The sequence below is a fragment of the Tinamus guttatus genome, unplaced genomic scaffold (assembly GCF_059628265.1).
Source record: "Tinamus guttatus ecotype Peru unplaced genomic scaffold, ASM5962826v1 Tinamus_guttatus_pri_ptg001150l, whole genome shotgun sequence".
NCBI lineage: Eukaryota > Metazoa > Chordata > Aves > Tinamiformes > Tinamidae > Tinamus > Tinamus guttatus.
In genome coordinates, this window is record NW_028289684.1 from 1,393,381 (window position 1) to 1,464,679 (window position 71,299).

General features: G+C 49.6%; 1 protein-coding gene across 1 annotated transcript; it reads right to left on the minus strand.

Moving 5' to 3' along the window:
* Positions 1-1,502: 1,502 nt before the first annotated feature.
* Positions 1,503-55,011, minus strand: PPP1R16B (protein phosphatase 1 regulatory subunit 16B). Its single transcript, XM_088538733.1, has 11 exons — positions 54,988-55,011; positions 37,443-37,843; positions 10,649-10,719; positions 8,908-9,053; positions 6,925-7,028; positions 6,505-6,629; positions 4,589-4,714; positions 4,155-4,230; positions 3,655-3,784; positions 2,742-2,910; positions 1,503-2,138 (listed from the first exon to the last, which is right to left on the minus strand). Exons 2-11 carry the CDS (start codon positions 37,687-37,689, stop codon positions 1,617-1,619), a joined length of 1,716 nt encoding a protein of 571 aa, XP_088394859.1. The 5' UTR covers positions 37,690-37,843; positions 54,988-55,011; the 3' UTR covers positions 1,503-1,616.
* Between the last annotated feature and the right edge of the window lie 16,288 nt (positions 55,012-71,299).

Consider the following 71,299-nt stretch of genomic DNA (forward strand, 5'->3'; position numbering starts at 1 on the left):
GATAGATTGCTGTAAGCAGGATTTGGCTTACACAGACACAAAACAAACATGTTTCCAGAGCTTGGGATTTAAACTGCCCGAGGAGACACATATTCCTGCAGGCAAATGGTTCGGAGTGCGGTAGCTTCTCTGTGCAGAGAAGGGCGAGAAAAACAGCACAGGTTTCTGTAGGTACAACTGGTTATCTCAACTGTGGCCAGTTCCTTGGAGCTGTCTCCAGAGGGGAAATCTCCCTTTGCCTCCCTCTTCTGTGCAAAGACTGAACTAGAAGGGCCGGTGCGCAGACCGCAGGCGAGCCCACGCTCACGTCTGCAGGGTACCAAGCCACGTGCAGGCAGCGGCGCTGGCGCTGACCCCCCTGCAGAGCCCTGTGACTGCAGCGTGGGGCCTGGCTCTCCCGCAGCAGGGAGCTGGACTCTTGCATACGCAATGTATAGAGGCCAGTAAACCCCGTCCTGGCAGCTACCGGCCACTGCCGAGGAATTCGGCACGGAAGCTGGAAAAACAACAACAAAAACCCAATCTTTGCCCTGCTGCCAGAGCAACAACTTAAGTTACCTGTTTATCAGCCAAAGAACGCGGGTTAACACAAGAGTCACAAAATCTAGGGAGATTAGAAACACTTCCATGGCAATTCTGGATTAGTGTAGCAAGCCCTTTCTCCTTATCCCTCCCAAGGCAGAAAATCAGGACACAAAGCAGACTGCTCCAGGTGCCTGTGCCGAGCATACAGAGTAAACAAACAGAATCAATAGGAAAGTGAGATCAGCAAAAGTCTGTCCAGTTTTAACAAATTAAGAGTTTAAATAGTACAAATACGTTTTTTAAATTACTTATCCCAATATAGACCTTTGTCAGTATTTTATTGCAGTAAAATTCTATTGCCAGGGCCCCTTATTGCAACACCAGTTTTAAAGCCTGTTCAGCAGCGCCTGTTCCATGAAGGGTTCTGCTGAGGACCCGAGGACAGTCGGCAGCGACCGCTCTATTTTAGCAGAACAGGCCCCAGGCCGGTTTTTGAAGGTGAGCTGTCACTGCGAGGAAACACCACCTTGCAAATGTCCTAAGGCAAGCGCAGTGTCTACACTCTCCTTTGGCTGAGCCCCTGGTACGTTTTGCATCCAGCTGCACAGAAACAGCTCAGTCCGTTCTTGCAGACCCTGCGTGGGGGCTGAGCTGCCTTCCAGGGCCATCTGCATTGCACCCAAGAGTGAATTCAGGTCTGAACTGGTACCTTGTTGTCTTACAGCAAGATGCTCAACTGCAGGGATTTTAATTCAGGTCATTTTTTCTTTCTAAGCCATCTGAGGACTTTCCAGGATTGGGAAGTGGCGTGCCGTACCTCTTCCCCGGGGAGCAGCGCTCGGGTGGCTCTTCTGGCATTGGACTGAGGTGCATCCATGGCTCTCCTGCGAGCCCCGCTCCACCTGCAACCATCATTCATCTGCAATGGAAGTAATTGGTAGGGTAAAGTACGATTCAAAACGAACAAGGCTGCTGCAGTCAGGATGTCTGTAACCAAATTCTCCCCTTGGAGTGCAAACAACCCGGCCTGTGCAATCGATCTGAGCAGCCTGCCCGCATTGGCTTTCCTCAGGGGCGAGGAACAGGCGAGCCTAGGAAATTCTGCAGCACCCGTGCACCTTCTCTTCCATCTCCTCCATGGGAGCTTTGAATTTCAAGAGGGGCGGATCGCCGCTGGACACCGTGTAATACACGGAGGTGCCGTTGGTGCTGTAGGGAGAAGTCCTGGCTGCAATCAGGTGCGACTTGGCCTCGCTGCCGTTCTCGGCGACGCCTCCCGCGCCGCTGCCGAAGTGGGTGCTGAGGAAGGGGTGGTTGAGGAGCTTGGCTGCCGCGCGCTGCCGCTTCAGTTCCGAGAGCGTTTGGTGGCCGTGCTCCTTGTAGGCGCCCCAGAGCTGCTGCGGGTCGGGCAGCCCCGGCGCGCCGTAGGGCAGCACGTGGCCCGGGTTGCTCTCGGGCTCAACCTGCATGTTCCAAACGTCCCCGTTGGAAAAGGCGTACGGGTAGGCGCTGGCAGATGCCCTGAGGCCGTTCTGGAGGGGCATTTCTACGTCGCACTGGGTGCTTTTGTTTGCTAGCTCCGGGAGCAGGGAAGAGTTCTCCAGCACTGAATTCTGTAACAAGAAAACATTAAAGAAAAGCATCTTCCCGCACGCCCCAGCACTGTGCAAAAACACTGAATTCACCTGTCGCCAGGACTATATAATGCAGCGAGTCCCAGCTAGGAATCTGGAAACTTTAACTCAGAACAAGTTGCTCAGGGGAGAAAAAAAATAAAAGCAAAGCAAACAAACAGAAACACCCCCTATCTATCTCTCTCTCTATATATGTATCTCTCTGTGTATTAATATAAAAAGCTTGTTAATACAACATGACAATAACTGAATTAAAATCCAATAACTGCACAGCAAGATTACATCCTTTTTGTCACTGCCAGTTTGTTAACTGTGAAGAGAAAGACACCCAACATAACAACCATTTTTTCCTGGCTTATTAAGGTCATATTAAAAAAAATGCTTATGCGGATGTAAGTTGAAAACAGTGTTTCCACTTCAGTGGGATATTCCAGTTTATACTAAATGAGAATTGTGTCTTTTTCTTAAATCGGATGGATGAAGCTTGAGGACGTTTCCCCTCTGCCCTGTCCCGTCCCACAGCCTGTCCCCTGCTTCCCAGCCCCGCTCTGTGACTCCCAGGGGACACAAGCGGTTCCTTACGGGGTCCGTATTCTCCTGGTCACACCGAGTCTCCCCGATTTCTCCAATGAGGCCCGAGTTTCTCTGCTCTTCGGCTGCCCCCATCTGCTGCCAGACGATGGCCTCTTTCTCGCACTCCTTCCTGTACAGGTTTGTTCGGTCCGAAAGGCTGGCCCTCCTCACCACCTTCCTGCCGGAGAAGGGAACGGAGCATCAAAGCTGTGAGCACACACGGGCTTTCCTCATACCCCGAGGCTCTTCTCGCATCCTCCCTGCACTCCATAGCGTTTCCTATTGCAATGGGACAGGAATGCAGCTTCCTGCACCCACCCAAGCAGTCAAAGGCACTAACTTGTGCACCCAAGGTGGGAGGAATCTTAAAGAGCTTTACAAGACGCCCTGCCAGCCTGGCTCGGATCCGTGCAGCTCACCTCACGTATCCCTCACATATCCACTCTGAAACCAGCAGAGCAAACACAGAGAAGGGCCCTCGGGTTGTTTAGGGAGCTCTACAGCTCCAGAGCTGCTGCTTTGAGGTCCAGCAAACATCTTAATAACGACTGTCCTAACACAGCATCATGCCCACGAGCCTTATTCCCTGTTGCTGTTCATGCACCTTCCTCATTAAAGCTCCAAGAAGCTCACGTTTGAAGCACTGCTTTGCGGACGCAGAATCCCTGGGTAGACTCTCACCACGTGGTGCTCTGTCCACAGCACTGCTTAAATCAGCGCAGAGCTGTTTTCACAGGAGAATCAAAACCCGCTGCTAGGAAAGGACCACAACCTCCAAGAGAGCTCCGCTTTCCAAAGCTAGAAGCCTGTGTCTGCCTTTCAGGGGGTTCATGCCCAAAGGACAGACAGGATCATTCCCAGCGCTCTGAGCTGCTCTGCTGTCGTGTCGGGAGGGACAACCTGTCTGGAAACCCGCACGTACCCCCGGCTGCCGGTGCTGGAGGTCCTTCGGCTCAGGGAGGATTTATGCCTCAGCTGAGATTTCATGATCACATCGTGTTTATGTTTCAGCTCCAGAAGTAATACTTTGAACTCCTCTTCTTCACACAGATCTAAGGCACACACAAAGCAAGCTGTTGGTCAGGCTGTTCTAGTGTGGTACCATTGCTGCTGTGTAACCAGCGGTGCCTTCTTGGTCCATAGACCTCCAATGCATGGATAAACAGAAAGGGAATTTAAATAGAGTGGGTTTAGTCACGAGCAAGAGAAGCGCTTCCTGAAGTACCCAGAACAAATTAGGCACTTAAATTTTGACCTCCTTAAAGTCACTGCAACTTTGATTCTAAAGACATCTGAAAAATGAAGTTAAACACTTTTGAAAGCACCATTTGAAGACTCTAGTCAGCTTAGAGGGTGGAAAAAGATCTCTAAAAGTTTTGTTCTTGGTGTCTTTGATCTCTTCTATGAGCTTAGCAAACTCACCTATTGGCATCTCATCCAAAGATGTCCTGGCACTCAAGCTGGCCCCATGGGATACAAGCAACTCAGCCATTTGCATCTGTAGAAAAGGTAAAAAAGCAAAGTTAATGTGGTCTTTTTGGCAGCTGTTTTCTGCCTCAAAGCTGAGAAGTTAGAATAAGCTAAGAAGCACTTGTATGCATGATCAAACTGGTCTAAAATTATTCTGGTACATGTGTGATGTCAAACACAGCTCCTACCATTCAGCTGCACACACGTGCTCTCCCTGAGCTTTCTTGGCACAGGTTCTTTCTGCTCCCAGAAAGATCTCATCTAACATCACCTAGTGAGTCCAGCTTGCACAGATTTCTTCCATTTGTAGAGAAGTCCACAATTCCCCCAGGCAGAAAGCCCTTTACACCATTCTCACATGAGACTTGCCAAAAAAAAAATATTACCTGGCCCCAAAAAGCAGCAGCATGGAGAGGTTCCCAGCCATCCCAGTCCTTCACATCCAGGCTCGCCCCCTGGTCAAGAAGGACTTCGGCTGCATGCAGATAACCATTGGCTGCAGCTATATGGAGCTAGGAGACAAGGAACAGAGCATGAATCCCTCCTGAGGACCAGGCTACTTCTTTTCTTCCCCACATTGAGTTTCAGTGGAATTTCTTGGATAATGCCTGAGTTTAGATTTGGACTCATGGCACATTTTATGTCTGGCAGATGCATTTTCATCAAGTCAAAGACAGGTTGCTCCTGTATCCTGAATGTCAGTATTAGCCTGTAATTCTATCTGCAGATGAAAATGCTAAACTGTTCCTAAAATCCCCTATGTATGTGTGTTAGAAGAAGAAAGGCTTCAATTAAGGCCTTTTAAGCACTTTCCAATCTGTAAGCAACAAGTAGTATCAAAATGAAAGCGTGGAATGGAGACTAACATCCCTGTAAGCTCTGCATTCTTCATGACAGAAGATCGTCTCCTCTTCCTGCACTAAGTGGCGATTTTTTTGCACAAATTTTCAGCTGCTTTAGCAAGGGCACTCCCATTCATGCTGTGGTTGCTTCCACCATTAAAAAACACGGAGCCATCTAAATCCACATCTACTTATAGTTAAGGGGAGCTGATTTCTCAGATATGGGCCTCCAACTGCATCCATCACTTTGAAACAGCAGTAATAGCCTCCTATACTCCACCAAGACACTTCATATCTCTGGAGGTTCTTGTAATACTTGTCTGAAGCTACATTTATGAGCAAAACATTGATCTATGAGCTATTCTGGAAGTATGAACACTTCTCACAGCCATCCCATTTCAGCTGTGCTGAAGTGGAGAATAAAAATTTCTTTATTCACATTTCCACATGGATCACACCCCAAACAATTCAGCAAATGCTGGTAACGAATGCTGATGCTTGCTGGTAATTCAAATATCTTCTATCTAGACTTTATTATTGCAGGTAATATCTTTGTGAGGTTGTAGAAATTAATAAGGAACCAACTTTCAGTAATAATCTGAAAAGCAAAGTTTGATTCTGATGCCAAGAGTTCTGCAGGGCTGGAAGGCAGTGTCACAGCTAGAATATCTAGAGGCAAGGCAGGGGTCATACAAAAAGGGAAGTCAAGAGGTGTGCTTAAAATTACATATATAATCCCTGCTAAAGGGAGAAACAAGTGAAAAAATAAGATGGAGTAAAGACTTCTGTCATCCAAGTCTATCTGAGGGGATGGGAGTGCCCGGGCAGGGCAGATGCCCAGTGCCTGGTGCTGCACATTGGGGCTGGGTGCTCCTCTCTGCCCAAGGGTGAGTGCCATCCTGTGGGAACAAACGTGCCGCTTCCTCCTCCCCAGCTAGGCATGGGGCAAAGCAGAAAGGCGAGACGAGAGGAAGTCTCCAGAGGGCCCTGCGCCCAATCCTGCTCCCATTAACATTAGAGGAATCCCCCAAGCTGCCATGGAGGTCAAGGCAGACAACAGCATCAGCCAGAAGTGAAACATTCCTGGGAGGCCTTTCAGCCCCTGAGCTTGGCACGAGACCACGTTCAGCACCGCCTCAGCGCAGGATTTCTTGCACCTTATAGAGAAGCTGCTATCAACTGCCGTCACACACGACCCAGGAGCCCGGCAGCCTTCAAGCTACTGGATGAGAGAGTTGCATGAACAAGGGACTCTCTTCAAAAAGTGCAAGTTAGATCCTTGCTTAAGCCAGCTGTACTGGTGAACAGAGCTTGCTCCTGTGCGGCAATAACCAGGGGAAAGGAGTGACCTGTTTCCTCTCCCTGAACTGGCACCTTGTGGTTTTCTCTGACCTCCTGCTACAGGGCAGGTTTCATAATGTGGAGGAGATCAAAGGCGGAACCGCAGCAGTTTCACTCACCAGCGTAGCACCTTGGGCATCAGTCCTGTTCAGGTCCTGTCCAGTCGCCAGTATGTCATGGATGTCACAGATCATGACCTGCTCCGGGGCGGCCCGCATCTCGTTGATTTTTTCCTGTGTAATTCCTGTTAAAATTCCAGTCAGAAAGAAGAGTAGGAAATCGTTTCTGTCTCCATTGGCTGAGGAAAGTTCCATTCAATTCCTGGTTGATGTGACTCTCCACCCTTCTCAGAGAGAGTGGCATGGCTAAGGGGACTGAGAGCCGTCCTTCAGCCCTCATCACAGAGACACTAGACAGAGGTAGGTTGCAAGAAACTGTGCCAAGCAGTGTCTCTCTGCTTTTCTCCAGGGGGAAATCAAGGCAATTTTCAGGACCACACTGTCCCACTTACATAGCTTACATGCAGTCGGCCTCCTTACCTTGATAGGCCATGCAAGTCTCAATGACATCCAGGGTTGGCTCATCTTCACAGAGGTCGTACGGCATGTTGCCATCTGCATTTACTGCCAATAAGTCTGCGCCACTGCAAGAAGAAAATGGCACTGATATACAAACGAAAGACCCCGCACATCACAGAGCAGACAAACCAATCATTGGGGCAGCAAAAACAAACTGAGGCCTTCAGCTGCCCAAATACCACCAAGATTTGTGTGAGATGAGGTAAATTTGAAGAAAAGGCAAGAGGAAAGAGGAAGAGGAAAGATAAATTCCAGGAGTAGATGCAATCTGCCTCCTGCATGGGATGCAGGGAACCCACCATAACTGAACATGAGACACGAAGCCTTCCCTGCTCCCCCCTAATCCTACCTCTCCTCCCAGTGCTGGACAGACCAGTGGCTTTTCAGTGCTAGGGGGGATTTATTCACCCGGTTTGTGGAAAACAGCACCAACCAGCTCCCGGGTGCCTGCTATCAGGGGAGCTGGCCGTCCTGCAATGAAAAGTTTGCAAGCGCCAGAAGAGTTTGGAAGCCTTCAATCTAGCCAAGGGCGCACTGACAAAAATAATAATTAAAAAAAAAATTCTGGCAACTATTTTTTTTTAAGCTCTAATTGTTCAAAAGCATTTTTTTTTTTAGTTTGTATCAACTCCAAGAGGCCACACTTTGGAAGCAGAATAGCCAGCTAAATCGATCCTCTATTCCCACAGCGCAGTAGCAAATTTGCGGCACCTCTCGGCTGTGCCTTTTTAGCAGGTACTAAAGGTGCCCCCCCTGAACTGAGCTCTGATCTGCCCCAAAATCGAGCAGCTTTTGAAGGACAGCAGGCAGGATTCAGCTGCATGGAGACTGAGCAGAAAAAAACTACATCAAAATTCACATTTGCAAAGTACTGAAGTTTAACAAGCAAATAAAACACCAAGGAATTGGCCATCTCTTGTGGGCTGCTGCTCCACACTGTGCTGTACACTACAGAAAGGGAATAACCCCCAGTCCTGTTTCTGAGCATGGGATCATGACATTAGGTTACTAGAGTCTGATTTAGCTGGCAACCAGGCAATACAGGGCAGCCTATGGTATCCAGAGGCCCAAACACGAGCTGCAGTTCCCTAGCCTGCCACCCATGCGCAAGGTGTTCCCTTATCCTCAATTTCAGTCAGAAATACACTATATTTGCTCCATATTTTGTTCCATTTTTCTGCCCTCATCTAAAAGCTTCCTATCCCAAGGGATTATCGTTTGCATCTCTGCCTCACTTCCTTCATTAAAAGGCCAAGAAGAAAGGGCCAAAATTTCAGTGCCTGCCTCCAGATGACAGCATGCCAAGGACAAGGGGCATCCCGGGACACAAGCATGTTCATAGCCCCAGATTACACGGGCACTCAGCAAGCAGAGGAGGAGGCTCCATACAGAGTCAAGACTGTCTGCTCCAGACAGGCTTCACAGCAGGTTCCCACTAAACGCTGCTCATAGAATACCTCAAAACACACCTACCTTTCACCTCACCAGCAAGTCTGGGACAGAGTTAAGCTTTAAGGCCTTTGCAAAGGCAAGAGGGAGGTCCAGCAGGAGCAGCCTGTCACAGTTGGGCAACAAACACATTACAATGAGCTAACTGGTTACTAATTAACACCCACTAAGGCAGGCCACAAAGTTCATCCTAATGTTGGAGCTATATGAACATCCCATCCTCCTGCATCAGTGACTCTTTGTGGCTGGGAGACTTAAAGGGATGTATAAAAGCTTCCTGCTGCAGCATCTTACAGGCTGCTCCAGCTACCCTTACTGTGAGCAGGGCTCAACAAGCACAAACACAAGTACAACCCTGCATGGCCAGAAACAGGGAATGGCCACAACTGCTCCAGTCTTGCAGGGCACCGAGCAGTCTCAGATTCCACCAGCACCAGCAGAAACTACGGCTAGAACCAGACTTGCAGGAGGGAATAGACACAAAAAGCCACCTACTGCTGGATGAGGATCTTCACCAGGTTGATATGACCACACGTGGCTGCTGCATGCAGCGGAGTCCACAGCTCGTTATCCTTGGCGTTGACATTGGCCCCATGGTTGAGGAGAAGTTTTACTATCTCTTCATAGTTGTCTATGCAGCACTGGCAAGTAAGAGATGCAGACAGGTTAGGAAAGATCAGGGTTCGCACCCTCTTGGTATTGCCAGGGTACCTGGAGACGAGGGGACCTATTTCTTCACACAGCGTTTGGCAACCAGCATCTCCAATGGGTCATATACCAAGTTCAGCACACACAGGGCAGGGCCATCGTGCAGAACATCTGCGCTGGATTTACTGGTGGTCACTGGGTTCTACAGAGTCTTGTGTTCAGGGGGCAGAATCGGTGAGGAAGCAATAGGAGGAGAGGCAAAAAGCTTCTGTGTCAATGGGTCTTTCATCTTCAATAAATTCAACAGAACCAGTGTAACACTGTGCTAAGGGATGGGGCTGAAATTCCCTTTTCCTAAGGAACAGAATTTAAAAAAAAAAAAAAAAAAGTCTTTTCTTTTTGCTTAAGTGCCTCCTGGTGGTGGCAACAGGATCCTGGATGCCCATAGAGCACCATTCCCAGGCAGCCAAGACTGCTCGCCTTTGGGGAAGTCCAAATTTGCTCCTGATTCCACCTCGCCCTCGCTTCCCAACACGAGTGTGGGTGTGATAAGGACACTAAAACACACTTCAGCCTTGTGTTGGAAGTCTGTTTCCCTGTCTACACCTCCTTCAAGACCTGAATTGGAGGCTGCAATAGCCCAGCATTGCAGTACAGGCTTTTAAGGGCGCTGAATTACCCGCAGAGCAAGGTGCAGGCAGGGTCCTGGTGGCAGGGAGCTCTCCTCCTCCCAGGAGCCTGCCTGCATTTTTAAGCAAACATCCACCCAGCTCTGAAGAGGGAAAGCGACCCGCAGAAGCCTCCGAAATCCCAAGTGAGTGAGAGCATTTACAGCAAGGGCTAACGAGGACAAACCCTGCGAGCCGCCCGCAGAGCTGGCCCAACGGCCGCGGCTCTGCGCGCGGGGCGGCCGGGCGCTGCGCAGCCCTCGCGCGGGGCACTCGGACCCGCCGGCCGCTTCTCGCCGAGCTGCAGGACCCTGCAGGACGGGTGGCGACGGAGACGACCCCTCAGGACACCCTCACAGCATCGTCAGCACGAGCTATCTCAGGAAGGCTGCAGACCTACGCGCCAGCACGACGGCCGCGTCTTCTTACTGGGCATCAGTGGCTGCTGCCTCAAACTGAGCTGTGGGAGTCACTGAGCCTCTCGAAAGCAGATGAGGGGCCAGATTGCACGCAGGCTCCCTGAGCATCTTGTGTGCCATTTAACTAGAGCATTTCCAAGCTGGTGGGCTGCAGGAGTCTCTTGAAAGAACTTGGAGTTAATCTTCTTTAAGAGTTTGCTGCCCTGCCCTACAGAGATTACAGAGTGGGAGAAATGTCTGAACCTCATGTTTGAACCCAAGCCCCAGCTCCTGAGTTCTTCCCACCACCAACCAAAGTCAGGGATACATCAAGAGAAGGGTTTGATCCTTGTTTGCTCCACAGGAAGGAGCAGTCCTCAGCACAGCACAGTAAAAAAGCTGCTTTAGCTGATGAACAGAAGGAAATACTGCAGCGATCTCCATTTTCCACGGGTGCTGAGCCTCGGGCAGCGCTGCGCCGAGGGTCGCAGAAGCAGCAGGGACCTCTCCCCAGCGCCTCACCTGATGCAGTGCAGTTAATCCATCTTCATTGCACAGGTCCGGGCTGATGTTGCTCTTCAGCAAGTAACACACTGCAAGGGCAAACGAGAAGAAGAAAGAGCATCAGGTCAATAACCCCAGTGCACCTCAGGTGTTCAGAGAGCCCTGGCCACTGGCAGGCAAGATCTCCTGCCCGGGCAGGGCGTCCTGGCACTGAGTGCAGGAGCTGCCCTGCAGCTCGGGGCCAAGAGCCCCACCACAGCAGGGCACAGGAGCCTTCCCAATTTTACCCAGTAGAGAGCAGCAGCACACAATTTTCCCACCAACTTCATCCCTAACACAGACTTCGTTTTGACCTCTATCATTTTCATAATGCTGTGCCACAATTGAAATGTTTATCTTCTCATTTGCAACATCTTCAAATGCAGCTACAGCACAGGAGAGCTCCAAAGCACTCGGTGATTTTTAGGTCTCAAGCTACTGCTGTAAGAGCCAAGAGCGCACGTGGTGGGGGATGAGTCTTGCTTGAAGACGTGACCAATCTGAGACCCAGATCCCAAACAATCCCAAACACGTAGTGTGGTCAGAGGCCTGGCACACCTAAACTATGCCAGGGTTGTGTTGGATGCTTCATATCAGCTGCTGGGAACATGAAGAAAACCATCTGCCCCCAGGTAAAACATGTGGGATACAGATTTTGCACAAAGTAATAGCAATAAGACTAGAGACAAAGTAATCTAATATCAACACCATGAATGCTGAATGAATCCAACATTACAGACAGATTTTGCTTCTTTATACCTGCCTTCTATTGGTTACATTCTCATTCCCTGTTTTTTTCTCCAGAGATCTCACTACCTAGAATGCTCTCAGCTCCAACATCATCCGTGCAGAGCCAGAGGTTCACGAGTGTTTCTGGAGGGCCAGCAGAGCAGCAGATACTCAAGACCCATCTTATTTGTGGGCAATGATGCAACCATTAAGAGAAACCAGAGCCACAAAATAAAGAATGCTAATGAGGCTAAAAGGGCAATAAATATTTTTAGAGTTTGTGATCAAAGACTGCAACGCTGGTCACCCACAAAGCACCCTACATTTTGCTTTTACTAGATAAAACCTGTATATATATTGAAAAAAAAAAAACAGAATAAGACAGAGGTAAATCCCCCTCACCATGTCAGTCAGCAGCAGCAAAATTTTTTCCAGCGAGGAAGACCAGTGCGTGTCCTCCTAATAGGAGCCGACTGATGGGCACATCATTCACCAGCGGATCTGCTTTCCTGTTATTTACTTTGCATGCTCTGCCATTAGGGGCTTAATTCAATCTCAGTCATTTAAGAGCCATTGTGCACTGACGACACGCAGCTCCATAACCATGTTTTGCCCAATTATGGAGATTTGGACAAGTAGATGCTGGCAAACTACCCTCACGAATGCAGTCCCTCCATGGGGAGAAGCAGCAGCATAAATCCCAGCTTGTTATGGACTATCCACACCTCCCCTTGCATCTTCCAGAAGGTTGAGCCCCTGAAGCTACGACTGCTGAGTACCTTTTATCCTTAGGCTTCAGGATAAGGGATGGTATTTCTGAACTGCAGAAGGCAACCTGTGTTCCTGTCTGTTTAGGAACGCTGCCCACCACCTGGATCAAACCCTACCATCCTTGCATGAGGGCCAGGCAGAACAAGTCTTCTCTTCTGATGAAATATGGGAGAAATGCACATTTGTGCATTTGCTAGTGGCTGAGAACAAGAAAGGGGGTCACAGGCGCAAAGTTCTGCAGCGCGAAACGATGGCAGAGCAAGTAAAATGCAGCAGCGTTGGCAGCAGATCTGCTCAGCTGCTTAAAAGTCCAATGGAAGAGACCAAGGAAGCAGATTAATCCATCAATACCAACTGGTCAAAAAGTTCACGCGTGATGGAGGTATCTTCCACCAGAGCTGGGTGGTTAAACCAAAGTAACACTCATTTCTTTGCTCACATGGATGGTAGACAAGGTTTGCTCATAACTGAGGTTTCCACGAGCTTTGTAACGAAGAAAGAAGAGAGCCCAAGATAGCACATGGATACAGACCCTACGGAAGGGGCTTTTATGGGTTATATTTCAGAGCACAGCAGCAACAGCCTCCACTTTAACACTTCTGATTAACTTCTTAGAGCTCAGCCCCTACCTAAAGCGCTTGAGCTCTTTGAAACCTTCCTCGCGCGTAGGCGGCACAAGGGGCTGGATGCCTGGATACACTTCATGACATGTCAAGAGCGAGTTGTGGGAAGCAGTTTCTAACGCAGAGCAAATGACGGAATGAAAATGATTACAATGAGAGCTGGGTGAACAAATTGTTGTGAATAATTCATTGCAAATTATATTAACTGAACGATCCTTCAAATGTATTTTCCATTATTCTGCTTGCTCTGCCTATAATTGAACTGCACACACACCAAGATGGTGCACATCAATCTTTGATTTATATTTTATCATTTATATCTGGGTTGTGTTAAAATGGAAAAAGCTCCCATGACAGCTGCGAAAACACATCCTAAAATGACCAGGTTTTATCAGTCACAAGCCCTTGGGCAGCCCGAAGTGATTCTCCTCCTTGTCCACCAAACCAACCTACTCCAGAGGGGATCCCTTCCTTCCCAGTCATGTCCAATCTCACTTATTTTCCCTAAAACCCTAAAATTAGGGTGAAAACAAAGGAGCTACCACAAAGGTCTCAAGAAAGATTGAGAGAGAGACAGTCAGGTCTCTCACCCAAAGAGGGATTACAGCAGCGTTATTTTTCACCTGTGTTACCTCACGCCACATTTATATTGGACACAGCTCTCCCAAAAAGCTTCCTAAACCCCTAAACCTCCTGAACCAGATGAAAACTTTTTTTTTTTTTTAGGGCGGGGGGGAATGGGTAAGAATGCCTTTGCCAGTGTAATTCCTCCTTTATAAAAAAAAAGCAACACCATAACATTCTAGATACTATTACACTCCCATCTGTACCCGCTTTTGCATACCTTAAGTATTACTAGCTCATAAGAGGGAAAGAGGAGAAAAATAAATAAAAGGCAACTGACACTGACACCATGGAGGGGGGAAGAAAAGCCTTTCTGATAGGAAGACCTGATTCTTCTGAAAAATACACAACGCAAGCTGTTCAGGTTGAGCTAGCAGGTTTACCAGCGTGCTCAGTGTTATACACACACACACATAAACGTATATAGACCATTATTATTATTATTTAATCCAGGTTTATTTTGATCCTTTGCACTCAAACAGTTTAGCTTGGAAAATGATTCTTAAACTCTTGCTGCTTCCTGGTTCTCAAGCTACTTTTAAAAGCTACCATTGAGGTTTCCAAAGCAGTGGGAGAATTCTTGTACGTTTAGACCGGATTTCACTGAATAAAATTAAGGGAAATTTCATGTGCACTAAGATACACACTTCCATACATCAAGTGTACGTTATTTCCACCCTGACAGAGCTTTGACCGAGGCCCAGCATGACTTCTGGTGATGCCCGTGTCACCTGCACGTGTTAGCAAAGGTCTCAGGAGATGGGAGCCCCAGCCTGCCGGGTCCTGTCCTCCGGATGGGTTCAGCTGCTTGCAACACTGCATTTTTGCTGGTAGGTTCCTTCAGGAATGCTTATTACACAGCAGAAACCTTGCCAAGAAAGCTGCACTGAAGCTCTGAGCGCTTGGCCAACAGAGCATCCAGGCTCCCAACGCGGCCTATTTGTTCTGAGCAATAACAAGGTGAACGTTCTCAGCCTTGTCCTCCATCTCCTGCCACCCAGGACCAAGAGCCCATCCGGGGCCGTTGATAAAGTCTGCAGCTCCCTGGAGCTTCTTGAAAGACGGAAAAAACCCACAGATAACAAACCCACACTCAGACAGCCTCAAACATTTGGAATATCTAAAAATAAATATGGCCCAGTTTGCCCGCTGAGCTAGCAACGGGGACAGCCCATCCTGATGGATCACGGAGCCTTCTCAGGAAGTTTCAGAGCCTGTTGAGACACTTCCCACCTGGTTTATGGCTGGGCACACACATTCCTGCTAACATGCTCATGGATACGGGAAGTTTGGAGGGAGGCCAGCCGAGTCCCATCTGTTTCACTCCACACTCACACGGGCAAGAGGACTTCATGTGGTTACACTCAGCCCAGGTGCTGCTTCTCTCAAGGAAAAGCTATTTCTGATCTTAATGCTCATTGCTTCACAGCAAACACCCTTCTTGCCCTCCCCGCAAAAACGTGCTTTTGATGGGAGGCTTTCTGCAAAGCTTGGAAGAGGCTATGAGGATACCGAGGCCTGGTCTGTATGCAGGCTTTACTTCAGCAGCGAAGTGGGAGTTAGCAACATCTGCCTGCCCCCCCCTTTTTTTTTTTTTTTTTTTGCATAAATTCCAGCTCTTCCTCCCCATTAATGCCTATTATAATCATTTTTTCCTCTATGCTGTGACTCCCAACCAGCACCTCCGTCCTGCAGCGCAGAGCTCAATACACTGAGGGAGCTGCAGGGCACTGAGCAGTGGTCGCAGCCAGACACCCAAACCCTGGGCATTTTTCTTGCTCTGTCTCTACAGACTTTAGGCTCCAATAATCCACTTAGCACTAGTGATGCAAAAGCATCTCTCTCTTACGGATGCCATCCACCCGGGATTATTCAGATAAGTAACAGCATGCAAGTCACCCATCAGCAACCAGCAATGCTCAAAAGACACGGCAGAAACAAAACCAAATTCATTTCAATAAAGGAGGAAATTAAAACTACAGGATGCCAACATCTGACAAGTCCTTTTAAGGATGTAGCGTGATGCTAAAAAGCAGCCGCAAACTCTCTTCCTGCACAAAGCGAACAGTGAAATTGGTCCACACAGAGCTACCAAGTACACAGAGGAAAACTGAAGTCAGAGATTATTTTCTCAGTTTCCCAGTCCTCATCTGCTATTGGAAAAATGCATAAATCATTTTGGTATGGTTTTTAAACAGATGATGGGCTTGTAAGGGATGAGTGTTTTATACAACCTTCGGGCTCAGCTGCCTTCAGCAGATTTCTGTGGGCAGGGAGCCAGGAGAGCAGATCTCCCAGCATCGCTGTGACAGTGGCACCTGGGCTGCCAAAGAGCCCTCTCCGCTCCTCAAGAGTCATTTGGGAGTAGACGTTTTCTATGAATTTGCTTGTTTAAAGACTGCCAAAAAGAAATTAAGGCAGGCTAAGGGAACTACAGATGGAGGAGACCATGACCAAGTCCATGACCAGGTTTCACAAAGGACAATACAGTAGCTGTAGCAATGAGCAGTGCTGTGGTTTTGGGTTTTGTTCTTTTTTTCCTCTGGTACGTTGCTGCTCTGAATAATTCACTCATTTAAAAGTTAGATGCCAGCCCTCGCCTGCAGCCCCCGCAGCAGGAATGATTCTGGCTGGCAGAGCTGGGAGCTCCAACAGTAGGTGATGACTGAAGGAGAGCAGCGTCTTCCAACAGCACTCAGGCAAGGAAGCTGCTCCCCCCCCAATGCTTTGGGTTAGCACCTTAAATACTGGGCTTGAAGCAAGGAAAATTAAATAAATAAATGAGGCAACCGAGATATCACGCTTTCCTTCATGTTCCAGATGGAGTTTGATGAAGGACCTCCTGGACCAGGTTGGGCCAGGACCTCCTGCTCTCCTATTGCTGCAGCTAGTTCCAGCTCTCTTCTCATGAAAAGCTCCACTCAGCAGCCATGCGAACACATGCAAATCCATTCAGACAACGCAACATCAAAGCCTTTTATCTAAACAGCACAGAAGATCCCACCTAACTACCTGTTCAAAGACAACTTTTGATGTATTGGACCAAAACCTAAGACATGCAGCAGTCACCATGGGCAAAGGCTATACTAAGCCTATTAGGAAATCAATCTTTCAGGGCACCAGAAGAGATATGCAGCAAAAAAAAATTAATTGGCTTTAATAGAAATAACAGCTTAAGAAATGCTTAGATAAAAGGAGGCAGTGGTGCCAGGAGGCAAAATCTGCTAGCTGTCTTCCGAGTGTGTGAAGCCCTCGGTGATGACAGGTGATGGTTCGGGCTGAGGATCCCCCTGAAGCCCTCGGTGATGACAGGTGATGGTTTGGGGTGAGGATCCCTCTGAAGCCCTCGGTGATGACAGGTGATGGTTCCGGGTGAGGATCCCCGAGGGATGCAGAACCCCACGTCCAGGCCTGAGGCCGCGGCTCACGGCCGCGTGGAGCCCGTCCTGCCCGCCCGTCCGAGCGCCGCGCGGGGACGAGGCGCTCTGTGGCGGGGCCTCGAGGCAGCGGCGCTGCGGGAAGCGGCGGCCGCGCGGCCGGCGTCGCCGCCAGCTCCTCCGGGCCGGACGCGCCGCCGCGCGGCTCTTCCGCACGCCGCAAGGGAAACGTCTGTGAGGTAGAAAGTTCCCCTTCCTCCTGCTCCTGTTTTTTTGAAGAGATTGTGGTTTCCTTTCAAAAAGCAAACCCTGCGGGGGGTGGGGAAATAAAAGAAATGCTTTCCTGCAAGCCTGGGAGCCACCGTGACACACAGTTACTCAGCAGCACAGCTTAAGCGACAGGGAGGTCTGAATTTCACCACCGCGTCCTCCAGCGACGCCGCCGGTGCCACGAGCAGAGCACGCTACAGCCCCTGCGCGAGGCTCCGCCACCAGGCTCGCCCCGTGTCACCGATGTGACATCTGCAGCTGAGCCGGAGCCAGGCGCCGGAGGCTCCGGATCCCTTGCCAAGGTCACGGGGATGGTCCCTGGCACAGCTGTGGCAGCGCCCAGGCCCTTGAGCCCCAGCAAACTCCCCTGCCCTCTGCCTGCTCATCCCCACTCCATGGCTGCGGGCTGGAGCCGGGGCGCTAGCAGCTTCCAAGGCAAACAGACCGCCCGGGGAACCTCTTAGGGACAGAGTTCAGTAATTGTGTACAGGGATATTTTCTAAAGGAAAGCACGGACCTGTCGCTCGATAGCGGCTCCTGGCCCGTGTCGCTCCCTGGGGAAGGTCTCCACCTCGCAACGGCGGCCAGGGCCCTGTTTGCAAACTGCGCTGCGGAATTGGGCAGGGAAAGGGCATTGCAGAAAGGCAAGGAGGGAGGGAGGCAGGGTCACCTGGAGGGCTCGAGGCAGGGCGGCCAACTTCATTTAATTAACAATCAGGAATAGTGCTGTGACCAAGGTGCGGAATGAAGCAGGACTGGTAGCCAAGCCTCCGTTTCATAACCAACCTTCCTTGATCTTCAGCAGGCAGCTAGCCATGACAGCCTCTCTATTTTTAGTTATTTTTTTAAATTTCTTCCTCTCTCCCCTTGCAAGCCCTTATCCCCAAAGTTCACAAGTTCCAGGAAGAGCGAGTAAATCCTACTTCTCCTCCGGAGCTGCCAGCCAGCTTCCTTTCAATCCTCATTTGAATGCCTCTCACGCAAAGAGATATCGCACAAGTCAAGAACGTATTTTGCATTAATAACAAAAGTGCATTTAATTTGCTTCCCAGGCCCAACGCCTGGAATCCAGAAGAAACCCCGTGATGTTCAGCGCTCGCCCCGTAGCTGCTGTCTCACGTCGCAGAGCCGTACGGGGCCACGGGCAGCTGTCACCAGCGGCCAACAATCGTGCCATGACACAGGCCAAAGGCAAGTTGTCCATGCAGGGGACAAGCCCCCAGCAAGGGGCAGCATCAGCACATTGCTGCTGGAGACCAGGGGCAAAATAGTGAGTAGGATGTTAGAAACCACAGGGACTTCTCTCCCAGCCTCTGGTAACCAACACGCTACGGTCAGAGGAGCCGCCACGGCTCGTGCAGGAGCGGCGCGTCACGCAGCCCTACATGGAGGCAGCTTCGCACATTCCAGAGCAGAGTCAGGAGCGAGGCCTGGAGCGACACCAAATACAGTCTCTCATGATAAATGAGAAAACTGAAAGAAGGTATATGAAGAAGTTCATGTGACAGCTGTTACGTGGGACATCAGTGTCCTGCCAGCTGCAATGTTGAGGCCTGAGACCTTCAGCTCACAGGACACCTGCCTGCTGGAGAGCCCAGCATAAACTCCCTGTAGGCTGCTGGGGTTGCAGGCCAAATCTGAACCCAGTTATCTTGAGTATTCAACCCCAAAAGAGCCCTACTGTCACAAATAGACATATATTTATTCCTCATTTTCCATAGAAGGTTTCGAGTCCCCTCTTTCCCTCTTCGTGACTCCTCCAAGACTGCACAAGGACAGAAGACTTGCAAATTAGGCTGAACGACTGGACAGGCAATGATACCATTTCAGACGCTCTGCACTGTGTACAGAGGCCCTTTTTTAATATTTGCTACACTAGCCACACTGTACAAAGTTGACCACTCTGATATATCTTCTGTCACAAGTTTGTTGCAAATTCTGCTTCCCACACACACAGCAGAGAGCAAATGAGCGTGCCATGCCAGCGTGCCAGAGCACAGCTTCATGCCTACCATGAGGTTACCCACCAGCAGACAGCCCAGGAGCTTTCCATGTCATTTAAATTTTTCCATATCCACTCAAAAATAAGGTTCAGCCTCTTGCCCTCACCCCTCCCTGCTGCATCCTCACACCGCAAGGCCCTGCCCCACGCAGGAGCACAGACCCAGGCAGGTTTTGCTGCCCACGCTCCTCTGCGGAGCTCCCTTCGCTTTGATGCAGCAAAGAAAGAAACCGTGCGTAGCATTGGGAGCCCTTTCCGTTTTCCCCAATAGTTCATTCGTTTTCATTTCAGTCACCCTAAACCTTTCATCTGCAACACAGGACAATTCAGCAAAAACATCCAGACCAGAGCCAAGCAAAGCAAGAAAACTGAGCTCCCTTGCAGCAACTGCAGAGAAGCGGAGCAGGAAGGATGCGCCCTCAGCAGAGGGGGAACGTCTGGGGTCCAAACCCACCAGCACCCTTCAGGCTGGGGATTTCAGCTTGGTCTCCCAGCACATACAGCAGAGCCCTAACAGGCCTGGGAGCCCATGCGGGTGTCTCTGGGCTCATTAGTGAGTATCTAATGTAGAGTGGAAAGGTGACAGCTGGGGGCTTCCCAGCAGATCACTTCAGTCTGAAACTCAGCACGGCAGGTTTCACCCGCTCCGCAAACGAGCCCTTTAGTCTCGGCACTACAGTGACTGTTTTTTTCTTTGTTTTTCACACAGTGATATTATAGGACTAACCAAGTATAGTTTAAATTGCTAAGCTCTTACACAGGTGGTTGTTCCATGCTTGAAGTCTCTTGTCAAAATGCTGCATCAAAGCAGCATCACTGGGCACGTGGAGGTTACAACAGCACAGGGAAGTGCCAGTTTGCTGAAGTATAGCATATTTGCCAAAAAGCAACAGTTTCCAAAATAATCAGCAGTCATTAAAATTTCCATTAAGTTTTGCCAATACTTGCAGCAGGACTACTCTCCTCACCATGGTGGTGAAAGAATTCCTCCAATTTCTGCATTAAAACCAGTACTGCTAACAGACCATGTTATTCTGTTGTGTTTGCTTCTAAGAAAGCTTGTCCAGCACCAGCAGACTCCTGCTGACAGGGACCTCTCTCATGATACATTTACATTACCAGATCCCAAATGCCTAGGGCCACAGCTGGGTGTCTTTAGCTGTGACAACAGGAGACAGGTGACACCTTCCCAACATCACCCGAGGGGCCGGTCACCGTGTCCTCCACATCCCTTATACCTAAGGGTATCCCATAGGCTCCCCTGCGACACTGACCGTTGTGGCTAGGGGAAAACGCGGCACGATCACGTTACCGAGATGAAAGGGAACCCCTGCCTCGAGTCACCTCCCGGCAACGCCACAGTAATATTTCAACCTAAAAATTTATAGCAACAACAAGATGCTTTAGCAGCTAAACCCACCTTAGCGTAAGGTCATTAAAGTAATTACTGCTTAAGCAGCTGCTCGTGCTGCTCTGCTCACAGCAACGATTGCAGCCACAGAGGGGGATCCCACGGCCACTGCGGGGGCCCAGGAGTCCGGCCCAGTTAAGCAGTAAGAGCTCAGTACCGGGAAGATTCGCACCTCATCCAACAGCTTGTGCAGGCTCTGACAGCCCCAACATTTTCCTGCCACTGAAACTAAGTAAAATTCAGTATTTCCAGCACCGGGTGTAACGAAGCAATTTTGGCAGAAGCTTCTGCTCAAAGAATTTGCTTTTATTTCTATTTAATAAGCAGCGGCGGAGGTCTAGAGCATCTTATTCAAAGGTCTATAGCATCTCATTCAGCGTCCTTCCCGAGACCGAGCCCTTCCTGAATGGGAGCGGGCTGTGCTAGCCGGGAGCGAAAGGGCCCTTTGAGGCCGGGGGAAGCGGTGTGGGAACAGCAGGGCAGTGTGCTCCTTCCGAGACACCGCGCGCCCTGTTAGCGCGCGCGGCGGAAGCGCGGAGCTCCAACTCCCCCGCCGATTCATTAAGCCAGGTGCATAATTCTCTCCTCCCACCAGCCCTGTCCTTCAAACGAGCACGGACGCCCACACGCTCAGTGGGCCCCATCCCAGGACACACGTCTCCATTTCGGGAGCTGCTAGAGATCCGATCCCTGTTGTTGTGTGTGTCCCCAGTTACAAAGGCGTCCTCAAGTGGTGTTGGCCCCAACTTTGTCTGGAAAAACACAGTGGAACAGCCTAAAAGGAGTCCTTGCTTTCCAAGAAGCTGTTTGCAATGAGCAATTCAGGAATTCTCCACATTTCACAGAGAGTGAGGCAAATCCCATGCCAAGCCTCAACCATCACCTCAGTTAGCGCAAAGGAATCTGCTCTCCTTCTATACATCTCATCATAAAGAATAATTCCTGTGGAAAGGGCCCAAGACAACCAGAAATATCCAACGAGGGCTGGATCTCACATGAGAAGCTGAAACCAGTAGAGTTGCATAACCAAGACCTGACCTACAAACCTCGAACCGAATTCCATCTCTCAGCCCTCGAGACGTGAGTGCGTCAACAGGCCCCGCTGCCCTTGGCTTCAGGCAACGGACTGTCCAGAGGCCGTGGCTCGACCCCGGGCACCAAGTGGGGGGCACTGCCATCCCTCCATCCTGCACACCCATGGCAGCTCCAGCAAAGCAGGCCCTGAAAGCACCAGTGAAACCTGCGCAGCCTCCCAGGCAGTTACCAGTATCGCTAGGGGACCACGTACGTAATGTTGTTGGGTCTCCATATAGCACTGCTTGGTTTGGGAGGAAAGACCTAAGAAGGAAAAGCAGCCTCCGGCACTGCCTCTGCTACCAAGTCAGGGCGTATGGGAGCACTGAAGCAAGTGGCAATTTCCAAAGAAACACACACCCAGGGCTCCTGATCAAACAGCCACACACGGTGCTCCGGGGACAGAACAACTGCGGGGGCTAAAAGGAGCAAGATGACAATCAGGCTTGGTATGAAGCACGGAGAGTTTTCTGGAGGGATAAAATTAACTTCTCCACTGCTGCAGCCTGCTCTCCGGTGAGGCTGTTTCTCAAGGGGGCTCCTTCTCTAGACAGACCCAAGACAGAAATTTGGCTTCAGGTGTTTTGCGCCTCTAAAGCGCAGCAGCATCAAAGGGATTAAAAAGGAGGACATACACACTAGGGAATTCCAGTAAACAAAACGGCTATAAGAGAAGAGACAAATGTTGAGTGTATTCGGCCACAGCTGGTGCAAGGTTACCACCAGCGCAGGCAGAGAGGAACAAAAAGTTCTCCAAGGAACTGAGGAGAACAGGGGCTTTCATAAGGAAGTCCTCACTTTGGCAGCTGCTGGGGATGTTTTACAGCCATTTGGTCCCTTTTCCATCCACCTCAGGATTTTTTAACCAAGGAGCTTCTTCAGCTAAACTCATGTATTACAAAGACCCCCCAGCTTTTAGGCTGACAATCCCTTCCTAATACTGTCTTCGTCATTTTGCCCTATGCTTCCCAATATTCCCTATAGAAATAAAGGGAAATTTGTTGTTGATGACCTCCCTCAATGGGCTAGCAAGCAGGGCTGCCCTGATCCTCTGCTCTGTCCTATTGGGCCATGTTTCTGCACGAGTCGCCGTGCGTTCGCGTGGCACAGGGTAATGCATCTTCCCTCACCAACAAACACTGCCCTTCCACTAGAAAAGCAGTTTGACCCACATTCAACTTATCACGACAGAAAAATGAACCCAGCCTGGAGCTGGGAAACGGCTACGAGCACCTCTCTGCAAGGCCCTCTCACCTCCTCCCGCTGCCGTCAGCCACTCCAAGCCCACTCGAGTCGCACATCAAAGACGACGTGAGCACCACGCGATACCTCGGAGTCATCGCGCGCCCCCGCAGAGCTCATTAACAGCCTGATTTCCTTACAGAGCATCCCCGCGACTTTTCCAAAGCAACAGGATTTTGCAGGAAGCAGCGTCTCACTGAGGCTCTCTGAGCCACCGGAAGCAGCCGGCAGAGCCCGAGCCAGGCAGGGACCTTCACGTTTCCCTCAGCTATTCTTAGCTGGTCTCACAGTAACTCAAGCCTCGTTTTCCTAAGCTTATGGACAGAGATCAAACGGACAAGCCAGCACACTCCCAACCCCCTGCTGTGCCTGGAAAACCAGCGTGGGCCACGGGCACAGGCAGGATCTGCAAGCAGAAGTGACCAGCACAAGTCCCAACAACGCACACCTGCAATAACTTCATAGCAGCACAGCTAAAGATTTTGTGGTCTGCAAAACCAGGTGATTTGAATGCCAGGGATCCCAGATCTGCATCTGGAGCTACTTCCCTCTCTCTTTTCTGTGCCCTAATATATCAGCCTCACAGAGGCAACAGAACTCGCAAAAATCAGATTTCCTGAAGACAGTTGCAATACAGGAAACCGATGTTTTCTGCAGCAAAGCAGCCTAGCAGAGGATCAACAAAACATGATGGATAATTAGCGTTTTCCTTTGGCCAGCGAGCAGCAATTGTCCGCCCAAAATCCAGCACATTTGCCAACTTGAAACTAACCTATTCATAAACGAAACAAAACATCTGGCAAAAATTCCCAGGGAAAAAATATTCACTGAGATTTACAAAATTGTACATCAAAGTGCCGCCTACTCCAGCGCCAGACAACACCACAGCAATTAAAGCAGAGCTGAGATGGCCTTGTGGCAAGAGCCATCAAATGGAGAAAACATATGAGAATAAGCCTAAATCATTTGGCGTTTCTCCTTGTGGAGAAGGAGGTCAAAAGAGAGCAACTATATGGATTAGGATCGAGAGTGATCCAGACTCATCTGGCGCCAAACGCCCAGCTATAAAATGACATTTACGGTTACTTCCCTTACCAGGGTCGCACAAAGCCAGTACCAATGGATCTGGCTCAGATGTACAAGTTAAGAGCAGACCCTTTTTAATAAGGGTAGCTTCCCTCTCCTCAGCTTATTTTCCCATTAAACAGCTGTCCGGAAAATAGGCCATAAAAGAAGGCATGAACATTTCAATGAAAATAGACTAAGGGGTGCTCAGCGCCCATCAGCGCCGTCCTTCCCCCCTCCTGGGCAGCTCACATCCCGAATGCCGAGCGCGGCAGGGATGGCACGGCTCTCACTCCAAGGCCTCACGCTGGTGCTACCGCTGTCCCCACCACCCCTTCCCCAAGGCTCTCCCAAACTGGTGCTCGACGCAGCCAGAGCCCCATCCTGGGGCGCTTCCCTCAGCAGGGCTCAAACGTGGGCGCAAAGGCCCCAGAGGGACAACATGCAGCCTCGCCGGCCTGGCACGGGTGTCCAGCTGGGCCCACCTGGCAGCGATTACCTCCTCCAGCAAATCCTCTCAGCAGGCACGATGAGCTCCCTGCAGCCGCCAGCACCGCTTACATGGGGCTAATTTTAGCCCCAGGCGGCTGCTCGGTAGCTCTGATGGATTCCCGGGCTCCCGCTCCCCAGGTGAGGTGGTAACAACCACCCCAAAACCCCGTGCCACCCGCGGTGGTGGCCCTGGTGATTAACACACGGCCATCTGGTGCCAGTCGCCCTCGCTGCGGCCGCGTCCCCGCGCGCCACTGCTGAGGCCGCTGGTTTCCAGTTCAACAAGACCGCAGAAAATTCAGGCTTCCTACCAAAGCTAAAGGAGCCCATCCTGAGCGAGGGCCCTCTCATTTTAGCAGGGGTGAGCACACGCAGCTGAGGTCTTGCAGGCTGCCCCAAGTCCCACCAAGCTGTCCCGAGTCCCCCCCACAAGCTGGGGGGCCATGGCCTCTCAGGGCTTCCCCTCAGGGAGCTCTTCCCCCACCAAAGCTAACGAGGGGCAGCAGCAACGAGCAGCACTCGGCCAGGCGGAGTTTTAAATACACGAGAGCAGCTTAACGGGAAAGTAAACACGATCCCTTGTTTCTTCCTGTTGAGAGGCTGGAAGAGCCATGGCCACTTCCTGGGGAAAGGGAAGGAGGAGCCCGCCGCACCGACCTCGCTTGGAGAAGCGCACCAGAAGCCCCCACGTAGCTGCTGTTGACTGCACTCATAGGGGAAGCTGGTCCAGTAAGACCAGAGCGGCAACTGGAAGCTTTGGAAACCAAGGGACTCATAATGCCAGGATGGAGCAAAGGCAGATGGCCACCCTTCCTCCTCCTCTTCTACACTGCGCTGCTCCCAGGACACATCCTTCCACCTCTAGTGGCAATTCAAGCTGTCAATCTCACTCCACAGTAGGAAATTAGTCAACAAATATCATCCGTCAGCTAGAAAACACATCTTTGAATGTAAGTGAAACAAGAAATATTTCCTGTTCTCTTGTTCTCCTTAGAATAACTGAAGGGATCAACAGTGCAAATATTTTCAGTTATTAAACACAGGGAAAATCTCAGACCACTGAGTGACATGATGCAGCGATGATCCAAATATTGATTTCATGCCGCAGACTCAACCCGGACCGCTACTCAAATGACAGTTTCCTGGCTCTGAAGAGTGATAGAAAATCATCGCAGATGAGAACAATTTGGGTCACTGTGCACAGCAGCAGCCTGTTCCTTGTTGAAGGATAAATCTACTACCCAAATGCGAAGGGAATCCCTTTTAGTTGCCCTTTAACTTATGAGGTTGTGAAATCATTCTAACAAAAATAAGATGGACTGCAAGTATATCTCCGTAATCCACTATCACCTACCAACCTAGGTGCATTGCATTTTTGGCACAGCATACACCACAGAGGCTGCAACATGACTAGTTTCAGCCTGCACTTGAGCTTCACATTCAGGACTTGCACTGGTAATTTGATGCCATCAAATTCAGGAGGATAAAAATAAAAAAAAATAAAAAAAAATACTGTGATCACTGTTTGACAGTTAGGAGATTTGTCCACATCTAAAGATCTGCTGGGACTTTCCTTTTTCAGTGGAGTTCTGTCACTTCCTAAGGAGGGTTATTTCAGGGTTATTTCAGGGTTATTCCCTGACAAAAAAAAAAAAAAATTAATTAAGAGTCCCATTTAGTTCCCAGGGAGTCCTGCTCTGGACTGACAGCTTGCTAATTAAAGAAAAACTGACAGGACTGGAAATTAAAAATAAATAAATAAACCAGGTCTGAAAAGTTCTTAAGTCACAGAAGGAGTCCGAGCTTCTAAGTAGGTTAAAACGTTCTCTTCAAGGGGGCTGCACGTGCTGTCTAACTTAGGACTGCTAAGTTAGGAACCTGGCGCTGCAGAGTCAACAGCCTCTCCAAGGGGCTGATCCAGGCACCCCAGTCTGGATCGTGCCCCATGACAATACACAAGACTCAGATCTAACTTTGGTATCCAAGACAGACATAGAAAGCACTCGATCCATGTTCTTGAGTGAAATGGTTGTCCTTTACTACAGGCTCAATTCTTCTCTCCTCCCTCCAAGAGCATGAGGGCTGCCACGGTTTTCCAGATGATTTATCCCTTTATCATTTTGCCTTTATTAAACTAGACATTTTGGACATAAAAGGTGCTTCAGATGAGGATAACTTGACTTACTTTGCATACATCAAGCTACCTTGTTTCATTCTACACACAAGCCTTGCATTTCTACCAGGACCGAGCTTATACCAACAGTTGGTCTCCAACTTTGTCCATTTTGAATGAGATCAGAATGGAAAGAATCTGAAGGAACCAGAATCCCTCCACCCACTCAAAATGTGCACCTTTCCTGACAGAGGTAGGTGTAACACACCAGCAGTGCGCAGCTAACTGATGCTGCAATATTGTTATAAAATGTATGTTAAGCACAAGAGACAGAAGAGCTGGTTTCCGATACGAGCAGCATTTAAAGCCAGTCCACTTCAAGCCATTGAAGGGATCTGGCGGCCAAATTCAGCAATAAGCAGTTGCAAATTGCACAGACCTCAGTGGAAATTGCATCTGCTTGCTAGGAACCGCACATGGGCTCTCGTTCCCAAATTAAAGGGAGGACTGGGTGCTTGATTGCATCTTGGCACTTGATTACAAAGGCATCAGCAGACAGTATTAAACAGAATTTGCTTCCTGGCCTATTTAGCATCCTTTGGGTGATGGGTTAGATGGTAAGCAACACTTAGTGCATTTTTAACAGTTATGCCAATATTTGGGGGAGGGGGGCATGTTTGTTTGTTTGCTTAAGACATTTGCAACCAGTGATAAGGTTTCCCAAAGACCTGGCCAGGCTCCAGAGGAAAGAGCGAGCAGCGAAAGTGTATGTAAAAGCAGCTCCGCACTAGGTTAGAAGGCACTGCCTGAACCGGCTGCCATAGCAACTGCTATTAAAGAAAGAATTAGAGCCTTCCTCGCGGAAGTAGGAAAACTCACAACCAACAGGCATTAAGGACAGGATGCAAAGCAAAATAAGGAGCATAAATACAAGCAAGCGGAAAAAATGCAAAGAAAGGAACCAGAACCAAGGCCGCTTAGGCAGGTATATGTGCTCTTAAGCTATGGAGTTGCCTATAAATACACTAAGATACCTAACTCCAACTTAATTAGCAAGCATTTTAGATACAGTTGATCCTGCCTTGAGGCAGGAGGTGGATTACATGACCTCTTGAGGCCCTTTCAACCTCTATTTTCCATGATTCTACGGGGAAGAAATCTATACCAGCTGAGCAGTGCTGGCCTGAATCCAGAAAGAGAGGAATTCAAATCTGTGAGGGAAAAAAAAAAAAAAAGGAAAAGGAAAAAAGAAAAGATTTAAACCACTTCCAAAGCTCTCCTTGACCAGAACAGGCAGCAAGCAGAGCCAGCAGCCATGCTAAGCCAGAGCCAAGTTTCTCCTGCGCAGGCTCCGCGCTGGAGCATGGAGCTTTGCAGCACACCAGGGTCCAGCACAGCTCCGCGCTGCCGCGGCGGCTCCACCACCAGAACGCAATGCCGCCCGCAGCAGTTCCCGAGGAGGAGCTGCACACGTGCTGCGCGGCACCGCGAGCTCCAGCCAGCGCAGTACGGACGTGCCCGGACCCGGGCGAGGTACCACAGCACGGCTCTGCAGCGAGGCCCGGCCCTCGGAGCTCATGGCCATGCCTAGACCCGGGCTAGGGACCACAGCACGGCTCCGCAGCGAGGCCTGGCCCTCGGAGCTCACGGCCATGCCTAGACCTGGGCTAGGTACCACAGCACGGCTCCGCAGCGAGGCCCGGCCCTCAGAGCTCACGGCCGTGCCTAGACCCGGGCTAGGGACCACAGCACGGCTCTGCAGCGAGGCCCGGCCCTCAGAGCTCACGGCCATGCCTAGACCTGGGCTAGGTACCACAGCACGGCTCCGCAGCGAGGCCCGGCCCTCAGAGCTCATGGCCATGCCTAGACCTGGGCTAGGTACCACAGCACGGCTCCGCAGCGAGGCCCGGCCCTCGGAGCTCATGGCCATGCCTAGACCCGGGCTAGGGACCACAGCACGGCTCCGCAGCGAGGCCTGGCCCTCGGAGCTCACAGCCATGCCTAGACCCGGGCTAGGGACCACAGCACGGCTCCGCAGCGAGGCCTGGCCCTCGGAGCTCACGGCTGTGCCTAGACCCGGGCTAGGGACCACAGCACGGCTCCGCAGCGAGGCCCGGCCCTCGGAGCTCACAGCCATGCCTAGACCCGGGCTAGGGACCACAGCACGGCTCCGCAGCGAGGCCTGGCCCTTGGAGCTCATGGCCATGCCTAGACCCGGGCTAGGGACCACAGCACGGCTCTGCAACGAGGCCCGGCCCTTGGAGCTCACCGCCCGCACCGGGGCAGCTGAGGCTGCATCCAGGGCTGCTGCTGCTGCTCATTATGCAGGAGAGTGCGGAGGTCCCTGACGAGCTGTTACTCATGTTCTATTGTTTCTCTTTATTGGAGGGGGACAAAACATGCAGTTATCTGAGCTCAGGAAACATCACACACCTGGATGGCAGCCAGGCAGGCGAGAAACACATTGACTGCAAGAAAGGCCGTGTCACAGCCCCTGGAGCATGGCCGTGCTAGAGTATCAGCTTTCCACGGTGCCATCCTACCCAACGGACGGCCAAACACACACTGCTGTGTTTGGCTTGATCACCCTCAGTGGCCATCACTTCACTGCAGGGCCTCAGTGTGTGTCACCTATTCACCCCTGACCTGGGAAATCACAAGGGAAAACAGCCCAGGAAGTCACTGGCTGCCAGGTTCAGATCTGGAGTCCATTTGGCAGCCTGTAGGTAGCAGAAAAATAAGCACCAGCCGCAGGCTGTGTCAGCGTCATTAGAAGCAGACCAGCTAGGATAGAGGACTGGGAGGTTAAACATGAGGGATTTAGCACCTTGCTGCACGAGTGAACATCCCCCGAGCACCTAGCTGAACTAAGGTCCCATCACTAATCTGCCTTAGCCGACAAAACCAGGCGTCCCCAGCGAAGGCGGCGCTGGGGCCTGGCTCTCCCCGCCGCGACTTGGCTGAGTAGAGCTTGCAGAGCAGATGGTGACCTTACAAATCCTACCTGCCGCCCCTTCCAGGCAGGGCCGTAGGAGTTTCAGCCTTCACTCTGTAGTGTCTGGATTTCCTTCAGAAAGCGAATATTCCCTACCTCCAGGTGCAATAAGAGGCGACCACCAAAGATACCAATAACCCAGAGGAACTTCGGAGACGATCTCCTGCATCTCTTGGGTGTGCAGGGGCCACAGGCCAGCACCAGAGATGTTGCCTCTAGTGATGGCAACTCTTCATTGGCGCCGCTTTGAGCTGCATGTTGCTGGGACAGCTCTACTGGCAGTGGTTACACAGGGGCTGCGCTGGCCGGGCACCAGGGAACATCATATCATGGTCATGCCGATTTTCAACACAGCTCTGTGCAATCCTGCTTGCAGCAACACCCCTGATACGCAGGAACTGCAGCTAAGGCAGACTAAAAGCAATCCACTGCCAGAAAACACAACTTTTCAGCATGCTTTATAAATTAGACCTGTGTGTAGAAAGCCAAATTCCTATATGCAAGCGAGAAGAGAAGCTCCGAAACACATTGTAGCTAATATTTTGAAGCAGATTAAGTGATTTCAACTACTTTCAGTGAGAAGCAAAATCTGGGATTGGTAACAGCCATGGGACAATCCCCCTTTAAATTAAAACACCACGAATCCACAGACCTTCCTTATCAAGAGGCACAAGTCAGTTGAATCCTGTGTTAAGTAGTAGTGCAAAGCGTAGAACTTTGTACAAAACTGAAACCTATTTCCGTTACGTGATCTGTGTCCATGCACACACCAAGTTCCAAGGGAAAGACAGAGCCAGGGACCATGGATGGGCAGCAGGGCCTGAGGAAATTAAGCGTTTTTTAATTGGGATTAAAAATATCTAGCTAGGATCCCAATACTACTCTTTCTTCACAAGGACAGAGCACATTCAAGGGTATATTTTCAGTTCTTGTTTTAGTCAAGGAAAGCAAAGCACTGGGAGCAGAAGAAAGACTCCTTGTGCTAAGAGCCTTACTGTGAACTTTGCAACTCGAAAGATAATGAATTTTTGCTCTGTAATTACAGAAAGCGTCCATTTCTCAATTCACGTCCTCCAAGCACAGCACTCCTGCTCCGGGAACAAAGCAGCTGGCACCGGCAGAACAGACAACCAAGATTCTTTCAAGCTTTTCTGGAACAGGAAATAGAAATTATTTTCTCTATTGTTTAAAATTCTAGGAAGTAAAAATACATATATATATATGTATATATTTACTTGTTATGACAACAGAGCAAGTTGTATATTCAATATTGCCTGTGTTCCCAGATGCCATCTAGTTATTTGCCATATGTTAGCTACCCACATTGGTATCAGACACAGACTGCGTGGGGGGAAAAAATAAAAATAAAAAAAAGCCAAACTATATGTGGCCAAATATGTGAATCTGTTTCGGGGATGCATCTCAGCCACCATTAACAAAATTAACAAAATTCATCATTGCCAAGAGCTCCACTCGCAGGTTCTTGAAGAGAACAGATTTCATTCCCCCACCTATGGAGCATAAAACTCATGCTGGGCATTGAACAGAAACCTTTCTTTTATGACTTGAGTTATTCCCCAAATACACAGATATTCACTCAGGCTGCTGCGAACGAAATGGATTTGAGGGCCCTTCAAAGGCCACAAAATGCAGGAGGAAAACCTTCTCAGACAGATCACCACACTTGCTCACGGAGTTGGACAGCGCACAGGAACACCATGTAAAAAGCTTCAGGAGACTAATAACCCAGGTGGAGAATTAAGACACCTCATAAAAGGTTTTTAGTAACAAGGGAACACATCACATCAGCTTGGAAAGGTTACTGAAAGCAATTTATAGACACTAATTAGGGCCTCTTTTAAAGTGCCTTTGGAAAGGATGAGGTTGGATTTATTCTCCAACGGTGCAAAGAGCAGAGGCAGGGAAGGGAGCTGCCTGGGGACGGCTGTGCACCATGCTCACAGGGAGATTCAAGGGGGACATGAAGGGGACACAGGGGATGTATTTACGTGAATAAGCACTGCAACACTTGCACCCTCCCCAGGCAAATCTCCACATGGTTAAATCTTGTCTCAGCTTCCCCTGGATGGGATCAGGGAAAAGCAGTGGAAGGGTTGAAGGAATGAGCACAACCAAAGCTATCATCAGCCGTTCTACAAGCTGGAGCCGCTTTGCTGGATACCAGCTCCGATGGGATCGGTGCAAGCGCTCACCCGCAAGAGGTTTCAAACAAACATACGTGAGCTTTTGTTTGCCCGCTGGCTCACACAAGCCATTAGGGCTTGCATGCTTAAAAGTCTCCAGGAACACCGCCTTACATAACCTTCTGACTCTGATAAAGTTTTACTTACAGAATAAAACACCAGAAGGTGGAAACTGAAGAGGCAAGAGGACCATGTGGTGACGCTTGCTAGGAGCCTCGGCTAGGGAAGGCAGAGGCGGCCTCCGGGAACACCGTTCTCGTTTGAGAACTGGAGAAACCAGGGCACTTTCAGCACCGTAGAAGGTGAATTTATCCTTAGGGGGCTTTATTTCTCAGTTGGTTTACTGAAAGGAACTCAGCTTGCCCCGTAACTAACTCGAACATCTCCAATTCTTGTCATTCAAGTGGAAAAACTGCGCAAAGAGGCCAGGGGAGCGAAGCACAGCTCCAGGCAGCAAATGCCACACGTCTTTACAGGGAGCTGTTCTACCCACCTGGGGGACTTCTTTTTTCAATTCGCAGAATGTCAGCTTCTTGCCCAGCTCCATGGGGCTGCTTTTACAGGAGTTCAGCGATGTAGAAAGAGATGGATCCGACAGCCCTGCCGCCATGGCTCACCTTTCCCAGGCTGCGAGCGCAGGCCCCACTGCCCTCCGCACCCAGCGCACACAGGACTGCCCTGCGGTCCCAACCCTCAGCAGCCCCTTCCATTTCTTGGCAGTCAGCTAAGTAGCTTGCAAAGCATCACAGTTCCCCTGTGCAGTTGTTAAAACAGCCAGCCACGACACTGTTATTCGCTAGGAACACTTCAGAAGCTGCTGTTGGACAGACTATCCTCCCCTTCATAGCCCTGCTCTCATCTTTTCCTTACTAAGCCCACAACTGCACAGCTATTAACAGTTTTCTGTCTTGAACCACTGTGAAATTTGCCTGTTAAGAGGGAACAGCTTCAGCAAATCCACAGCGGAGTCAGATGTTGAGCACAGCTGGGACACGGTGACCAGCCACCTGAACACCCCGTGGGAACGCAGCTGGTTTTTGCAGAGGTTTCGGGTTGGAATAGCGCAGGCATCGAGGGGCATCCTGCCTCCTCTCACCTGCTGGATTTCTCCTTACCGGCTTCCTCATCCCACGCATGCAGCCACTCTCGTCACACAGTCGATGCATCTCATGACAAGGACAGAGCTGTCAATGTTCATTTTCCTCGTCTTTCCTCCTGCATCCCTCTTCTCGCGCTCCGGCCACCACACGTGCCTGAGGAGCTCATCCCCAGGTCTCCCTGCTGTCTGCCTCCTCCATCACACTCCACGCCATCGCTCCCCCACACCCAGGTCAGACCACAACCAGGGGGCGAACACGCTCCTGTGGCAGCAGCGAGCGCCAACACCCGCAGAGCTCGGCCTTTTCCCTAGGGCAAGCAGAGGCCATCCCGCCTGCCAAGCTCTGGCTGGCGAGCTGTCCTTCACCATGTAACGAAGCAGCTTCCTGAGGCAGAGGTCTGGGAGGGTGCTGCAGCCGAGGGCTCGCCGCCCGCGGGCCGAGCTGCCCACCAGCCGTCTCTCACAAGCGTCCCTGTCGGTTCACATCTGCCAGGAACGTGTTTGCAGCTCGCTCCCCTAGCCTGCTGCTGTCAGAAACCAGCCGAGCCAGCTTTTAATAGCAGTTGGTGTTTCCAAAGGCCGCCTTTTTTGACAGCTCAGTGGCAGAAGAGGCGAGTGAGGAGCAGGGGGCTTCTGAGGTGCCACTGCCCCAGCACATCCCTCTCTCACATCTTGCCCAGGAAGCCTGTGAGGTGTCCAGGCGCCCAGGGATTCGGGAGTAGATCTGGACTTCAAACTCTGCAAAGAAGTCCCCTTTCCCAAAACGTTCATGCCTTGTGTGAGCCCTCTCCCCTCATGATGTGGCATCTCCACACAGAACCTGAAGGGCCCTTTACTGACTAGTTCCCCTCCAAGTCGCCGTCACTAGAGACACTGACCACCTCACGCTGACCTGCATCCACTGCCTCACTGATGGCTTCAGAGCGTGGCTGCTCGCTGTGGCTCATGCCTTACACAGCAGGGCCGGGCCTGAAGACATCCCCATGGTGGCAGTGGCTGCCCAAATCCAGCAGCTCCACAAGGGCTTCTTTTCTCGCCTGCTCTGTCTTTCAGCCTCTCCAAATTTCCAAATAAATGCCTCTGAGCAGACATTTGATTTTGAGAGTGGAGCAAAACAAGTGCCACTATTTCAGTGACACCAGTGAAAGATACTGGGGGAAGGGAGGAACCCTTGTGCATCCTGAATGCTTCTCCAAAGGACAGTGTGGGATTTTGTGTTCAGTCAGCTCCATCCTATAGGGCTCTGCCCACCCCTTCCGTGGGGAGGCCAAGCCATAGAATCATAGAATCATAGAATGCTTAGGGTTGGAAGGGACCTCTAGAGATCATCTAGTCCAACCCCCCTGCATACGCAGGGTCACCTAGAGCACGTGGCACAGGACTGCATCCAAGCGGGTTTTGAAGATCTCCAGAGAAGGAGACTCCACAACCTCTCTGGGCAGCCTGTTCCAGTGCTCTGTCACCCTCCCATGGCACCCATGGCACAGCACATCTTCCTGCCAAAAGGCCAACTCAATAAACAGCTTCGCTTTGGCTTCCTTAATTCTATTCCACAGTGCCTGCCGTCATCCTCTTCATACCACTTGGGAAATGACAAGCTCAAAAAAAAAATCCCAAAAAAGCAGCAAAGAATAGAAATTAAACACCTGCTCAGAGGTAACTTGGAGATAACCAGCGCTAACTGCACGCACCCGCAGGTCTTCAACTTTCCGCACACCAACTTCTCAATTTTTTAATCATTTTTATTTCTCCGCCCTTCCCACTTCCCACGTGGAAACAAAAGATGACTCATCAGCTAAAATAAGCACCTGGGACTGCTAAAAGGCCACGCGTTTGCTTATTTTGGCCTAGGGCATTTGGCAAGTCATTTTACTGATCTGACATCTTGGTTTGCTTCTGATCCTCCTTCCCCTACCCCCAGCCAGACAGCACAGAGGGACAGAGCAGTGCCAGAACCTGGCCACACACTATTTTTAGGACTTAATTTAAGGGAACACAAACTCATGGAGTCTAAATATTTGCAGCATCTGAACAATTCAGCTATCCAGGGGAAGCAACTGTTGCACTGGGGATCCGATCCCCTCTCCAGTCCTCCCCCTGCTCTCACCACTAGCTGGGGACCGCACAGAGCGTGGCTGTTTTTCCACCAAGCAGTGGAGCGCCCTTATCACGTTTGGTTTAGCTGATACTGCATCAGGAAGAGGAACTGATAATGAAAACCTAAAACCTGCTACGTGGGCTCAGCCAGAGGCAACACGGTTACTGCACCAAGAGAGATCTGCAGCCACAGGCCTTCCGTACAAGAGCGGAAGAGGCAGGTTGGAGCTCCTCCAAGCTCCCCTCTCACCCCGACCCGCGCGGTGTCGATGCGGGCACGTGGTGCGAGGTTTGCTGAAGCTGCCACACTAATACCCTCACCCAACACACTTCAACTGCGCTTGCGGGGTGCACAACTGCCACCACGGTGCCGTGCTTGCAAACACCTATTTCACTGGCACGCCACCCTCAGTTAAAGAAGTGCTTCTCATGAGACAGACAGCAAGAAATCTTCCTGATTTCCAGACTGACCACCCTAAACAGATCCAAGGTCAGCAAGTGAAAAAAGCAGGACTGGGAAGCCCAGCCTCCAGCAGAAGAGCTGGCCCCATTGCATCCCCGTGCGTGGGCATCGAGCAGAAGCGCCCACACTGCACGCAGAGGCGTATGATGAAATATTCATCACCCGCCCCGGCTTTCTGATGTGTCACCTAAAGGTGGGCATGCTTTAAACCTTACCCCAAAGCTGCCTGCCCCAAGCCAGGTATCTGTCAGCACAGACACAGGCGACGCAAGTCAATCTGTCATCTCAGCCACTTCTAACAGATACAGTTTCACAGCATGACTCTAGCTGGCTTCACTGTTAGGGCTTTCCAAGAAGCCTAGAACAATTAAAGAGTGAGAAATGCAAGTTCAGTAGAGCAAAGAGCTGGGAGCAACTGTTAAAGCAAAGAAAATACAAATAAAGGCTCAGTCCCATCGGCATTATCACATTGGGCTCTCCCACAGCGAGGCCACCAATGCACATAAAAGCGCAGGCACAAAGCATGGATTGGCAAAACATTGCACAGCCGCGCGTAACGCATCACCTTGACAGGAACAGCCCACCGCAGGAGCACTCCATTTCCATACAGATGGAAAACAGGCCCTGATGGGAGCTGAGGACAAGTTATGGTGCATAAGAAGCTTTCTTAGAGACGGGCAACTCGGGGAGATTCCCTACAAGACAAGAGGTCTTCCCTCCCACCCAGCACTCTCTAAGCAGAGGCCAGGGAACCTCATTGGTTCTTTGTGCCATCCCAAGGGCTGGAGCTGATCACACTGAGCTTGCTGCCTGCCAGAACAGCAACCTCAAAGGCTGCTCCAGGTCTCCCCTAGAAAACGAGGGATGTAGTTATCTCTCTGAGAGCATTTGTCTTAGCAGATTTAACCCAGCCAGGAAACTCTCTTGACAGGGATGTTAAGGGTAGTAGTGCCTGTGACTGGGTTAGTGGTTACCTGGCAAGTTTGCTGTTAAAACCCAAAACATTTAAAAAGAGGGAAGGCATGTGAATTTTCATCACTTGTAGATAGCCTCAGGAATGGGAAAGCATATGGTCACTCAGTGCTTAGAGCAGCAGACTGGGAGAACAGGCAACTCAAGTTCTCTTCCCAGCTCTGCTGCAGATTTGCTTTACAGTCTTGGGGAAGGCAGCTCAGAGCTCACTGCCTCCTTCCAGGAGGCCCACAGACCTGAGCTGCTCAGCAGTGCTCAGAGACGACTGCTCATAAAAGAAACAGAGTTTTTCTCCCTGGATTTCATTCATAAAAATCACAAGGAGAATTCTAGTGGCTGTTGTAAGGACAAAACCCCAATTATCTCATTTGGAAGACTAACAAAGGCCAGTTTCAAGGGTCCTTTCTACAGGACTGAGAAGCCCTCCAGGTCTGCCAGAAGTGCCGCTGGGAGCCCTGGCACCAGAGCTCAATGCAGCTATTTCCAATCATTATCCAAGGCCCAGCTCCCCAGGGCCTGTTGGTTTTCCCCAGCGTTTTGCTGAGACTAATGAGGACTGACTTTTTGACTCTTTTACCATTCAGTTTCTTAAGCAAAAGCAAAGCATTTTGATTCACTTGGAAATGGTGCAATTAAACCATTTTCCAAACAATTTTGGGTTTTCTTTTCTATGTAGAACATTAAACAAAGCAATGATTTTCAGCATTTTCTATGGAAAAAAAAACTCATATATTCAAGCATCTCTAACTCCATCCTCTATGATGGGAAGCTGCAGGGATTTACTCTGATGTGTAAGGCTCTGTGACAGACTTTTAGAATACATTAAAATAATCACCCCCAGAAGGGGAAGAAATCATATCTTATGCAAGTGGAAAGTGTGAAAATGAAAAAAGAGGAAAAGTCTCCCTCTACCCAAACACTGGTCATAATCTCTGCCACTTGTGCACCCACTTTTGAGGTTAGTCTAGATAGTGCTGGTGTAAGGGCTTCAGCACCTCAGCCCCATGGCCGTGTTGGTGATGGCAGCCCTTTAGAGACCAACACCATGTTATGGGTGACATATGGTTGTCAGCAGAGATGCCTCTGTACCACTAAAGAGCTACACAGACATCATGAAGAGCCAAGCAACTGCCAGATGCAAGAACCCTACCTTCCTCCAAGTCATTTCTCAGAGAAGCTTCCAGCAGAGCAACACTGGCTTCAAAAGATACTTTCTTTCTGTTCACAGCACTTCTCTTCTTCTCATGCTTCCGCTTCTTGTGTTGCATCTCCTTCTCATACTGCGCCCACTTCTTCAGCTGCTGAGCCCTCCGTTTCTGGGCTGCCCGCAGCCTCTCCAAGGTGGGCACCTTATCCAGCAGCTGAAGCTCCGTCAGGAGATCCACGTGGGCATCCATCGCTTCAGCCGAGAAGGGAGTTGAAGGACACCCCAGCTAGAAATGATGTCCTGCAGGAGGCCCTCTGGTTTGCAGCTGCCTGGTGCTATACCAGCATCATGGGGCCGAGCTGTGAACAGTCCATGGCAGCGTCTGGAGAGAAGATGGTGGAGCCCTGCAATGACAATCAAAGTGTGAGGGACCAAGTCTTAGCCTCCCATGCAGAGAAGCAGTGAAGATCAGCCCACTGGAAAACTCAACAGGCAACACCTACCATCTCGAAAGAAAGATCATTTGATTGCACTTTAATTGCTTTGTTCTTCTCACTGGCCTTTGTAATTCCACCTCTCATCTGCTCCAAACACCCACTCCTTCATGTGAAACCTTCTTGATTAAGTCATAGCACACAGTTTATTCACAGCTACAGCTCAAGGTAGAGCTCTCATTTATGGACAGAGAAAACCCTTGTGAGCTATCAAACAGAGATCTGTATATCTGAGATCATTCCAGAGATGGCTTAGGAGAGATTCATGTGCTGAGACATATATCCTGCCCATCAGCTGGCCCCTTCCCACATAATATTGCCCCCTCCTCTTGCAGGGGTGCCCAACATCTACCCAGAGCTGCACTGCACTGGGAGTGCCCTCAACAAAGCGTTTCAGTCCAAGCAGCAAATCCCAAAGCAGAGGAGAACACAAGGTATGAGAAGATAAGGTATGAGAGTACCTGGCTCGCACTGTCCTGGTATGAGCCAGGAGGAAAGGAAAACCACGGGCAGTGAATCAGCCCAGTGCCACAGACACCAGGCAAGGCTGCTCCAGCTAAATAAATCATAAGCCGGAGTCTTGTGAGGTTACCCAGCCTATGCTGAGGCCCACGCGGGGTTGTTATTGCTCTCTGATGAGTTCTATCTAACAAGAGCATCATCTGCTCTCGGCTGCTTCACACATCAGCACCTTCTTACCACAACTCGAGCTGAGGGCTTTTGCCACAGGGGATACGGCTCTTACAGAAGCATTATTAACACTTAAACTACCTCAGCTACTTAAGGATATTGGGGTTTGTGTTCATTTCTCTTTTCCCTCCAGACTTTCTCTTAACCACTCATTAGCTCCTCCTGGCACTGCAAGGACCCCATCAGCACAGCTAAATCACAGGACCCAGTGGGACCATCACATCAAAGCCCAACGAACAGCACTGCCCACTATCAACTGAGACACATACACACAGCCACTTAATCATTTCTCCTCCGCATTTAGGGAGCAGACCAAGAGAAAAGATGGACCTGAAATAACGTCAATGTTACCAGCAGATTGAATGAATCTGTTCCAAACACAGGACTGTACAGCACATCAAATGGCAAGGTCACCCTGCCTATTAAATTAAGGCAAGTTGCAAATAAACTCATAAAATGAGAGATCTGATGGTTCAGCCAGCTTGAAAAATAAAAAGTGGATGGGGACAGGAGGCCATGGGGAGCTTAACTATTTGTGGACACCTGAACCCCTCCCATGTGACAGTGAAAAGTGAGTCACTCCTTCCCCAACTCTCCTACCCCAAAAGAGAGAAAGTAACAGTCTTGCAAGTGAAAAGATGCAAAGTGTCTGCAGGAAAAAATAGCTGCAAAACAGAAGTAGAGATGGGTGAGAGATCTGGTTAGATAGCAAAGCTCAACCCCACTGAGACAAGCCAGGAAACGCCGCGGTGCGAGGCCTCCCCAGCAAGCAAAGCGCTGCGAGCAGGGCGAGCGCTTCTGGGCAAACACCCACGCAAGCGCTGGAGCCCACGGCATCCCGGCGCGTTCTGCAAGACCGACACGTCCACCCTGCTCCTGCACTGCTGCAGACCTTCCGCAAGGCTTTGACCTGACTTACAAACATCTTGGCAGCCCGTCAGCGAGACGTGTCGTTTCCTCCGCAAGATAATTGGTTTGAGAACTGCAAACAAACCCACCAAGGCAGGCAATGCGCACAGGCAGGTCCTAGGCAATGCCCGCAGCTGCATTGTTCAGCCAAGGGGCTAGCAGAAAGCCAGGGGTAGATTTAGTGGCACCTGCAAACCTTATTTAGAGAGTTTCAGAATAGACAGGAACAAAAAATTAAAAAAAAAAAAAGAGAGAAACTCAAAATGCTGTTTCTGTCCTACGAGAACTTCAGATTTCAAGCAAAACATTTCAGTTTCACCCAAATCTTTGCAAAGTTTTTCATAAGAAAGAAACTTGCCCCTAAACTACCAGTCTAGTAATATAAATACTTGCCTGAGATGGAAAATATCAATTCAAGATATTAATGTGCAACAGGAAAAAGACGACACTAGCATCGTGCTATGGTGGTTCTGCAGCGTGAAGGACAGTCCCATAGAGGACTCCTGGGTGGTTGCTTATCTACCCCTCATCTTTCATGAGTCAGAATTCATCCTGGATCCACGAAACTCTTCTAATAGGAGCTGCCTAAACACAGCCCTCTTCCAGAAAGCTTTTGTTTCGGTACAGACGCATTTTTCAAACACAGGCATTTTTGCTGGAAAACTCCTTACCAGTTCTAGTGAACTCTGCTCTGTATGATATGAATCCTGCCCCTTGCAAACATTCTTTAGAAAGTATCTTTTTTGGCGATCTTTGTTCCCGTAACACACACTGCAGCCCCATTTACAATACCTCAAATGGCTGGAGATAAGGGCAGGAAATGCCTCTCGGCATTCCACACACAGCGCTCCCACCCAGCTCCCTTTCCAGGCACTTTTACCATTGTTTGCTGAAAGATGAACAAATATTTTTCAAAATACACCTGACGTAGAAATAAGGGCCAAATTCTGCATGCTTACTAAGGCAAATAAACCATACTTCAGTGCTTCCCTGTTTACCCAAGAAAAGCAGCAAGCTTTCTTCATGGAATTAGGAGCGCACCTTGGAAAGCACCACAGGACACCGTGAATCATGAGGGAAGGGGAAGAAGTGTGGTTTGCTCTGCTTGTCCACATTTTATCCCTCCTGAATACACCTTGTTCTCCAGCAGCATGGCCAGGGAGAGGTCAGCAGCCTGATGAGGGGAGTGAATGGAGGACAGGAGCTCCACGAACACAGATGCCTTCTGCTCACAGGCAAATCAGCTCATTCTTGACCACCTGAGAACCAGCGTATCCACAAATCAACTAATAGACAAAGGTCCAAAAGATCAGAGGGTTCTCCCAGAAGGGCACAGGTGAATTTCTCCCTCACTTGGGTATAACTCTCCCAGCAAATTCCCCAGAGGCTCATGAAGACATTGACTCCATCACTCCAGCTGCTTGTTTTCAGATGACCTAGTTTCTTCACTGTTCCCCAAAAATATGGGGCATCAACTTATCATAGCACAAACTGGTCACTCTAATCATAGCAGTTATAGGCCCAAGCATTTGTTTACCTGCAGAGCAGCACAGAAGTTAGCTGTGTGGGTGTCTGTGGTTTGCAAGGCATCACGGTTTGGTTTTTGTTTTATTTAAGGAAAGAGAAAAGCACTGCTCCTCACGCTTGATTCACATCAGTTTCCATGAGCTCAGCAGTTCTGTTTTCGAGAGGTGCAGAGCACATCCTGTGAGCCACATAAGAACACAATGGGGACAATAATGGTCTATTTCAGGGGCCATAACAAAGGAGACACTATTGTACTGCACTTGTGTCATCACCAGAGTGCACCAGCAGAAGAGGGTCTGTTTCAACAGTGTCAAAATTCACTCCCTACGAAGGGTATACAGATATTAGCAAACAAGCATTTAGGGGGGAAAAAAAAAGTATGCATTTCCTGTACACTTTACTGCACCTTGATATAAGATTTGCCTAACCAAGATCAAAGAACTATTTTGGGACAGTGGTTACTCACTTGTGTTACCAGAAGAGATCCTGATTCTGTGAAGTGACAACGTACCGAATCACTGGAGGGAACCAGTTGACTAAACTGTGCACCGTGCCACCAGCCCTGCCTGCTGATGCCAGTGATGAGTGATGCCCTTGGACCCAAGCAGCAGCTCCCGAGCCACCCAACACTCTCCCCGGAGAAGCAAGTGCTCAGTCATCCCCTGAACCGTGTCAGTGCCGAGCACGGAAGCGCTGTCAGGTTTGCCAAGACAGGCACTGTCTGGCCAAGGTCTTGTAGGCCGTTCTCTGCACCGGTCTGTGATGCCTTCAGGAAGATAGGAAATCAAAGCTCTCCGCTCTCCTAATGATAGGAGAAGTAAACAGCAATTCCTGCTTGGAACCAAGAGTTTCCTTATCAGTACAGGGTGCACCAAGACAGGAGGCCTCCTTCGGAAAACCAGAGCTTGAAGCCCACGGTGCTTTCCTTACTACAGCATGGCTTCCCTAACCTCCTGCCCCTTGGACAAGTGTTTCATTAGAGCATCTTTAACACTGATAGCATGCCAAGTTTTACCACCTAACAACTTACTGTTGCAGTCTTACACCCCGGTAAGAGGACCCAGCCATCAGCTCTTCCAAGTGACAAAGAAGGAGGATCAGCTACCAACGAAGACCCCACATCAGAGTAGACTGAGGAGAGGAACACAAAGCACCTCGAGCTTCCCCAAAGACAGGACTGCCTCTCCAAGCAATTCTGGCTTCACAACATTGATGTTTTCCTCTCCAAGGCTACAGATTTCCAACAAATTTCAAAGAAAGGGAAAAAAAAAGATGCCCCTGCAGTAAAAGGTTGCAATGGTAGGCAGTTCAAAACGCAATGTTTCCTAGAGCCACGAAAGATGTTCTTTGGTTTACTGAAACTGACATTTCTCTAATGTCATGGCTGGATGGGTGGTATTACCACTGTTACCCAGATGACTGTAGCACAGCTGGGCACCAGCTACTGCCCATTCTGGGATGTCAGGGCCAACAGCAACACTGCCCTCAGGAGACTGCGTCTCGAGATGGTCACACCTTGCACACAGCTCAAGGCAACACATTGAGCAACGGCTCAACAAACACCTAGCCAGCGCTTTCACGATAACAGCACAGCTAACCCCTCTCAGGAGGTCGGGGGATCCATAAACGGGAGCATGGAAGCAAACAAGGCCACTTGCCTGAGCTCAGGCAGCAAAAGCACCACAAGAGCTACAGGAACCATCCTGGGGTGATCATCTCCCGTCCTGTGCTCGGGCACGAGACGGCAGCGAGCCCTGCTCATCCCGCAGCGCCGCTCCGAGCTCCAGCTACTGCTTTCAGGAACAAATTTTTCTTGCACCGCACTGCAAAGCCCTCGAGCATCCCCAGTGAGCCACGCTGAGGAAAGCAGACTATGAGAATTGTTGCTGCATGGTTTAACTGGCATTTTAGAAGCAAGCAGCTCCTTTCCTAACTCAGGACTCCTGAAGCCCTTTAGATAGTCCTCATTCAACACCACAGAAAAAAAAGGGTGAGAATGGCAGGACACATTATTTAGAAAGGGGACAAAAAAAAAAAAAAGAAAAAAATCACCCAAGACCCTGAGGGAGCACAACTCCTACACACTGTGTCGCGTTGCAAAGAAGCGAGGGCATAGAAGTCCTCTGGGTACGAGATCCCATTAGAACTTGGGAGTTTTGGGAGAGATTCTTGTCTTTCCCATAGCTCTCTTGCATGCAAAGTGAGTAACTTACTCTGTGCCCCAATTATCTTTAAAGCGAAGATGCTGCTTTACCAGTCAGCAACAGAGGAGGTTACAGTGGTGCTTGACGCAAAGGTAGATTTGGTAGTGAAGGGGCATCAGTGCAAATCATTTTCCTAGTTTAATGGAAACATCAAAATTTAAGGCTAAACTGTTCCCCAGAGCATCCAGGACATTTTGGTTTGGGCGTTTTATCTCTAGCTGCAGATAATCTCTCTCCATCCACTGAGCTCTTTCCCAGCAGTGGAAATGAAATACAAGCAAGAAGGAAAAAAGTGAAAACAGCAAGTCAAAAAACCTCTTCTGAACTGATGATGGTAATAGAAAATTTTAAGTGCCTCATTCTTTTCTCCTCCCCACTGTTTCACTCTTAACAGTATTGGCAGCTGCTTCAAGAAAGCCCCTTAGTATTTTCACTATATATTTCCTGTAAGCGCTTAACATGACACAATACTCATTCTTTCTCCTCTCGCTATTTCAACCAGGACTTACTTTCTTTGCTTCCTTAGAAAAGTCTTTCCGTGCCAAACAGTCCTCCCCCACGCGAGCGTGGCTGTAAACACGCTGCTCTATCCAGTGGCACCTCGGTGACAACCACAACAAATCCGGGGGCCATTTCCAGACAAACACACGCAGGCCACGGAGCAGGGTCCCGGCGAGAGCAGCAGCGCCCGTGGGTGCTGCACGCGGCCACCACGGCGCTCACGAGGGCTCTGCAGCAGGACGTGCACCCAGGCACCGCTTGCATGCACGATTTAGGAGCAGGACAGAGCACGACAGCTAGTCCAAACCCCACCAAATGCTAGTGTTAATATACAAAACTCACCTGCCTTCATGGGATTCTCCTCCGAAGCTGTTCCGTAAGCCCTTGTGACACTGCAAGGCAGGAGGAGCAAAGCACACTTTAAAACACCTCAATCTAGAAACTAAGTAGGGCAAAAGCTCCTTTTTTTTTTTTTGGCCAGTGTTCAGCATCTCTCTCTCTCAAGACTGCTACTTTTCTCCATTGAACTATATTTACTGAGAGTTCTGTATGTACTTTTTTAATGTTCATTAGAAGTTCGGGGGTTCTCCCTATCCAGTGAGCTGCAACAGCTCACTTCCATTCCGTAGCATCTTATATAGAGAGTCAGGTTTCCAAGGAGGGAGAGTTAAGATCCCTTCCCACACACATCCCCCCACTTCCACAGTCAGAGCAGACTCCTTCAGCTGTGACATTTCATAGGAGGATTAGCTCCAAATCAGTAACCAGGTACACCTGGATGAGTATGCAGGCACCTGTAGGAATTATTCCTCCAGAAATGCAGGATCAGATGCCAGGTATCCTTCTGCTTTTCGAGTACAAAATCTCAGTTTGTCTTTTCTTCCACGTCAGCAACCAGTGCAAACACGCTGTGCTCGTGGCGACCAGCTTGCCACTCTGCATCCCGAGAGGAGCATCGAGCTCGAAAGCCTCGTGGCGATTCTGAACAGTTTGAATCAGAAACCAAGTGTAGGGCTCAATTTTGAACTATGCATCAAAACAACTCATCCCTTTTCAATGCAAAAGGGAAAAACTCTATTGAAGAGTCGCAAAACTGCAGAGACCAAGCACTAATTGCACTGCTTCCTTTTTTGTTACATTAGGATTTCACTTGAAACAAGGAGCAAATCCTCCTCCCGACCCCTGTTCTTGGTTGCTGCTGTACCAGGTGACAGGCACTCGCCCACAAAAACCAAGCACATGAGCTCAAGGACAGCACCATAAGGCTCTGGAGAAGATGATGCTGAAGACAAGGAAATTTTTTTCCTTCAAGGATTCATTACAAACCACTCCCTTCTCCCATTTGCTCTCCCCCCAAAAAAGCATCTGCTATGAAAATTTATCTCTAGCATCAGACGAGCAGCAGGATCCCTGCCCTTAGGCAAAATGGAAAGATCAGAACTGGATTTTGGTGCAAACATGGACTGAAAAGCTGGCTTCCCCTCACCCGCTCATGTGCAGGCCCTTCCTCTGAGCCAGGCAGTTAAATATTGAAGGAAAACCATGTACCAGCTCCGATTATGTGGAACAAAAATTAATTGAGGGCATAAGTCTCCGATTCAGCTTTCCATTTATTTTTCCACAGCACATTATATCTGAGTGTGGGTTGCAACGCAGACACCTGCAGGGAAATCAGCCCACCCCGTCCATGACAGTGATATTACCTGCTTTTATTTGTCTTTTTGGTTAAAGCTTCCGATTTGGGGGAGTGTTATTCATTTATTTTTAAATCAGCAGTGCCCACAGGCAGATGCATGCAGTGTTCCAAACCCGGATCCCTCTTCCTCCTCCATTTGGAGCTCAGCAATTGGAAAAACAATAATTTCCCCCCAAAATAGACTTTAAATAAGATTCAGATAAACATTTTCTGTCATTTTAGCAGACTCCCAGGACACTTTACAAAAGCCCACACCCTTCCTTAAGGGCTAAGCGCCTGCCCCCTTGGTTTGCACACGAGTCTTGCTGACAAAAATCCTTCCATTGTTTAAAGCCATTTTGGCCCATGGAAAAAACACCGGGAGCAGCCCTTCTCTGGCACAGAAACAAGCCAGATAAGCAAACTTTTTTTCCACTTACAGTTTCCAGGGTACCTCAGGCCATGCCAATGCTGGGAACCCGCGGTGGCCGGGTTTGTGCAGGCCCCCCGCTAGCGCCGTGCGCAGGGCAGACGGCATCGCTCTCCCGGGGGATACGGGCACTGCAAAGAGGTGGCACTAAATTGAGGGTCCCATTTCCCCCAGGTGCCTATGCAAACACTAGTGCTACACAGCTCCCAGATGTGCCTGGGGACACAAGCATTGCCTGCAGGAATTACAGTCCAGAGGGACTGAGCTCACTTTTTCTTCTCCATTTCCCAGCTGTTTCTACCACCAGGAGTCCTGCCTTGCTCCTTCTGCTTTAACTTCAGGGCACCTTCAGCCACAACAGCAGCATCCCATAAAGCCTCCACAAAGAGCAGTGTAGGGGAGGAAGGGGCAGTGCATGCTGCACTCGCGCTGAGGTGACACGGGCACAGCGTCACCTCTGGGAACACACGGTCACGGTGGGGCCCCCTGCACCAGCGCTGACGCTGGGAGAAAGCAACGGCTTCACGGCTAGACCTAGCACGCAGCAATGCGGCTACCAGCTGCAAAGGTGCAGGAAGGACAGGGGGATGCATCAGCACAGAGAAGAGGAGGCACCTTGGCGAGGTGAGACGGCAGGAGGCAGCATCAAGGAGCCCGTTAGCACCAGGGACTCTGCCCCAAGCCACGAGACCAAAGTCACCAAGGGCAGAACCACCTCTTTGAACGTCCAGACACACAGGCAGTTACACATACCAGTCAGCGTGCCATGAGGAGAAAGGGTTAGAGAAACACGACGTGCTGGCAGCAACGTGGAGCTTTTAGCTACTTCTATGGTTGGTCTGGATACGACTGAAACGATCTGGAAGCTTCTGTTACACCTCAGACAGGGGAATATTGATTCTGCGGGAGATTTGAGAAAGGCTGCTCTACCCAATCATCTGGCTTATTATTTTTAAAAAGCAACTGTATTTAGTAATTATAAATAAAATGTCTTCAACTTGAATGCTTAGAGACACTGTTGAATATATCTATAAGCATTTTGATAAACCTCAAAGAATTTAAACAGACAACATGAAAAGGGCCCTACTGACCCATCCTGAACTTGTCACAAAGCCCATATGTCTCTTCAGGAGAGTTTTATCCATCTGCCACTGGTGTGCAGAGGGAGGACAGTCAGCAGGGTGTCCTGTGGCTTTGCTGGGAGATTAAAGAGGTGAGACTTTGAGAAAAATGAATTATCCATGCAACAGCGCAGGGAGTTTTGCTCCATCAAGCTTCAACGTCTGGATTTATCATCTAAGGAGTTGCCCTTATGCCCTGGTGAACTCTTCAATGCCTTCCTCATTCCAGTGTGAAACCACACACACGCGGCCCCTCCATTCCCTGCTGTCCCCTCCACCAACCAGAATCTCTGAAATTTATCCGCTTGTGTACCTACCTTTTCCAGGTCAAGGTCAACCACCAGCAGGTAAGAAGGGGGCCCTTCTTATCCCGAGGATGCTGATCAGACAGCAACAGACCGAGAGCACAGATGGTCAGACTTCCCTCCAGTGTGCCGACCAGCAGCATCTTCTGTTACTGGAGGGCCTGGCCATGGGGTCGGTGCAGCGACGTGCCCGAGCTGACACCACTGCTGGGCTGCAGCGCGTGTAGCCGAGCTCCTGCTCCCAGGAATGGGAAAGGTTTCAAGAGGCAATCGGTGGAAGAGGCTTTGAGCCACACAGCACCAGGCTGTGTGCAGCAACGGTATCAGAGATCAGCATCTCCAGGCACTGTTACTGCTGCGAAACGGTCTGGACTGCTCTCCCTTGAGCCTGCAGGAATGGTTTCGAGTGCTCCTTCAAAAAAGTGCAATCATAATACTCGGTGGGGACAAAGAATCCTTAAAGAGCAGATCAGCAGCTGCCTGCTGGACTTTACTGGGGAAAAGAGTCTCCGCTGACCACAACCTACCTTCTACCTCCATCCAAGCACAGCTTCAGAGTAACTTATCTTTGATGAACACCACCAGGCTTAAACAAAACATGGCTTTCTGCAGCTAACATCACCAGCTTCAGTCTTAAACCACACACTCAGAGCAGTCTGTCTCTGCCTTGCAAGCAAGGCAGATTTGATATTTCTAAAGTACCTTATTTTTAGGCTCAGCTATCAACCCATACGTCACTATACATGCCCTACTTTCTGTGTTTTCTGCATCTACTCCGGGTCACATTCAGAGATGGGATGTTAGCTTGACTCACTGGTCTGACAATGTAGTCACCCTTATACTCAAATTCATCAACTATCTCCAATTTATTAGTTTTGAGAATATGGTTTAGATACTTCATCTTAACTTGACTACCAACACAAGACTGAAATGGCTGGTATTGCTTTTCCCCCTTGTCTCTCTAGGTCTTACCCTGCCTTTGCCACTTCTTTGATCACAAATACTAGGGCTTCCTTGGCACTGGCCAAGTAGAGACAAGGTCTCTCTCCTAGTCACCCATAAATACGAGGCTTAGGTAGCCTTGTGCTCTGCCGTCTCGGAGAGCCATGCCAGGATGTGCCAAGATGTGGACTCGCCCAGGCAAGAGGCTCTTCCCAAGGTACTGAGACGAACGGCCCCAACCCCAGCTGAGAGTTGCTCATCAGGGCAAGAGGCAATGAGGGACTCTTTTGGGAGGACCTTCTGGGCACAAATATCTACCCTGCCATTCTGTAAGCTCCTCAACAAAATACTTTAGCTCTAAGAAGCAGCTTCACTGGGATGGCAGAAAAATTAGTGCTTTGATAGTGAAAGTCAAATCCAGGTAGTGGGGGCAGCTTAAAGCCAAAAATCTGACTTGGCAGACGGTGGAGATGGCCCTTTTGTACCGCTGTCAGCAGCGCCTTTGGCGGGCTAAGCAAGCCAGCAAGCAGAGCCCATCCAGTACAAAGCCCCCTTAATATCACACAACCTGAACTCTTACTCGAGGCATCAGTAATGAAAAAACAAGTCCCATGCAACCCCCCAAATCTCTGCTTAGCACCATGAAGTGCAGAAAATGCTGATGGATGTAACTAGACACTTCACAGCCAGTGAAGCACCTAGATAACCCACAGGACTCCGGGTATCTTTGGTCTTTCACCTTCACTGTGTATTCAACCTTTGAGGGGTTTAGCAAGTGACTAAGCAGAAATTTTGTCTGTGTAACACTGCCAATGTCCAATATTGCCGTGTGGAGCCACTGCAGAGCGATGCCCGATGCTTGGGGTGTCCCCATACAGGTCATGAGAGGCTGCCATGGCTATTCCGTGACATCACATGTAGCCGATGGGACCAAATTAAGGCAATAGGCACAGGAGAGCAAAGCTGTGCAGCACCAACCCTCCCTCCTAGGCTGATCCCTCCCTTCGCTTCCCAAAACACCAAACCTTCCAGCTCTACCCCTTCCAGCTCAAGGGTAACGTGTCAAGATGTAGGGTACTGTGTGGACCCCTTCCCTACAGGGGGGACAAGGGCTAATGAGCAGATTCACATGGGAGCTCTCTTGGCAACACAGGCTGAGAGGAAAGGAGGGGGAAATTGCAGCTTGCTTGTTTGTGTGTACGCAGGGTGGCATTTCCAGACCTATAATTGTTGCATAATGAAGTTAGCAACGGAGTTCAAGAGCTATGATTCATTCAGGCCAAAAACCATGAGTCAGCCCCCAAAGAATCATGAGATGTTAAAATTATATACATTTAATTTGAGCTTGACAAATACGAAGGAGCACTATAACAGCACAGTGTTTCTGCAGAGCTCCAAACATCATGCCAATATCCCCCACTCCTCGGAGCCGCCGCAGGGCCAAGGCAGCAGGTCAGTCCATGCTGCAAATCATCTACACCAGCCACCCCTGCACGGCTCAGCTCCAGGTCACGCACCTGATGCTTGTTCTCACCTAGCGCTCAAACTGACTGACCAGGGACAGGTGATAAGGTCCCATCCAGCTCAACAAGGGGTCCTGACACTCTGTTTTTGTGGACCTGAGAGGAGGAGAGTGCTCCAGACTCCTGCTCCAATGCAAAGACTGGACCCATGTCAAGGGAGGGCACTCAGGGTTCCCAAAGCAAAGCGGAGAGCTCAGGGTGGAAAGGGAGTGCAGATCTCTGCAGGGGAAAGAGCAAGACACAGGGCCAAGCTGAAAAGCATCCACAGTCACAGAGTTGGGCTGATTGGCAGGAGGCAGCGCAGAGAAATCTACAGGAAAAATAAAATATTTTCTGACCTCTGTTGGGTGATCAGGTTTACACCATGCCCTGTACTCTGTGCATATAGAGCTTGCATATGTGGCAAGAAAAGTTATTCTGAAAGGAGATGGGGTGTGAATTCAAAGCAGAACAACTATTCTGGGTTAACTCCCCAGGTGGCCTCTTAGTCTAGAGTGACAGTACCTTTTTCTAGTTTAATTCACTTCAAAAATAGACTAGGCCAATGGTTTTGATCTGCAAGGCCATGGTATCTGGCCTGCCACTTTTAGCGTATCTTTAATTAGATCCTGGGCATGGGGACACAGTGGTCTCCAGGACACAGACGTGACAGTCCAGAATCAGAAGTATTATCTTAACCTAAACCAGGAGGTAAAAAAACAGCTGCAACAACAAAATCAGCTCCAGGAGGGTCTGCCCACCTACCTGTTCTACCAGAGCTGCTGCACCACAGCTATTCATATTACTGACACACACAGACCAACTCCAGGTTCTGCTGCCTCTTAGGAAAACACAGCAATAGCCCATGCAACACCCAGAGAGCTATAAAGCAAACAGCAACACATTAAACCTACAACGTGTACCTTGCACGGAAGCTAAAGCCTTCTCATGAAAGCCATTTTTGTTTGAGGTTTATTTGAATCTACCATTTATTAAACTTCTATTTGGCATCGTTAATCACAGCCCTATCAAGCGGTTACAAATGCAAACAGAAAAACGCACCCGACAACTGCACTTATTGTTTTGTCCTGCTGCTACTGGAATCACGGAAAGCTATAAAGCACTAATGCCAAGCTGCCTTTCTAGGGCCTTTCAACCAGCTCCCATGAGATGCAGTCAGCTATGTATGCTTGGGAAAAAAAAAAAAAAAAACATAATTTTCCCTGCCAACTAGCAATACTCAAGGGAGGCACATAACATGGAGCCGTGCAAGAGCAAGAGCATCGCAGTGAGAGCAGAGGGGAAGGCACGAACTCCTCACCTGCCCCGCAGCATCCCTGGTACCCCGCATCACTGCTTGGATGCTGCTCTAGGAGCAGGGACAGCCAAGGCCCCTTTGCCAAGGGCTCCGTGTGCCAGACTCCGACCTGCACCTCCTGAGCTAGCAATGGCACCGCTCGCCTCATCCACGTCAAACCACGTCACGTTTGTTCCCTTCATAGCCTAGTGGCCCTAGAACTAATCTTTTTATTTTCTGGCTGCTCCTGTGGCTCTGTTGACCACAGTATCTATGCGCATTTGCGAGACTTGTGAGCAGAAGGTCCGTCAGGAAGAAATGCATTGCTCTGAGAGCAATATTTGCCCAGCTAGCAGCAGTGCTGAGGGCCGCTGCACAGTTCAGACTCCTGCACCCGCTGCCGCTTCCACCTCCCGCAGTGACAGACTGGCCGTGAACGGCACCGCACGGGCCAGCAGCCACGTGGTGGCAGGACAGGGAGGCCTGGGCCACCACCATGCGCCAGCGGTGCCAGTTCCCTGCTGAAAATGGACGAACACAACCTCAGGTCACCTCCGCCATCAACAGGCTCTCACTGATGAATACTTCCAGTTCTGCCAGGAAACTTGGGCTCCAGCGTTCACTTGTCTCCTCTCTTCCTCTCCCAAAGTTTGACACTCCGTCCTGCAGCCTTTGCTCATTCCTGGAGGCCAATTTCCATGCAGATACTGTGCCCCACACACCCCTCTACCCCATCCAGCACAGTGCACAGGCTCTGCTCTCATTTTAAGAGCCTCGCTTTATAAAAATATGCGTGTCTCTTGATGTGTCTATGCATATTGAAAGGACAAAACGTTGGGCAGCGAGCAGCGCCCACGTGCAGGCAAAGGCGCACCGCGGCGCGGGGCACAGCCGGCGCCGGCAGGAACGGCGCTGCCTGCACGAGCGAGCGCAGGAGCACGCGGGACGCACAGGAAGACAGACAAGGAGATTAATAGAAGACGACAGATTTCTAGTAAGATTGCGATAAGCCTCTTTAAACATCCCTGAAGGATGAGCCAGCTGGCAAGGCCATCCTAGGAGGTGGTGTAGCTTGACTAGCAGCCTCGCAAAAAGCCAACAGCTGACCCCTTTCACACAACCCCAGGGCTCCCACGGCTCTCGAGGCAGTGAGGGATGTCTGGATGCTTCTACACCTGCACTGCATTTCAGCCCTCAGTTACAGTGTGCCCAGCACAGAAGGAACCAGCCTCAAACTATTCTCAATAAGCAAACGAGAGCCGAGGTGGGGCTGGCCACGAGTACCAGCAGAACCAGCTGTCCCCCAGTTCCTCTTCTAGCGCAGCCACCAGCAAGTCCCACCGATGCCATCCCCAGGCCACCAGCCTGCCCAGCTGGCAGGGACTCAGCAGAGGTGCCGGGGAAGCCTCAGGCACCCCCTGCCCTGCTGGGGCTCCCAGACCCTTCATGCTGCGACGAGGAAGGGAAGGGGAGGACCAAGAGAGCCCGAAACGTGAGGATGTCCCCGCTTCGCCGGGAGGCAGCGCCCACCCAGCGGGAAGCTCCTGGAGACGAGCAGGGCAGGAGCAGCAGGCACCATAACGGAGAGAATTCCCTCCATCCAGCTACCAGCGCTATGATAAAAGTCTAGAAGTGTCCGACACAAAGCAAACATTACCTGGGGCAGCAAAGGTTTTTCAAGTGACGAATAACGTCGGTGAGCTTGATACCGGGCAAGATTTTCTTTCTGAGCGCTTACGCTAATTAGTTAGTGATATAATTTGCCAACTGAGGTCACCGAATCATCATTTAGCTATTTCAAATGAGACAAGATGAACTATAGGGCAATTCCATCCTCCAGCTAAACGAGTGATTCAAAATAGTGGTTCTTAAGTACCTGGCAGAGAATTTGGCATATTGCATTTGACAGGATCATTTTTTTCCCCAAAAAGGAGAGATTGACCTCTTTTAAACCCAAGAATTAATTCTGTACAGATATAGGACCTAATTTTATTATTTTAACCTTGTTTCACAACCGTAAAAAAATGAACAGCTGCCAAACTGAAGTCAGACAGACAGATAAAAGCAAAAAATGGAGAATCAGACCCAAAATTGTCTTAAGGAGGGCCACAGTCCAAACCCCACTTTGTCACATGAGGACAAGCTTTGTTTGTAAGGATGAAGATACAAAAGGAGTAACATCCTCAGAAGACCTTTAGCACAAACCCTATACTTTCATGGGTTTATATAAGATTAAAATGAGACACCCCCCATTCACAAAGGCTTCTTTATTTGTTAACTTCTGTCTATGCAACCAGTATTCCAGTAAACACCGGTTGATGTTTTTGTTCTTGCTGGATGAAATGTGCCTAGAGGCAATAGGCATTTTATAAATTATTAAACCAAGTAAAAATAACGTTCCAACAAAGTGGCCGCAGAAACGATACAATGCGACACAGACGCCGGGGAGCTGGTACAAGTGGTACCAGCACAGTCACACAGAGTCACTTCTCCAGCACCCAAGGACTGGACAACACGACATTGTTAGAAACGAGCAATCGGGACATACAGTCTTGGTAGGAGAGAAAGAAAAACAGTAGTATCTCAGTATTCCATCAAATGCACCCAAAGTTCTTAATAACCTTAGGATAAGAACCTTATTTTTCTTAGGAAATACTCATTTATGTTTTTCAGTCAGAAGAAAAACAAGTAATTTTTCCAAAAGACACCTCAGGACCTGATACAAATCTCTTAAAAATGAGCCAGTGAAAGAATTTACACCACCATCCGCAATTTTTGATCAAACCTCTACTACGGAGATTAAACAAGGGAAAATCATAAATAAAAGGTATTCCTTGCATTCCGGATTTAATAAGTTAAGTCTTTTACAATGAACACAATCTCCCTCCGCATTAAACTCTGCTCCACATTGAAAGAGCCACTCGGTTTTCGGCAACAACAACACTCGGCCCTTCCATCTGTGAAAAAGCACTTAGCGTTAATGACAAGGCTCAGGCCGCCCGTGCCCAGGGAGGCTGGGTCAAGGTGACAGCGAGGGCAGGCGAGCCCGGCTGCGCTGGAGGCTCCCGGGCAGCCGTGCAGGAATGCGGGACGGCTCCAAGGAAAAAGCCTCTTTCAGGTTGGCAAACTTGGTGCTTTCCTGGGCAGTTCGTGGGGGGAAGAAAAGTTTCACCGCTCTGTAGTTTGGAACATCCTCCTCCTTGTGCAGAGCTCTCGGGTGGAGAGGAGACCTTGCTGCATAAGGAACTGATGCTAAAAAGCATGAACTTGGTTTTCTCACCAGCAGCCCTCCCGAAAGCCCTCCCGAATGCCAGAGCTGAAGGTACTGGCCACGGCAGCCTTCTCTGCATGTATCTGAAGGAGACTCTCTCCGTGAAAGACCTTCACCATCTCCCAGGGAAAGCCCACACATCCCAGGAATTATGAACCATAAACCCATGGGTTTATGTCAGCTCAAGTATTTCCCCCACACACACCTGAGTAATGTCAAAAGGGAAAGAATTTTAAGTGCAATAAGCAAAACATCCCCGTGGGCAAATGCAAGACATTCGGGTCTTGGGTTTCTTGGCAGCTGTGTGACTGTCCCCTGCAGAAATGAGGCAAATGTGCACTTCAGCACGCAAGCCAGCCCTCCAGCAGAGCAAAGTGTCTTAACGGAGTCATTACAGCCCCGTTGTCAGATGCGTTCAGATAAGGTCGGACTAACGCACCGCGCGGCGGGCGCCGCATCCCGCCCGAGCAAGGACCCGAGCGCGGTACCGAGGCGCTGCCCGGCGATGCGCGCGGGGGTGCCCGGAGTTCCCCAAACTCCGCGCCGTGACCGCAGCGGGGCCGGGGGCAGCGCCGGGGCCGCTCCGCTCCGCTGCCGCCCCCGGAGCCGCCGCCGCGGCCCGGGGAGAACCCGCCGGCCCGGCCCGGCCCGGCCCGGCCCCGCGCGCGCCCCGCACTCACCGCGCAGCTCCCGGCGGCGGCGGCGCCTCCGCTCCCGGCCGCGGCCCCGGCCCCGCTGCCGGCTCCGCCCCGCGGGGGGCGCGGCCGCGCGGGGCCCGCGGAGCCGCCGCGCTGCAGCCTCCGCCCCTGCGCGGCCCGGCAGGTGCGCGGGCCCCGTGCGCGCCCCGTGCGCGCGGCCGGGCGGGCCCCGCGCTGCCCGCGGCCCCTGCGCGGCCCCTGCGCGCGCGCTCAGCGCTGCCCGCGGCCCCTGCGCGCCCCGTGCGCCCATGACCCCCCGCCCCGCGCAGAGTGCGCAGCCTCGGCGCGGGTTTCACGGCCTGAGGAGGAAATCCGGGCTAGGAAGCGCTCGTCGTTTTTTAAGACGCGGATAAACGAGCCCCGCAGCCGGTTCCTGTTTGCTGATGCTGGGAGGGCCCTCGGCACCTCTTTGAAAGGGAATTAACAGCAGCCCCCAACACGATGTGATGTAAATCGCAGTTTTTAAAATGCAGCTGCAGATAAATACCGGGCCCAGAGCGTGCCTCATGTCTGACTTAGAGGTGGGCAAAGAGGGGAGAGCTGAGGGAGGGTCTTTGCCTGGAGCGGGACACAGGCTCTGGAGCTGGGACCGGAGCACTGGTCTTCAATCCCGGCTCCGCCTCTGCAGGAGCCCAGCACAGTTTGGGGTCAGAATAGAGAGGATTCTTCAAGCTGCCTTCAGGTACTGTTGCAGCGGCTGGGATCTGTTCTTTTTCCAACGTGGTATAGGTTGGAAGACTTGGAGAACTAGTCAGCACTGGCCCCTTAGAAAAGGGCCCCCTCCCACTCTCCGAGCTTAGGATAACAGGTCTGCAGTCCTGTAGTCAAGAGCAGCACTAATTCCAGCCCTCTGCCTCATCCTGCTTCGCGATGGGGGATGACTCCTTGTCTCCCAAACACCCTTCCAGTCCCATCTGCTCCTGCCAGATCTTCCTGCAGGGAGACACTGTTAGCTTCTCCACTGGCCTGTCCCTCCCACTCACTCAGCTCCTAGCTGGTATATGGACCAGTCAGGAAGGAAATATTTGAAAGAGTGTGTTGATGTGGCAGGGAGGAGATGCGAAGCCCATCTTCAGACTGTCCCTTCCCTGTAATTCCAAGAGATGTCCCCTCCACCTCAGCTCTTCTGCACCAGGGAGATTGTTCTAGCCATCACGCTGTGGGATTTTGTTGAAATGTTCCAGCTCAAAAAATACCTTTTCATTGGAAGGGTGACTCACTGCTTTGCACAGGATGCATCTTCATGTGTGGGCGTTTCTGAGTGATGAATCTGGAGCTTTGCAATGTTACGTAAGTGTGATGTAGCATCCAGGGGGCGAAAGTCTATGTGAGGTGGGAGTTTCTTCTCGTGGGTGTCTCAGGAGCTTATCCCGATAGCACAAATTGCTGCTGCTACATGGCGAAGTACATTTAAAGAACCACCAAACCTACGTGGAAGCAATCTACTCAGGAAATCTTTTAGTCAAGTTCAAAGTTAGTTACGTACCTGGGTCTAGAACTTAGATCGGGCCCCTTTGGCAACCTCAGGCCCAGCAGGGCGGTGATATCTTTATGAAGAGCGAGTCCTGCAGCTGCAGCAGGAGCCTGGGGCTCTGCAGAGCCCAGCGACTTTGGACGAGACGCTGAGGACCGTAACTCAGTTGTTAGAGCGTGTTGTAAGCAGAGCTGCTTTCGGAGGTCCTGGGGGGACTCGTATAAGTAAGTTGGTTCTGTGCCAGGCAGTGAGTCAGTGTGAAGAGCTGAAATGCATCCCAAAGCTAGAGGATCAAAAAATTTTTAAAGACTAGTTTTTCTGCTCAAAGTGGGGTATGAACATTGCAAATGGACAGATAAAGCTGGCTAAGACAGCAGGAGGCTCCTCCAATGCCAAAAGACCATGAGTGCAGAAGGTGAAGAACTTCATAGCTGAGGGAGGATCCAGGAGCATCCATGTCACATTCCATTTTGCTGGGAAATCAAAGCTCTTCATTGGATTGCCGATATAAACATTTGGAGGTAGAAGAGAAAATGCACTTTCTGTTTCTTTTTTTAAGCAGTCTGAATTTGCTATGTCAAGTTTTCATATTTTTTTTTTGTTGCAGACTAAAACAATTTTTTTTGTCTGTGTGCTTTATTTTCTTTTTCTACATGAAAAAGCTATTTCAAAACCAAAGTTTCTTAAAAAGCACCACTAAAATATCCACTCTTTGCAAAGCCCCAGTTCCTAGTGTTTCCTTGCTCATCCACTCTTCAATCCAATTTCACAGCCATTTTTGGTCTATCAAATTCCCTTCTTTAGCAAGTTCCCTATTCATTGGAAAGAAAAATCACCCAAGTCTAAGAGCAGGATTTTTCTCTTCCATTTTTATAATGTGTAGGTCAGGCAGTGGGCAAACTCGATGCTGGCACCTCACTGAGTCACCTGCTCAAACAGCGACGTTTGTCAAAACAGGGCAAGGTGGCACGAGTGGCCTTCACTGGGATCACTGCTGTCCACCCCTAGCACAAGCCCAAGGTGCTGCCTGTTTTTCCCTCTCCTCAATTTATGCTTCCATCTACCCTGCTCTCCTTGCCTGGTAGGACTTGCTTCTCATGATCTTCCAAGGCCTCTTGATTGAGTTCTTTTCTCCAGGTAAGGGTCAGTTTAACTATAGAATATGATTTATGATACAAAATTAAAAAAAAAAAAAAAAGGCTGAACTAGCTTCAGCTAGATGATGTCTCTGCCTAAAAAACTACCATGGATGAGCATGAACCTTAGGAAGCCCAAGAACACCCTCCATAGCTTGTGCAAAGCAACACTGGGCAGAGCTCCAGTGCCAGCCAGGACTACGGGAAGGATGCAGGGGAGGACACGGGATGGAGATGGGAAACAGAGACCGTGTCTGTCTTACTGGTGAGGACAAGGTGCTTTGAGTGAGGACAGCAGGAGGAGATCAGTGAAGGGGCTCATGGGGAGCTGAGCTGCAGGGAAAGGAGAAGACCCTTCAGCTGCAGAGATGGGGGTTGTCTGCAAGGAAACAGCAAGAGGCAAAAAAAGGGAACAGCAAGAGCAATCAAACCAGGAGGCTGCCAGCAGCTAAATATGATCTTAAGAACACATGAGCAGAAACAATGATAGTTATTTACTGTAAGAAACAGATTCAAGGCCTCAGAAAGTGCTGAGGTTGATGGGAAGGATACTGAAAGTCTTAGAGATAGACACATGGAATTACCAAAAGTTGACTGAAAAGGGAAAATTAGAGGGAAGAAAGCATGAGAAAGGACACAGGAAAGTCTGAGAGCAGCAGCAGAAATGCAGGGTTAATACACAGGAGTAGATCTGGGGCATTCAAAGAGATTTTGGTAAAGGCTGTGGGAGGAAATCGAAGAGTAGATGAGGAATCGCACAGGGAGGTGCTGAAAGGTCAATGGCAACAGCAAGAGATCGGGTTGTAACAAGAGCTGTCCATAAAGGCACCCAATCCTGTCATATTGATGTATCAAAGCAGTAGAAATCAGCTTTATGGCCCTGACCTTGGGGGCGACCATTTCATCAGCACTAGGAAATCCTAAGCTGAACTGCAGCACCAAGCAGTGAACCGGCACGAGGAGTTCCCAACAGTCCAGCAATTTATTCAAGTGTATCCTCACCCGCCCAGGAAAATTAACACTTGGAATAGAGCCAATGGCAGCTTGAACCTTGTTAAAAAATGCCAAAAGAAGAAAAGATTAATTGACCAACCCCCAGGATTTGTAAGATTCATCCTTATCAAGGGCTGGCATTCATTCCTTCTTTTTACTTTTCCATAGACACAAAGGCCAACTCTCTCCCTCTGCAAGGGAAATGTTTTATAGCAGCTCCAGCAATGACAGTGACACACACACGAAAAAAAAAGCAGTAACAAGACCAGGGCTTTAAGAGAGGAAGGACCATTCACAGGCAGAGACACCTGGAATCAGTTGGAAAGGATGCAGAAAGTCAGACCCGAGCAGACCCAGGGATGTCCTGCAAGATTTCATGCCTTGACAGGAAAGAAACACTAGCGACTGATGGGCAGAGATCCACAGCTTGCAAGGTTGCTTGTTAAAATCCCTGTGGTTGGGAGCTGGCCGTCTGCCCAGCGCTGAGTGTGAAGTTGTATCCACGTTATTATCCGTATGTTCTTCTTCATCCTGGACCTCCCGCCACGTTCGGCTCACCTGCCTGTGCTATCTCCTCTCTGGGACTGGCAGCACCCTGGAAAAGGGGGATTTTTCTGCGGTCCGATCTTGGAGAATGACCACCATTTGCCTAAAGAGGCTCCAGTGCCCTGGATGATGGATTATTCAGAAAGCCAGAGGTAAAAATAAGAATGTCCCCTTGCCTTGGTAGGGACACCTGTGCCAGGTGATTGTTTTGAAGCTACTTCCAGTCCCCTTGCACCAGGGGACAACATCCGTAGGGAGCTACATACCCAAGAACAGGATCACTTGGATGCTTGGCATGAAATCCAACAGGGGCTCAGTTTTGGGGGGTTAGAGGGAAGAGGTCCAGCTTGGTACCCGTTTCTCCTCCCAGTTCTCCATCAGTTTTCATAGAGCGACAAGCACAAGTTTTGCTCCTTTGGCGCCGGAGCTCTGCCCGTCAGGAGCGACAAACCCTCAGTAACAGTGTCGTTAATCTCAAGATTAATCCCCACATCTTTTTCTAATGCTTAAAGTGCCCCTGCTGTGGCCTCTCTCATGCTACAGAGAAACAGAATTGTGGGGGAGTCGCTCCTTAACTGGCTCGTGGTTGCTTTCTTGGGGAAGGAGAAAAACCTGGATAATGCGGCATTTCTTTCTGCCTTCCGTTGGTTTGGAGGACTGAAAATGTTTTACATATCAAAGCTCTGCATCTCGTTTCTTTCCTTCAGTTAATGCCTATTACTTACCTTCTGCACAGCAGGTTGGGAAGATTAATTATAAGGATTGTCTCAAGGTAGGAACTTTGCATCTGGCTGGAAAATTTGAAGGTCAGAAATAAGCTTGTTTAACCCAATATTTCTGTATCCGTGAGCTGTTTTGAAGGAAAGACACTTTAAATGCTACGTACAATTTACAGAGTCATGCCATAACAAAAACTTACTGCATTACCATATCAGAATAGATGCTGTCCTTAGGGAGCTTAAATGGCAGCAACTCCTTCGAAGGGAAACCCTTGGAGAAACCCTCATGTTCCAAAAGGACTTTGAACCAGAAGTAAGGCCCTCTAGCTACCCGAAAACCAGCATTTCTGGACTGCTGTAGGATCAGCTTGAAGAATATTAGGAAAAAAAAATCAGTCAAAGCAAGAGACTCCCAAAACACCTGGGTACTGGACTTTATGAAACGATGGTTTGGCTTTGCTGTAAAATGATGCTCTCTTTTTTTTTTTTCAGTCCAAAATACATTTCCTTCCTTTGACTGCAATCATCCCAAATAGTGACCTTGATTTACTTAATTTTTAGCCTTGAAAAAAATCGCCCCTGCCGTAATTCACTTGGGGAACATGGGCGGTGATCATGCACCATTCTCATTAGAGAGCTTTCACTTTGCATCAGGTCCCTGCTAACTGGCAGCTTGCTAAAATATCTCTGTGCCCTGGGCTTGCAATTCACTGCTGGTTTATTGTCACCTGTACCCTTTCTCCCCAGGTTAAGCAAATTTCGTACAATAATCTTATTTGTACTAAGTGCACTGAACGTTCAGCCATAAAATCCTCTGTGGCATTCAGGTATTTGACAGGTTGAAGTGTTTAAGGGTGTGTCTGACATTTCTGATTAGAAATACAATTGCTGAATGTATTTTGGATTTCAGCCTCGGAGGAAAACTTGGCCTTGGAGCCTTTTAGCACAGAAGGACTGCAAACGAGTTGCCTGAATCATAACTGCGCCCTTAGTGTTTGCAGGTGTTCGTATCCCCTAAGCTCTTGGATGAACCTGCTTGGCCACATCTTGAAGCCAGTTCAATCCCCAGCTCTGGGCTGTGGTCCAGAGGAGCTTCCCCTTCCCATTTCCACATGAGGTTTCTATCCCTTTGCTCCCGCATCTCTCATCCCTCCACTCCAAATGGCTCCTCTGCTCTCTCGGGAATCAGTGTCTTCTGAGCATGGTCTGTGTGGGCACCCAGAGGCCAGCCACTTATATTTAACTTATATATATACACACAAGGACACACACTATATCATATATATATATTTTATATATATATGTATGTATGTATATATAATATATTTGGTGTTGCAGTCAGAAGAGAGACCTTTTCCTAGACCTTAAGGACATCTTTATAACATATATTTCAGTTATACCCGATCTGAAGCCTAAGCTGTTTTAATACACAACATCTTGTCCTCCTATTGCAGGAACTCCAAGTGGCTTAGAAAGCTGGATTTTCCAGAAACAGAATAGCATGAGCCCTGTTATGCTGATGTGGAAACCAAGGCCACGAGGAGCTACGTAATTGCACAGATGTTAGACTGAAAGCGGAGACCATCCCTGGGTCTTTTATGGCTCGTTTCCTTAAGCCTTCAAGCCACGGCCACCTGCGATGCTCCGTGGGGACGTCGCTTGCCCAGCAGAAAAGAGCAGCTCTTGACACAACAGCAAGAAGGGCCCAGGCCTGAGGGTGTCCATGTGTCCGTGTGTCCATCCTCCCCACGCAATAACAGGGCAAGAGCTGAGCAGAGACAGCTCCTGCCCCCCTGCCTGACTTCGGGCCATTCCATGTGCTGACCACGAGCAGACAAGAGCCCAAGGAGTGCCCTAGTGCTGGGCTGTACTCGAGCTGCCGCGTTGAGCCCCAGCAGCGCACGCCGCTGGGAAGCGGAGATCCCCGCGGCTCCTGCATCTTTAATGCCGTCCGCGGCGGAGCGCACATTCGATAGCTGGTGGCAGAATAGCCCACTGGGACCAGGAGCCCTGGAGGGCTTTGTCCAGCTTTTAGGGCCAGATCTAGTTTCTAGAGTTAACAGAAAAAGCCCCCATTCATTTCAGCAGGATTTGAAGCAGGGCCTGAAGGCCGCACCACAAAAGCAATTGGTGGGGATGTAAAGCTGCAAGAACCAAGGATCACCTAATAGGATTTTAGGTACAGATATTCCCTGTTTCCGACTCTTTCCCTGCTGCAAGCAGGCAGCCCTGGCAGCCCGGCAGGGCGGGAGCGATGCTCCCACACTGACACAACAGGATAGTGCAGCAGGACGCCGATAACCAGGGCCGTGATCCCAGCGGCATCACGAGCCAGCTCGCCCCACGGCACCAGCGCTTCCAGGGGAGCCACGACACCTTGTTCCTAATAGCCATATCCAAGTTGTGACCGACGGACGGGTGAGAGCCCAGGTCAACCCACAGGCTGCTCAGGGGACACCAGAAGTGTGGCCCTTTCGCAAAACTCCGCATCCTTGAAGCTCTGTTTCTGGCATGAGGATCGCCAGCCTGAGTTGCACTTACCCTCCTGCACACAACACTGCAAGGAGCAGCCACAGGTTCTTGTTTTCTAGGCCACTGAAGCCACGTCAGTGGCATAGCGAGGCCACACAACATGACAGGGCAACGTGAGCATCCACACCACTGGGATGTCCCATTTGGGCATCGTTTCGTGGCATCCCAGCCTTCTGCCACTCCTTTAGCTGTGTTTTGCCTCGAGCAGGTGAGAGCTCCCTCTGCTCCTGACACCCTCAGCAGCCAGTCAGGGCTCAGCGCTGCATCTGGGTATACCTCGATATTTCCCTAATTGCTTTCACATGTATTCCAGTTAATTAGGTTTGTTAACATTGGGAGCAAAAGGCATTTTGACCATCTTTTGATTGAGACCCCAATACATAAACAAAAATCAAGAAAACAGCCTTAATGAGAACAGCTCTAATGGCAGCATACCCAGTACTGCTGCAGTGGAGATGAGAAAAATTGTTTCTAATCAATATTAATTTGAAGTTTCCTGCTTTGAGAGCTCGAGTGCGTATTAAGTACGTCTGCTTCCCCGTGTACCAGCTAGTCTGATAACAGGCATTGCTCTCCTACAGAACTTGTCTTTCTAATGTGTTTTGACACAAGGAGGAATTTACAGGAAAAATAAATACCAAGAAAAGAGGAACAGGAGGAGCGAGATCATGGCTTCGTCACAGCAGAGTACTGTGCTGTTCACTTACCTCTCCGTTCACTAAGAAATAAAACTATTACTGCAATTTACTAGTAAGTAAAACTATTATCTCCTGGTCCTAAATAGCAACTTGACTGTGTGATCTGGAAGAAAGATTCATTTCAAGTGTTTAACTGATACACATGGTCCTGTATTCCCTGCAGGCAATGCCTGCTACCTGTTTAGAAACAGAGCTTGATCACATAGTTATTTAACTACCATAAAGGCAATGATATAGACAAAAATTCACTCCGCTAGGGATAGATTTAATTAAAAAAATGAACTTTTGCCACCTATACTGTGTAGATGTCTGCAATATACAGACATCTATTTAGTTCTGAAAACACGAGCAGCATGGACTTGCTAGCACAGAGCGAAACGAGTGTTCACCACACTCTGGTTCCCAGGAAAACACAGGGAGGAGAGAAAGCTGCATGAAAAGAAGCACCTGCAGTGAAGTTCTTGCAAAGCATGTAAGGATCTTGTGAATTTATTTATATAAATAAATAAATCCACCCACGCGCAGAGCAATAAATGCCTCGATTTTTGAAACGAGCCCCCCTGAAGCTCCAAGGCCAGCAGCACAACCGGCCTCCAGGGCACCCTCGGGGCCAGGTGAGGCCTCTGGTTTCCTCCGTGATGGTGCTTCCAAGGAAAGGGGTTTAAAGCATCAGTGACGCCACCCGAAATACTGATTTATATCCAGGAAGGCACTCGGATGTTAGGAAGTATTCAGAGCAAACATGGATTTTCTTTCCTCTGTCCTAAATCACACGCTCTAAGTAACTATGATTCATAGACTATAATTGGGTATTAAAATACTTATGCATGGTTATGAGGAGACATTCCTACCGCCACCAAGAATGGGTAACAAAATCTAAACCTGGTCCAAAGTAGTAAGAAGAGAAGCTTCTAAAACAGTGCGTATCTGGTCCGAGTCTGTTCCCTCCCATGGCACCTGCAGCCGGATTAGGCACTCACAGATCCCCCAGCAGGGCCCCGTCCTGAGGTTTCAGCTCTGCCCAGGCAGTTGCCACTGGCTGTGTTGAAATCAAGCGTTGTCCTCATGGGAGGAGGCCCTGGGAGTCCAGCCGGGACCACGGTGATGCTGAGAAGTGCTGTGGTCAAATAAAAGGTAGAGCAAGGGAGATAGAAAAATGTCCCTGTTTCTTTTTGCTGGTTTAATAACCAGCATCTGTTTCCCTGCTTAGACACACCTTGGAGTTAGTGGTTTGCTATAAAATCCATCGCACACTAACAACATAATTAAATCCGGGCAGCGTTAACCCCTCGAGGGCTCGGCCGGGGCCTCTGCACCTCTTTGGAGCTGTGGGAATTATTTGCTTTTCTTCTTTCAAAGCCTGACCAACTGGCGTCTTTTACGACGTGCCTAGAAGGTCACCTCATTTGGAGGTGCGAGCTAAAAGCTTAGCACTTCCTAATGCCTTCCCACCTTGGAGCAACACACCTCGTCCCGTGTCCAGGGGAAGGAAGGCCTCAGCCCCGTGACAAGGCCCTTTTCTGCCGCCTGCCATTGAGAAAGGCGCCAACCAGGGCAGGCCGCGCGGATGGAGCCAGCGGCCCCCGCGAGGCCGGCGCCCAGGGCAGGACACCACGATGTGGAGAGCGCGTGTGTTTGCTCCGCGGTGTCCCCCGCCCAGGCGCCGGTGTCACAGAAGGGTCCCTTTCACCCCGGCGTCACTGGCAGCGTCACAGGGAGCGACGCGGTGCCCAGGCCAGGGCTGCTGCTGCAGCTCCCCCCAGCAAACCTGTGCATCCCGAGTGTGCTTTGACAGACACCCACAACACAGGCGAGAGAGGGGCCTCTGTGCCCCCCAGCACTATTTGACACATAACCCTTGGGGTAATAAAGTGCTGGCCTCATTGATGCAACAGCCTGAGCAGCCCGGTAACCGTAACCCGTTGCGAACACCGAGGGCAGCTCGGGGGGTGAAAATTAAAAGCTTGCGGAGGAGAAAAAGAGTTATAGGAAAGACTGTGTGTAGTCACATTGCTGCTACATTGCTGGGGATCCATCACCTCGCAGCAACACGGCCCGACTTGGGTACACGGACTCCTGCTCCTCTGCCCTGGCTGAAACGCGTGTCGCTGAGTCCCTGCTCACCCGCATGGTGCCAGGCACCCAGCAGGCCAACACTGCCGACGCCAGCACCGCTGGGGCAGCGGAAACCCCGGCACCGCCACGGCTGCACAGAGCCCCCGTCATCCTGCAAGGATTCCAAACACTCCAACCAAACGTGTCCTATAATCAACCGCGTTATGAAGCAAAGCGGAGGCGCTGAAGAGCTCATGCTGCACTCACTCAAAGGCAGATGATTAGCTGAGTTTCAGGGTTTTGTTTTTTTTTTCTTCTCTTCCCTCCTCCTTGAAAAATGCGGTTTGCCCCCAGGCAGCATCCAGAGCTGATACTGACCTAATCCCTCTGCAGCTCAGCCCTGACCCACTGCAAATTCCCTGTCTGCCGAGAGCACAAAACCGCACTCTGTTCCCCAGCAATACAAAGGCTTGCGGATGCACTTACCTTCAGGGCCTTCTTAAAGCCCAGGCTGCAAAACACGTTATATAATCGCCAATCAGGAGCCAAATCCACGTGAACTGGCAGGTGAAAATGCTATAATGCACTTTGCTTGTTTGGCAAGCCCTAAAAAGCATTGTTAAATATTTTCTATAGTTCTTTTTTTTCAAAGGCTCACATTTTTTTCCTTCTCCTCCCCTCCCTGCTAGGGTCTTAAATCTTTCCTGCTCAGCAAACATTAATTTTCTTTTGTCCCAGTGGTGCTAAAATTGACATCTCTGTTAGTCCCCCTTCTTCACTTCCTGGTACACCTAATTGACCATTATTGCTAATAATGTCAGCAGAGCTCGGGGAGGGATATTTAATGTTGAAGTGCTACTACAGAACCTGCTGAAGGAGCAAAGGAAGCAAAAATAAGGGCTAATTTCTCCTTTCAGCCCCACAGAAGCTGACGGCTTGAAGCACACTCTCCTCCTCTCCCAATTAGAAGTTCAAGCAAATAATTTGAAGGTCAAAATCTAGGTCAGAAGTTATTTCAACACCCTCCTGGTGACTCCCAGTTGGGAAAAATGTTAGCTTGGAGAGGCTGACAAGTGGGTACCACCATGCATAGCTATGCTGAGGGCAGAAGAGAGCAAACGTATTTATTTCATCCTGATTGCATCAAGATTAACGAGGATTTTGGCCAGGAGCTCTTCGGGAAGCCAGGACGCTGTGGCCAAGGCTGCAGTGTACCAGGGGCACCGCTGGCATTGCCTAACTCCGGCGCTGCTAAGTCATCAGAGTTGAATTCCCATCAGGAGAAGATAAAAGCTCCCCCGCTCAAGGGCTTGACAGCAGAGATTCTGCTCTATGGAATATGGCGAGGTAAGAGGATGGGTTGTTATTGTTGGGATTTTGAGCCTCTCGGGAGCTGGGAATGCAAGAGTTGGCCCTGAAGTGCCCCGTGTCTCTCATGCATTTGCTTCACCCTCAGGCCCTCGGAGGGCCTCCGCTAGCACCACGTCGCAATCACGAGTTTTGCAAAAAATGAAAGAAATGAAGAACTAGGTTCGTCTTTCAGGGAGCTTTGACTTCACTCTGTAGCTTCCATGAAATGGTGCTAGGAGGAGGAAATGGGATGACTGGGAAAACCACCCAGCTCCCCTTACACCTTATCCGCAGCCGCGAAAGGTGAATAATGCAAACACAAAATAAGGTTCATTGGGATTCTCCCTTTCCATACCTGAAAAGAAGCATTTTATGTTTTAAATTCTGTTTCAACGCTATCTAGGAGCTTAAACTTCCTTTTTCCACAAGCTAAATTGCTGGAAAGGAAAAATCTTTCAACTTAGTCATCTGAGGAAAACATTCCCATCTCTGGAGAAATAATGAAATCTTTACATTTGGCAAGGAAGAGACTTACAAGATTGCATTAATTATCCTTCCTCATTTAATATAAAACTAACATAAAACTATAAACAAACGGCCTATACATCTAAACACTTGTGGCAGAGGATTTAAGCAATTTTGACATTAAAGGCTTGCACTTAAGTTCAAAATGTCTACATTAGACATCTCAAGAAGCTAAGGCTGTGTTTAGAGAATAACAGGCTTTTTACTTTCAAGTAGAAACATGAATTTGAAGGAGAAAAGCATTCTCAAAATATACAGATATATTTTTTTTTCAAAAAAGTCATTAGGATGCCTATGAGAGAGAAAATATATATGTATATATATATTTTTTTGCTTAGATATAAACCACGATGTTTTCTTCAGAAAAAAAGAGGGAGCCTGGCTGATCACCTTCTGGCTCCAAAGCAAAAACAGGCCAAGGACACCAAGTCCTTGGGAGCAAGCGAGCTTGTGACTTTTGGCAGAACCTGCCTCGATGGGGACTTCTTGTGCCCACGGCTCCGGAGAAGCCTGCCTCGGATTTGGGGAGGGATTTGCTCATTTTCCTTCTAACTGCCTCCATTTTAGAAAAGCATTTCCTTCAATTCAGGAGCGACTCAAACACCCTTCTGGAAAGAGGAAGAGGAGAAAACTGAGAGAATATCCGTTTCTGAACAAGCTAGAGGCGGGGAAACACCAAATTGCTATTTTTGTTTCTAAACCAGAACAGAGAGCTTTGTGGGATTATTTATTTGTTTTTGCATGCCCATTCCTTGGAGAATTGGATCCAGTTCTCACCAGGTGGCTCTGAAGAGCTCAGTACCTCAGCTCAGGCCCCATGCAGAAGGATACTGAAGAAGTTTGAAAATTAAAGGCTTCGTAATTGCAACAACATTCCCCTAAAGCCCATGGCTTGAGATAAAACTCCTCTCTCTGAAACTTATTTTTCAGATGATAAAGATGTACTTTGCTACCTGAAAAAAGGAGTTGTTCTTGAGTGCTAGCTCCCATGATCAGAATGATGACTGGTTGTAAAGACTGACATTTACAGCTCACTAAATTGCAATTAAAGACTCATTTCAAATACCTGTGTAAGGCACACATCACAACCTGTGCTTATAGTATTTCAAATCCCAGCATGTGAAACAGCGTAGTAAATTGAAGGGTGATAAAATATTATAAAGTACATTTTGAGTTGTGTAAACACACTTAAAGGTTTTATGGCTCCTGGAAATCATCTTCTCTGAAGCCTAGAGAATCTGTTGTGGTGTCAAAAAACAGTATTCATTAGGATTCTTAAAAGGCGATCAGGCTGAGTGGTAATAACCTGATCATAAATATGAATTGTATGCTCCATTTTTGCATCATTATGGAAGTTGTTTTCATTTGCTACCCAGACATGCAGATTTTGAGTGTGAGGGGCAGAAACAAAGTCTGCTGTGAACAGGAACTACTGCAAAATGTATGCAGATGCAAGTTTTATATTTTGGTGTAAAAATCAAGCTTTCAGAAGTTGGGGAATTATTCATTTCCCCCTGCAGACTCAGCTCAGCTTCTCAGCTCTGGATGACATGAGACCAGGGAGAGGTGGAGTAGCTGGCACACCAAGATTATGAAGCAGGGATTGAAGGATCCATTGGCCAGAAGGTCCAAAGAAAACCTGCACAGATCAGGTGTGTCTGGCATTTCCCAGTTCTTCCAGGCTTAAATTTGTGGTCTGAACACAGTATAAAAGTTCCGTAACTTCCTAGTTCTTTTCTGCCTAGAAAAACACCTCAAATTCCCGTAGAGGAGACTTGGCTCCATCTCACTCCTCCAGCTGTCAGTGTAGCACCAGATCTGGCCGCTCCAACTTCAGCCATCGGCTGCATCTGCTGCTGAGGTGGACACTGAGACTGCAGGGATGCTACAGGAGGGCACGATGCTGGGGGCAAGGCACCAACTTGGGGACAGGCAAAAAAAAACAACAAAAAAAGAGATTTGATCAGTTGTCTTGCCCAGGAACGGATGGAGAGCTTCATCCCTATGTGGTGCCACCAAGGAAGGGCATCGGGCGCTCTTCCAGGCCTGGAGGCACCAGCCTCAAACTTCTTCCTGTCCCCAGGCCAGGGGACACTCCCGTTGCTGAATATCAAAGTCCTGCTGCAAACAATGTCAGCCAAAATGCATAAACAAACCCCAAGGAGAGGTCACGGCGGGTCCCACAACAAAAACTCACTGGTGTTTAACAAAGGATAAAAGCAAAAAAGAGTCCCCTTAGCCCCCGAGTTCCTTCCATCTGTGCCTGCCCTTCGACATGACGTTGTCTGTCAGGAGCAAATCGAAGCTTCCATCTCCCTCGTGTCCTCCGTGGTGAGGACACCCCGAGGCCCTTGGCCACGGCGCAGCCGCGCTGGAGCAGGCCGGGCCGCGCACGGCAGGGCCCGCGGTGTCCGCAGGGCGACGCGGCCGCGAGGCCTCTCTCATGACAAGCGTCACCAGGGCCAGCTGCAGGGTCACACAGGGGCCTCGCAGCGTCCCCAGCCCCGAGCGCCGTTCTGGGCCGTTGGCAGCAGCGGCTCCGCAGGCTCCAGAAGCCTTCGCGGCTCAGACTCCGAGGAGCAGCACCTCCAAAATGGCCGGTCACAGGCCAACGCGGCGATGTTCTGCCAAAGCCAGCATCCTTGCAAAGCTCTATAGTTTGTGAACCTTAATCTGTCCTAAAGCGTGTTAGAAGGGGAGTCCTGGGATGATAACAGATCCACTGAAAGGACAGATGCTGAGAAGGCAACATTCGCTTTTCTTGATGGGTAAATAGTATTAAGTAGCTGTAATTATTTACAATCTCTTCCTGTTTTACACACGCATCGCTCCTGCTTCACATCCTCTGCTGCAAAATATGGATGAGTACCTCGGTGTAGGGAGCTGAAACCACCATGCAGCTTTCCTTGGCCAAGCTGCTCTGGCCAATTGCCACTAGTTTGACACGTGCGTCACACTACATAGTCATTTTTATATGTGCAAGGCTGTGCTCTCTGTCAGCGAGGAGGACTCACCAGACTACAGTGTTTTCAGTTGCTTATGGCATGGCAAAGCCAAGTCCTTCCTGGCAAATCCACCAGTCTCAAGCATCTGGACAGCAGGTGAGGGTTGCAAACAGGCTCTTCACACTGTTCTTTTTCTCTTCACTAGGTACTGCCATCAGAAGCAGAGCGGAGGAACCTTTGATCCAATACAGCATTATTTAAGGTAAAGTCTGGAACACACATGTTTTGCCTTGGCAGCCTTTAGGTTGCTTTGTCCACGTGGAGAGCTGGTTTCACGGCAGCTGCTGATGGAAGTGCCAAGTGCCACCAGCCGAGGAGGTGCAGGTAGTGTCACCAATGCTGCTTTTGCAAAGATGAAGTCCCCTATTTCAACTAGTCGTGATACCAAAAACTTGAGTCCAACCCAGTCTCCATCAATGGTGGCAATTAGAATAAGGTCCAAGCAGAAAGTAGCAACTGAGTAAAGAACTAAATCTGTTTGCCACTACCAGAAGAAAAGCAAAATTTACTGTGCAGGACTGTCTTTCTAGGGGCCTTTGTACCCTAAATGGGGCTTTTCAGAAGAAATCCACTTATTATTCCCCTAAAATTCCAGCAGGGTGAAATCCCCCACTCCATCTCATTAAAAATGAAGGAATGCCAGGTATGTGGCAGGAATCTAGGGTGAGAGGAGGAGTGGGGTAATTTTAACCAAGCAGTAGTAAGGAAAAAAAAAAAATCCAGTTATTGAAGAATCAGGTTTTTAAATGCAATTCCCAGTGCTGAGAAACCAGCGAGGAACATCATGGTGTACATGCTTCACCCAAAGATGACCAAAAGATGGCCCTAACCCTGTCACATTCAGAAACTGGAACCACTTTGCCTAAACCGAGACAAGCTACCACTGATGCTATGCAAAAATTACTGGTATCCACAGCTCATGCACTAGCAGATGGCATCTACCTCGTAATAACCTTCCTAATGCTCTGTAATAATCTGTAGCAGAATCCCAGAGGCATATTTATACGGAATACATCTAAGAAAAGAAATTGGTCCCTTTTCAAGCATTCTGCCTATGCAATAGTGACAGCTGAAGTCTCTGCGCTAGGTGGATATATCTAAATAGACTAGATGAAGCAATGGAAGGCACCTGATGCCCCAGGTGGAAGCTGAAACTGGTAATGATTTGGACAGCTCCAGGATTACCTGGAAGAGACCATCCCTAAGGAATCCAGGTGGTGCCTAAGGCCACAGTTTCAGTGTCACACACCGTCTATTTCCC

What these genes read in the sequence shown, in the direction of transcription:
- PPP1R16B (XM_088538733.1), bottom strand. Translation starts at nt 37,689, where the DNA reads ATGGATGCCCACGTGGATCTCCTGACGGAGCTTCAGCTGCTGGATAAG. An exon ending in GATTAACTGCACTGCATCAG is followed by an intron (nt 9,054 to 10,648) that starts GTGAGGCGCTGG and finishes CTTACTTGCCAG; the next exon opens with TGCTGCATAGACAACTATGA. An exon ending in ATGCCCAAGGTGCTACGCTG is followed by an intron (nt 4,715 to 6,504) that starts GTGAGTGAAACT and finishes CTTGTCTCCTAG; the next exon opens with CTCCATATAGCTGCAGCCAA.